This window comes from Amblyomma maculatum, chromosome 10, assembly GCF_055883805.1.
Source record: "Amblyomma maculatum isolate TAMU_Amacu chromosome 10, ASM5588380v1, whole genome shotgun sequence".
NCBI classification, from domain to species: Eukaryota; Metazoa; Arthropoda; class Arachnida; order Ixodida; family Ixodidae; genus Amblyomma; species Amblyomma maculatum.
In genome coordinates, this window is record NC_139353.1 from 31,979,083 (window position 1) to 32,051,171 (window position 72,089).

General features: G+C 44.9%; 3 protein-coding genes across 3 annotated transcripts; 1 reads left to right on the forward strand and 2 right to left on the reverse strand.

Moving 5' to 3' along the window:
* Nucleotides 1–7,119: 7,119 nt before the first annotated feature.
* Nucleotides 7,120–31,129, forward strand: LOC146176071 (uncharacterized). The gene is made up of 5 exons (XM_084582392.1): nt 7,120–7,358; nt 15,906–16,010; nt 22,140–22,177; nt 26,521–26,709; nt 27,800–31,129. Exons 2-5 carry the CDS (start codon nt 15,986–15,988, stop codon nt 28,046–28,048), a joined length of 501 nt encoding a protein of 166 aa, XP_084438518.1. The 5' UTR covers nt 7,120–7,358; nt 15,906–15,985; the 3' UTR covers nt 28,049–31,129.
* A 784-nt stretch (nt 31,130–31,913) lies between these two features.
* On the reverse strand, nt 31,914–41,176 carry LOC146176072 (protein-cysteine N-palmitoyltransferase HHAT-like). The gene is made up of 7 exons (XM_084580909.1): nt 40,776–41,176; nt 39,288–39,515; nt 37,710–38,035; nt 36,919–36,954; nt 35,650–35,851; nt 34,334–34,472; nt 31,914–32,155 (listed from the first exon to the last, which is right to left on the reverse strand). Exons 1-7 carry the CDS (start codon nt 41,085–41,087, stop codon nt 31,965–31,967), a joined length of 1,434 nt encoding a protein of 477 aa, XP_084437035.1. The 5' UTR covers nt 41,088–41,176; the 3' UTR covers nt 31,914–31,964.
* Nucleotides 41,177–51,200: 10,024 nt separating this feature from the next.
* On the reverse strand, nt 51,201–55,256 carry LOC146176073 (isocitrate dehydrogenase [NADP] cytoplasmic-like). The gene is made up of 4 exons (XM_084580910.1): nt 55,140–55,256; nt 54,075–54,379; nt 53,109–53,450; nt 51,201–51,687 (listed from the first exon to the last, which is right to left on the reverse strand). Exons 1-4 carry the CDS (start codon nt 55,254–55,256, stop codon nt 51,201–51,203), a joined length of 1,251 nt encoding a protein of 416 aa, XP_084437036.1.
* Between the last annotated feature and the right edge of the window lie 16,833 nt (nt 55,257–72,089).

Sequence of the window (72,089 nt, forward strand, 5' to 3'; positions counted from 1 at the left end):
ACAGATGGAGATGGACTGGTGGGACACATGGAGGTCCTATACAAGGACTTAGCGCTTAACTCGTCTCGTTCAATCTCGTTAGGTACCCAGATGCTCCAGTTTCGGTGCCCCGAAGACGTCGTTCGTCTTTGGGTCGATGTCCTCTCAAGGTCGCCAACAACGGGAGCTGAAATCAATTTATGCTTAAAACAAGGAGGACGCTTAACTACTTCCTTCCTTCCCTTACTAAGTGGTTCAGGTGTCCACAGATGTCCTTTTTTATAAACCAATTTATTTCATTATTATTAAGCTGGCCCTGAAAATAAGAAGCGAAAGCTCCTTTGACACCGCCTTTTTATTCCATGCATTCTCGGTTGAGATACTGGTGTACAGAGTCTGGCAAAGTGTTAAACGCTTTTAGTGAGTGTGGGTTGGTTTATTGCCAAGGAAAGGCGCAATATCAGTTACACTTCTATGTGGACGCCTGAACAGCGCTAGAAGCGAAAACAGGACGGTGGGTGGTGTAATTTCGTTTACGCAAAACTGCAGCAACCAAGATAGATGCTAACATTAAAAGATTGCTTCAAATTTAACTTCAGGTATTTTATACTTATGATTAACCAAACCAAACCAAAAGAATATAGTAATTGTAACAATGACATAACGCTTAAGACAACATAAACATTATTTGTTAATTTATAAGATTAGAATAATATTTACGTCGACTGTAATACTAATATTTGACCTAGTGTCTCATTGTCATGCTCACAACACAAATACGTGTACAACCAAAGAGGGCGGTACATGTTCACCGTATATAAAGTGCATTTTGTGATGTCTGTACGGAAACACTCCCAATGTTTCGCGTCTTTCTTTTGTAGAAACCTTTTAACACTGCCGACCGATGATTCCAATCCACTGAAAGAACACATTGAGGGGTTTTTCGGCATTTGGAAACGCAGCTAGGCACTGTACGCTGGGAAGACAAATAAATTTGTTTCTTTATTGTCCGCTGTAGCTGATCCGAAATATTATTGCATCTTTAAAATTACCGAGAAAAAAAAAACTACGTCTTTACAGACAAGCTCTTAGTGCGCACTTTAATTGCAAAAAAGTATTTATGCAGTGTCAAAATGGCATTTGATGAACCTGTATATCTACACTATGTTCGCGCAATCCAGAATAGATAGGACGGGAAATTTATGTACGCGAAAGAATTGATACTAAATATTTGTGCTAATTTATTCACGACACTTAAAATATTATTTTGGCGAAAAGCAGACTCCTAGACAGCATATCCCCAAATAAATGCTGGAATAAATATGCACAAATAAAGACAGTAAAAAAAAAAAAAAAAAAAAAAAAACGTCAGAAGAAACAATCAGAGTAAGCAAGAATGAACGAATTTTTTTTTTTTGCGATGTTTATTGCATCAGGGCATAAAAATGCTATGAAGAATGAAGGCTGTGGTCAAATTAAAATTCATCCGCGAAAGCGCACCAACTACCGGACATGAAGTTCCATGGAAAAGCATAAACTGCAAAATAATATGGCGTACATAACGATATAAATATGAACTGAACCGAGCCAACTAGCGACGCCAGGTTGGAAACGAAAAACATTGGTTTGGTTTGGTTTGGTTCGGTTTGGTTTGGTTTGGTTTGTGTGGTTTAACGTCCCAAAGCGACTTAGGCTATGAGAGACGCCGTAGTGGAGGACTCCGGAAATTTCGACCACCTGGGGTTTTTTAATGTGCACTGGCATCGCACAGCACAAGGGCGCATTGCTTTTCGCCTCTATCGAAAAGCGGCCGCCGAGGCCGGGATTCGATCCCGCGTCCTTGGGAACAGTAGTCGAGCGCCGTAACCACTGCGCACCCCGGCGGGGCATAAACAACATTGAACATAGAGCCTAGCGCAATGATTTAGTTGCTGATCATTATGGAGTTTTGCAGCCAGATACAAGTAGCAGGCGGCAGCCTTGCCAATATACAAGACCACTGAGCTTTGAAGGCTAACGCCTGTTCTCCAGAAACTGAACTAAACTGATCATTCCTGTGAAGAACCTTGTCCACACTGCCTTTGTCCAGTCAGAATATCGCTAGGTCATCTGCCTATGCCAAAGTGATGAACGTGCTCATTTATACTCGGTTGCCAGCTGCTTCTGGTGATAGTGACGGCTAACAACACAACTTAGACAACCGCGCGATACCGAAAACCGTCATCCTTCGAATCTCAAGTCTCCTGTGCTTCATAACCCCCGCGACTAAAAGCGAATAAGAATGTTCAGCGAAGAATTCTAGTCCTAACAAAGATTAGGTCTGCTCATAAATGACTTCACTATTATATCTTTCACAGTACTAATTTCAGCAAATATTGTTGACTACGACCTCCATCCAGGACGAGAACAGTACTTAATTTCGTATTTTGTTTGATTTAAATGGTGAGTTGCACTGGACTGGATATTTATTCTGCTGCTTTCGAAGTATATAAAATACTAGCGTAAAGAATACAGCTTCTAAATTTTCAGAGTTTTAGAGAAACAAATGTGTCCGTTATGAGAGTAAGAATGGTAGTGTTTTACAAATGAGATAACATGGGGGTCAATAACTTCCACAGGAGTCCGCTAGAAGGTGAATGTTACATTATATAATCAAACAAACAGGCATCATCCACCTTAGGAACTATTTTTAGGGTCGTACCGAAGCAAACTAGTGTAAAGATGCTATCGACGCAATGAGAGGAATGTTATTGGCCGCTTAAATCGAGTTCATTGAAACAAATCTTTGGTTCAGATGGCACACCAGTCCCTTTTGGCTATATTTCATTTCATTTAATTTTATTAACTTAAAAACCCCTCGCGGGGGTGGGATGAGCAGAAAAGGTACAAGACAATGCAATATATGTGATCATATACAAAAAATGTTGTTTAGATTGCTAGCAAACGATAAAGGGCAGGTGATGTCGATGTGTATTGAAACGTATACACTCTAATCAGACAATACCTGAACCCATTGCCACCCTGTACGGTCCTTTCAAGTTTTTAATGCCTGCTTCTTTCTGATTCGCGCGCTTTCTCAATGAAATCGAACCACTTCCTAAATTATCCCTGACATTTCAAAGGAATTATATGGTCGGGTTAAAGGGGCGCTGATGACAAATAGAAGTTGGTCCGTGTCTATATCGTGCCAAGTAGCAATAACAAAGACACTGTTCTCACTGAAAGCGGGCCTTTTTTAGGCAGTAAAACAAACAAACAATACAGATGTATCCTCCACACCTAGACTTTACGACTAACATACGCGTCTGTCCGTCAATTTTTGGCCCACATCCCGAAGGCTATGCGACATCGCCATTCACTTTGAAACAAGAACCAGTCTCCCATTTCCGTGACGTAGCGATACTGAATCGACTGGAGGAAATATAATTAAATTCAATTTACTAGTCGAGAAACGCATGTTTAATTGTCATACGAATTGCCATACGTTTTTAATTGCCATACGAGAGGCGCTTTGTATAACAAAAAGGCGTGAGAGGCTAAAGAGGCGGATTGTAACAAAATCAGATTTCAAGTTTTTAGAGGATACTCTATCTATATCCGGCGTTCACTTTGCATAATTCTGCTTTTTCCTCAATTAACGCAAGTGGAGTGATTCTCAGACAAATTATCTTGAGATAGTCTTCCCTGCACAAAGATGGATAGAGTAGCTCCTAAAAAACTTGAAATGTGGCTTTGTTGCAACGCGCCTCTCAAGCCACGCCATCGAAAGTCAACTCCCATCTCCTCAAAGCGCGCTCCAACAGTCCACGCTGTTCTCAAGAATACGAATGTACAAGGAAAAATGCAGCTGATCCCTACAAGGCTACTTATTATCCAAGCAAGCTAAATAAGGATGTGTAAAAATTATTGCAAAGGCTTGATAACAATGAAATTGTAAAATGCGAGGCTTAAGGGGCAGCTGAAATGGTTTTGATTCAACTAAAAAAAGAGAGTCGAATTTGTGAATGCTGATGGTATATCATGTCAAGTCGTTTTGCGCTAGAATTTCAATTGACGCCGTAATCGTTGAATAAAACTGTATCGGCGTTCAGACTCCTCCGCAGCACCTACAAAGAAGTAGGCACATCGATGATGACGTGATCTGCGGATGCGATGCATTTTCAATGCATAAACATTTACACTGAGAAAGAAAGCCATAGGTAACGAAGCTAAAGGCTGCGAGGTGTTGTTCGGTGGCATCGATCGAGTGACTCACAAGAGAAATTCGGAGAAAGCAGTTGTAATTTCAAGCTTTACCAATAATGACGTCATCGCCAAATAGTTCTGCATTGCTTCGCTGCTGTGAGGAGAAGCCTGATGGTCGTCGCGAATTTAATATTTGAATACATAATATCTTTAAATAGCAGTGCAAAACCACTTCGTGGGCTTAATCTACAAGTTTCATGTATTCTAATGAGTTGTTAAAAGTGCACAGACATCGCGCAGTACTCGAGATTTTCGCATATAATCTCAATCGAAATATAGCAGCCCAGGGCCCGGCGGGGATCGCACCCTCAACCTTGGGATCAGCAGCTAAGCGACAAAGCCACCAGCCACCGCGGTTGCAATCATAAAGGGGCATATATGAGTAACGCGAAGCTCAAAGTGTCAAAGTGATACAGTCTTGTAAGTTAGAGAAAATGCTCCAACGCGTTGAAGTGAGCCACCTCCGACGGCAGACGCCCGGGTCTTCGAATCAGAGACATTGGGAGTGCCGGTATGGTCAGCCTGTAGCAAGGTTGTCGACTCCCAGGCAGAACTGCCAGCAGACGGCGCAGCCGTACGTGGCGTGTGGGAAGGCTTATTCAAAACGCACGCGCACATACCAGCTACGCACTGGCTGAGGCAGGTCGCGACGGCGTCCCTCGCGCCAACTCAGGAATCACTGGCAAGGCTCGCGACAGCCAAACAATCAGCGTAGCAAGAGTCCAGGAATGGAAAGGCATAGAAAACGCCGGCCACAACAGCAAGGAGTGCCCGGTTCGGGCGCTGTCAACCCGAACAGAGGGACGGAACGTCAGCGTTCGTGACACGCTGTCGGGACGTGACGTGGCGCTGGTCGCGCCCGCACTGGGCGTGTAGCAGGGAGCATCGCTCTGCCTCCATCGTGCGACGATCGAAACACTGCGCGGATCAGACTGGAAGCAGAAAATAAACCCTCCACACCGCACGCAACAGTGTCCGACAGCCTCCTCAAGTGCAAGGCTACGCACCCCGAACACGACAGTCACACACAAACGTGGAGGATCACGCACGCAAGCGAAAGTGAGAGCGCTTTGCACCGACGGTCGGAACTTCATGCAAAACTACCTAGTAGCCTGCGTTGAGAACTGGGATTCGAGTCATGTCTCGTGTCAGAACCGTATAGACGACGACTTTGTTGAATCGAAATGAATGAACAAAAAACATGTCAGGATCTGATGCAGTAAATTTTGTTTGCATTCGAGGGAAGGCTTTAGGAACGAGCATAACCCGTTTCCGCTTGGAGAATATACCACCGTCACGCGTTTCCAGTCAAGTGGGGTGGTCGTGGGCACGAGACAGTCACTCTTCGCAGCCTTAGTGTTCGTTTCTGACATGGCGCTACAGCATCAAAGAGTCACGGTCCATTTCCATGACACGGATGAAACCAGCTCCCTAGCGAAAAGGCCCTATGAGTGACAATAACATACTCATACTAAACTCATACTAAACTCTTACAAATCTTATATAATCTCATACTAATCTCATTCTACGTATGAGGAATATATGAGATTGTATGACATTTATATGAGTTTAGTAGGAGAAATCTGTGTGAGGTTATTGTAACTCATAGGGTTTTTTTTCCCTTACTATATTTACATCTTACTGGGTGGAATAGGGTGAAGATGTACAAAATTTGAGGTGTCTGTAATATATTCATGAAATTTTAGAAATGTGTATGGACATTTAGAGTGGCTCTCAATGAGCGCTCTTCAGCACGCTAGTTCACTTGACGGTGGCTTTAGTTTCCTATAATTGCGGCTTTACTTGTATAATTGTGCGTTTATTATTGCTAATTTATTTTCTTTCTGTTTTTTTACGAAGCAAGTGGCCATCCAGTAGATAACTCAAAAACTGGAGACTCTTCTCAGAAAGAATGGTTTAAATGTTCCGGAGCCATTTTAGAAAGCTAATCTGACAATCCGTGAGAAAAACAGAAGCTTACTTAACATAGGTTTCACAGTTTTTAATTTAAATAATGAATTTGTACAACTAATATATCAAAATAGCAATTATTCCCAAACTTACAGTGCATGCAAAACTTCATTTCTTCTGTCCATTTAGTTAGAGTAACTTTCTCACCTTATTATTTATATTTAATTGGTGGTCGTCTTCTAAGCGACTGTCAATCCGTCGCTCTCAGCAGTCACTTAAGCAGCAGAAGGCAGCAAGCTTACTGCGATGAGAAACTGTGCGGCAGAGTTCTACCCACATCGACATACACCCATAAACACGCGCACGCCTACATTTGTGAGGGAAATATACATCCAATGGACTCATGTGCATCACGCGTCATGTAAACGAGACCCGAATATGCATTCCAGACACAACAAAACTAGGCGCGACGGAAACACTGCCAGGAAATCAAATTGCGCAGAATAAATGCAGGTCGACAGACTTATACCAGTCCGAAGTAGACTATATTGCGTGCAGTGCAGTTAAGAGCGGCGTAAAGCTACACAGCCGACGCTGTCGAACCAGAGAGCGCGCGTCCGATGCGAGGAAGAAGATGCCTCGGAAAAGAGGGAAGCGAGGTGAGGGTTTGCAAGAACGGATCGGCAAGAAGAACAGAAAGAGCCTCGACCTCTGAAGGTGAAAGTCGGAAGGAAGGAGAACAGTGTGACGGCGGTCTAGAGAGAGAGAGTGAGCGCTCTTACGGAGTGGGCGAAAGTGAACGAGTGAGTGAAACATGCAAGAGTCGCCAAGACAGGTGGAGGAGGCAGCAGCGCGAAGACCACAAAGGGAGGAAGAAGATCCACGAGGTGCGCGAATCCTCCTTCCCCCTTCAGCGTTTGAAGCGCCCATCTCTTAACCTCCTCTCCCGACGAGAGAAGCGCGCGACGCAGTCATGATGGCGCGTCCGTATAAAAAGCGGCCGGTGCTGTCCTAGAGGCCGAATAGTGTCCAGTGAAAGTCTCGTCCTTACCATCTCCTGTCTCGAAGCAGACGTCTTCCGTCCGTCCATCGGCAGTAACCAATCATCCCTATCCCGGGACTCTGTGCGTCGAGAGGACATTACTGCTACGAGTCCGAAACGTCCACGTCTTAGCCGGACGGTGTGCTTCTTCGAGCAAGGACATCGGTGAAAGAAGAAAAAGGTGCGGCTCCGCGATTGTCCTGTGCCTGGTACCTACTGTTGTTTCGCGCCTTCGTCGCAACTACCATCGGCACCAGGGTTATGATCCAAGCGTGAGGACATTGTAGTCAGTTCGGCACTGCCCGACTTCCATTTTGCCAAGTGGCCGTGAGTAGACGCCGACGCCACTGAGGGATGCTACGGATAGGTTGAAATAAGTAACTCGCCAGATCGAATGCCATTTGATTATTGTTCACTGAGACCATAGATCGAAGGGAAAAAGAGCTTTGAATCAGGCTCCATGGGAACTGCAAAAATGAAAAGCGTTGTTTCCAAGATATGCTGAACAGAGAACTTTACATGCCTTTAGTTTAGTAAGTGATCTAATTCATTGTGTCGTTGAATATATATACGCCTAAAACCATTGTACAAATCAAGTAGTGAAAAAAATTGTTTTTTGGTGAAGTACTTCATCAGGGGCTTAAGATATTGTTCAAAAAGGATGGCCATGTTTATTAATTATGTGACTAGGTGTGAGATTAATCGAAAAAGGATACTGTGAATTGGAGAATGGGGCGATGAAATGGAGTGTAATTAGATCCGAGAATCTCTGTATGATCTCGTCAGCTGAGCGGTGTCCGTACCCGCTTCTTGGTTTCGTTACACAATTTTGCTCATAAAAACTGCGGAATGTCATATATACAGAGTAAATGTTTAGTAAGTTAATTGTAAACGAAGCCATTGTTTACTGAGAGTAGTAGTCCATAGCTTTCTTCTGCTCGTAAGAAATGGTATACAAAGAAACACTAATATCAGTGTTCCAGGAGATTTTCTCAATAAAGCAGCGATCGAAGCTTTAGTACCTTTCCGCCTAACCTTCATCAAAACGTTGAGCTGATTCGCTCGTCACCTTATGAGTCTAACCAGTTCTTTACTGACAATAGCCTTTTTCTAGCTGCAAAGAAATAAAAAATAGCAAAGCGAACTGGCTTTACCTGGCAGAATGTATATAAATTCATGGATGCAAAATGAATGGGAAAATGTATTTCGTTACGTTTTTGCTTGGTCACACGTTGCCAACTGCTCAAGAAGCAGGCAGCATCTGCAGGCGTTAAATGTGCATAATTACTTTTTATAATCTCTATAACTGACCTATTGATGAGAGAAGTGATCTCTTTGATATCATGTCTTCGAAAGACGCTAGCTCAATATTGTACGCGCATTAATTGTGATTAGCGTTGCTTGAGAACTGCTTAAGAAATTTATTTGCATATTTAGTTGGAATTCTCTTTGTCATATTTTCAGTCCTGGCATGAGGCTTTCTTGCCGAAATGAAGACTTAATGATAAAGTCATCTCACTGTCTTTTTTTTATTTCCTTTTTTTTTTGCGTTAACGACAGTCTACGGTAAAACTGCACCCAGAAACGTTTCTTGCGAAAGAGTTAGATAAGAGTTAGACTGCACTAAATGCATACATCGCATTTAGATGCATTGGGTGCATGCCATATATCATATACCTTCATTAAGAATTTGAGCGTATTACGTCACTTTGGGCAAACTTGCATAATTGGCTTCTATTATCATATTATCATTCGAATTTATCTCAGTCTTGATATTTTTCGATTGGTTCGAAAACAGTGGCACGATGCACACGATGCGCTTAACTCAATAATAATGGAAGCTTTTCGCTCACACCGATTTATCTACTTGCTTCCTTCAATTTTTTCGCTTCAAAACAGCGTAAACCTGCTCGGCCTCCCTTCAGGTTTTTTACCCTGGCCCATGCATGCAATATTTCCTGCTTTTTCTCGGGACGACACTTGAGTTATCCAAAGTTATCTCTAAATAGTAATCTTGGTTTACAGCACCCACGCCTAGTCAGCACTGAGCGCCCAAAAATCGCGAAACATTCGGTGCGTTTTTCCGAGTTCAAGTTGATTCCTATTTTCGTACAAAGGGCTGTGTGCCTAAAATTGTCCGCCACGTCGAACGCTATGCCGATGCAATGGCCCGAACACTTTTCGGCACTCCTTATTATTTTCCCCCTCGCCCTCTCAGCCGTTCGCTCCATTGTTTTTATGTCAGCGCACGCATGCAAATTTCTGGGACCAATATAGCACCCGCTTTCACAGGCCTTATAGCAACCGCCCGCCGGATACGACCTTCCTGACACCGGAAAGGCATTACATGATCCGCAGCTTCGGTTTAAAAAGCGAACTAGGTACCGCACATAGTAATGAAAACATCTTACTGCACTCCCCCTTACAACCAATCCTCGCTCTTTTTTACAAAGTTACAATATGGCTTCCGACAATGATTCACGGTGGCTAGGGCAGCATCGTCACCCTAATACAGCTATCAGAATTGAAATATGTATCAAACTCTATGCAGGGCACCATAGAGAGGCGCGTGTTTAGTATTCACGGCACAACCACTAAAAGAAAGAACAGACGTCCATTATCGGAAGAACAGTGACCAACCTCCTCTCTCCCTCTCCTCCCCCAACCTCCCATTTTGCTGACCGAGCAGCGGCTTCCACGCAGCCTCTGACATGATACATAAGCTCCACCGCATGACTCCGTGCAACAACGAGGAAGTAGTGGTGGCGGGCACTGTACCTCCGGCGACCTCTTGTGCCCGGCGTATAAGGATTCCACGGAGCCAGCGTATATGAGGTCATTCGTTCACTCTGCGCAACGTCCGGCGCAGTTGCGGTCGGCTCCGCCCAATTCCTGTGGCGATACGGATGGGTTTCAGATTCGCTATTGTGACCGCGCATAAAACAAACCGTCGAGTCGAATCCGGCTGGCGAATAGAGCTACTTGAATCGGGTGCAAAGGAACCGTTCTTGGTGGCAGCCAGGAAAGGAAACCCGTTGAATACAAAGATTTGTATGAAGGGCTTGGACATGCGTTGTGAAGCATTTCTTGCGCGTGGTAGGGGTGGCCGACATAAGGCACCTTGCTTCTGGAAACTAGGTCGCAGGTTCGATTCCCAGGCCCGTTTATCAAGGAGTGCATTAAGAATGTAGCGATAAACAAACGCCACCAAGGCACGCCTATAGCCGCACAAACCTTTTCGGAAATAATGCATGTTATTTCTTGCTGGAAAGGAACGAAGAAAACGGAGCTTTTAGACGGGACTGCATGAGACGGACCATTAACATGCGCTTTTCTGCTGTCCCAGCTCTAAGCGCTGTTTTTATCATTCCTTCCAACAAGAACCAATAAGCCCGACTGTATGCTCTCTTCTTAGATTGTTTTTTGTACTCATGGTAACAATCAGTTATCATCGGTTTCTTTTATTATAACTATCGATTTTAAACTGAAACCATTTCGATGCCATGCACATCTCTAAACAATATACACATTCCTTCGCTGCCAATACAGTGTGACAATACAGCGTACAATACAATATATTACAACTAGCTTTCCTCAGCATTCATTGTTTTTTCTTCTCTCGGTAAAGTTTAGCGGTGCAGTCGGCCTTCTTCATTACATTATTGTTTTTATTACTTGTAATTTGTGCCATTTAAACAAGTCAAAGTAACCTGCCCTCCCATGCAAGGTGGAATGCAATAATATGGCTTTGTAGATGCCACAGCCGTCTTATTAGGCGGCCATGTTAGACCCGGTTAGAACTTGGCATGCGGGCCCAATCGAATCCATTTTTTTTTTTTAGATAGCCGGAATAAGCATACCGCCGATATGTCTGGCGTGCAGCGAACAGCTTGCATTGATAATATTAGTAACCAGACCACTTTACCCGCACCTGGAATGCTTCACAATAGGCAATACTGTCTATATCGAAAGCAGGGGCCGTGTTTCAAACAGACATGCGGTATTTACAGCTTCACATTTTTAACAAAAAGGTACGTTTTTTTTACTTCTACGGACTTGCCGTCTGGCCCTAACGGAAACGGTAGATCGAAACGAAAGCTGCTGATTGAGAAAACAATTTTCGATCATGGACAGCAGAAGTCGTTACTTGCAAACTGGTTAAACAGAAGCGGTCGAGACTTGGGCATAACCAGCTGCAATTTTTCTGACCTAAAGGAATCCTTTTGCTGTTATTGCTAAGTTGGGTGAAAGCGTCGAAATTTGGGACGCGCTCAGCGCTGTGTGCCGCGGTCAAGCCTACTGATGCTAAAATTACACTAATATGCTGCGTATTAAACATTACAAATATTGCCTTTAATTTTGAGGGGGCAATAAATCCATAGTTACCGAAAGAAATACCACACTGAGAAGGCACCCTATCATTAACGACAAAAGTTTACTTGATCTGTCTTCATGGAAAAATACTTATTGAGTATGTATACTTATCGACCTATAGTCACGTGATAGTTTTACCAATGGATAGAGCAAGCAGTCCTTATCATAACCAGTGACATATGAATTACGCAACTATGCTGATTAATATTTTTTTTTTTAAACTCGACAGCGTTATATACCCCGTCCCCCTGAAAATCTGCGTCGGCGTTGTTGGTGTTGGGAGCGAAAAATCACAGGCATTGGCAGGTGCTAGCTGGCAGGTGAAATGGCCGGGTATTGATTATATTGATTGGTCGTTGTCAGGTTGCGTGACATAGCGAGGCTACATCACATGGCCGAGTTGGCAGATGTACGTATCTGGCAGGTGTAGTTGGCATATGTAACATGACCGCACACTGACATGACGTGGTCGAGTTGGCAGGTGCTGACAATTGGGGCTTTACCTCTGAGATGAGAGGGTGAGATAGGAATGTAGCAACTCGAGGACCCTTGGATGCCCAGCTATATACGCGGTCACGTTCTTACGTATTAGGCAAAGCGGTATTTTATATCTATATCGTGTGGTCTTTAATGCATGGTAGCTTACTACGAGTGTATGCTAATTAGTATGTGTGGCATATTAGAGGCACGAAATAAGGGATAAATTATTAAGCCGATAGCAAAGTACATTTACACAAATGAGAATCCCAAAGCAGAGTCGGTAACAGGTAGCCGTTAACGCTGCCATGTCACATCCTTAAAGGCGCAGTTTAGGTGTCCCCCTAATTTCCCGCGTCACCCGCAGTTCCCACGCTTCATAAAATTTTGCTGCCGATATCGCATTTCATATCAGTTTCGGCGCAATATTAACAGTCATCGTGAAAAACTCTAAGTTGTTTAACCTCGAGCTATATTTTGTTACATGCACTTTAAGGGTTCCGCTGATTTGTAGTTTTTTTGCCGCGAACCAATATAATGGTTAGATGCGTTTTTATGTTCGATAACCGGCGATAAGAACCTTTATTTACGAAACGAAGTCGAAAAAAAAAATCTGAACAATCTTCAACACGCTTGGCACATAACAGGAAAGTGAAATCCACGCACTTGTCCGAGCTTTGGCGATTAGCTGTGTCTCTGTAATCGGACATCAGATTGTTTCATACTGTACCACATATCGACGGCATGAACAGATATAGACGGAGTCTAGGCAGCCAAAGCAACGGGGCTAGACGGAAGACAAGCGTTGAGCCGCCGCTTCTGTGTTTGGGGGAGCGTATATATATTTAAACACGCGTGAACGGCCACTTCGCACCGAGTGATTGAAGACTCAGCTCGCTGGCGCCCTGGCTCTCAAAGACGTACTCTTTTGTTTCCCGCCGTGTTTTACGCGCTGTCAAAGATCTCCGAGTTCCTATGCATGCTCGCCGCACCCTATTGTATTTACCGGCGAGTTTTCTATCTTTAGGCGTCCTCTTCCGGAACGAAGAAAGACAGCGCGGCAGTGGGGAAAGGTGCGGCAGGAGGTTTGTTTGCGTGCATGTTCAGCGGAACGTGATGCCAATTAGTTATGCAATCATTTTGTATATACATACCTTTGCCGTTTGTACGTCACTCAGATTCCTGTTCGTAGCTATGGAATTAGTTGCGCGAAGCAATCAGCGCAAGGAAATTAACCAAGCTCGGCAAACAAGCCTTGACGCAGAGGGTAGTACGCGGTTCTAATTGCAAAATTGCTCACCACAAAATAGTCGGCTCTGAACTCCCTTCCTTCGCGCATGCCTTTAGCTGTATAGATATATATTTATCATTTTACAGGCTTGCGAGAGGAGAAAATGGCAGGGAAAATTACATTTTCACTGCGCTGGGTTGATTTTTTTACTTCTGGGGCCTTTCACGCACGTGGAATGAACGTGAACACAAGTGCATCACTTCTTACCTTAAACTGATTAAACTTCTTTCATTTAAATAAATGACTCAAAATAATAATTTCTATGCGAAATTTATTAGAAAATTCCGCTTAAAATTCTCGTGTGCGGCAAGTAAATAGTATGGACGTGTTTCAGATGACATAGATTCGCAATCATAGTAGTTCGTGTTTCGTGTCTAAGTTTATTTAGCGTTGTGCCCTCAGTATTACTTTTCATCAAATAATCGAAACGTCATTAACTCCTGTTGGTGTTGCATCTTGAGCCACTTAAACAACCAACTTAGTCTTAAGTATATTCTGAATTTCCTGACTACCCCAGCTTGCAAGCGAAACAAGAGGGTGCCTATTTACTGAGATATTAGTGGAGGCGTGAGATGTCGTGCTCACAACATTAATATCGCTCGTACAATTCTCCATCAGTTTACGAATTACAAGACATTGAAGGTCACTTTTAATATTCAAATTTGCTTAACATGAACGTAGTATATCAGGCCGCGTGTCTCTTTACGATGAACATTATAGGTGTCTTCAAGTCAGTTCGAACAATTTTGACTTCTGATGGACTAGAGTGCGCTAGTAGACAGTTTGCTGTTCAGGGAAAAGATTCAGCCCCATTTACTCGATCTGATCTTGCCGATTTCACTTTCCTTCTCACCTGCGCTATGCCCATCCACACCGGTAACCGAGAACACACACCCGACCAAGTGGTAGGAGCACCGCGGTTTTACTTCAGCCCAGCGTACGTGAAGACGCCGCTAAGAGGCAAGCAGCTTAGCCTGAAAGAGGACCCGGCGAGTCTGGAGATGGCGAAACGAACCGCTCTGTGCTTGAGAATGATTGAAGACCCACAGCTTTTAAAGATGAGAAAAAGGGCCGAGGAAGAATGAGGAAAGGAAAACAGTCTTCCTCAAATAGCGTTTCGAAACCCATTATATCCGTGGCTCCGCACGCCCCGTACACGACGAGAGTAAAGCACCAGCCAAAGAGATTGAGCCTACGCTGCGCGCGTTCGCCGTGTCTACTACGGCATTGTCCGGATCCTCAGCAGTGTGCCTGCCTTGGCGTTCTAAGGACGCAATAGTCTACGACGCGCTGGGCGCCGACTGGCGCGGAAGCCAGTAGCGATCAGTCTTGGCTGAGCCATTACCGAGTAGCCTTTGCTTGCTCTTTTGAAGTCTATCTCTGCGCTACGCTGTGCGCGTGGTCATTTCGCTCTGAGCGTTAGAGCCTTCTGGAGTGAACGCAGCGGCAGATTTCTTGTACGCTGCCGGCTGCGCTTGCACTGGAAAGCTGCGGAGTAGATGTGCATGCTTGCTGAGATGCCGGCTGTCCGGGGAGCCAGTAAACGAAAACAACGTTCTCGGCAAACACCGGCCCGTGATTGGCTGGCGACCGTCCATCTGCAAAATACAATGATCACACCGCTGGCCAACCACTGGACGAACTTACGAGGGACGGCTTAGTGTTCGGTTTATTCTGAGCGAATTAGGTGACTTCTGGTGCTGCATTGTTCATCACATACACAACAGAGACACAACAAGACGTCCACACCGGTGATGCGCACTCTCTTGTGCATTCTATGCACAATGCAGCGCTAGAAGTCATTAGGTTCGTGTAACCAACTAGGTTTTACTAGGAAATGGACATTTTATCCCACGTTCTGCTAGAAGGATATTTGGTCTTGTGTTATGACACTTCGGCCGAAGCTGCCCTTGCGCCATAATAATTTGTCATCATCTTCATCTTTTCCATCTGATTCTCTGCTCGACCTGGCAAACCACTGCCGAACCTTTGACGTCCCACGCTCCAAAGTGGCGTAGGTCTGTCTATTCTTGCAATTATTGACAACTGGCCATCGATCAGGAACTTCGATAAAACAGGAAAGTGGTCATTTGAAAAGATTATATTAATGTTCTGCTTCAAAGTCCAGAGAGCATACTTATCGTCATATAAAAGGTACAAGAAATCGAAAGCAATATCAATGTTTATATGAACAAAACTAGCTCTGCCTCAGCCGGAGGATAATGGGGAGATGTGTTTCTGCTAGATTATCTTAACCAGGATTAAATGACAATATTTTCTTTTGCAGATTAACCTTCTTTTAATGCCTTCAGGTTAAATTGGTAAATTGGTTAGGCAAAGTGGCCTGCTTTTGGTTCTCTCAAGAATTATTTTCACTCGATGCCCTCTTGAAGAGACGTACAATATTCGAAATTCCATATTGTTTTCGCCTTCAGGTGAGGCCCTTATGTGGGCACCGAAACTTCTCGTAGCTAAGAAAAAGGTCCACGTTTAATTGTTTAATTTCTTCGATGCCTGCCTTTATGCGTCAGACCTGGCCTTGCATTCGTCAAAAAAAGAAAGCGCAACGTATTCTGTCTTTTACAGACCAAGACTCCGGTCGGTTCCACTGAGAGGAACTACGCCAAGGGAAATCTGCCTTAGTCAAAATCCTCCAAACCACAAATATGAAGACCATCCTGATCGCCTTCGGTAAGTCATCGTGAGCCTCGACGGAGGTGCGTCGTCAAACACGAAAGGACCTTTGTTCCAATCGCTCTAATTTCTTTGCCCGGTTAGAATGACCTTGTGCAACCAGTGTCATTTTCTCAGATCCATGTAACCGAACATTGCCTGAACCCTCTCTGAGTATTATCACATTCACGGTAGCCATTCCTTTTCATTTGCCGCTTAAGTACGTATGAAAAAAACAAAACAACAACGTTGCAATTCGAATGGTCCTCCAAATGTCGAGCTTAGTTTCATATAGTAGCAAAATATATTTCGAGAAATCAAGCCTTGGGGTAAAAAGTCAAGTTTGAATACTGCACATATATTGCCTAATTTAAGAAGGGTTACAAATGAAATACAATCAATCAGGATCGCGCATAACTCGTGAGCCACTGTGTTTTGACTCCTGGAAGTAAGAAAGCTGGAGAAAAATTCGTTTATAACAAGAAGCCGTTCACAATGTTCACGCCCACAACTCGTTTCGCCAAAGCGGATCTTTCATAATCACAGTTGAAAGGCACCCTAAGTGTTGCCTTCTGAGAGTAACGTCATTAGCTGTTCGAACGATGTATTTATGCCGTAAGAGCGCTGCCAGGACAGCGTGTCTCCTTTCAACTTCCGTAAAATTATGCACCATATGTAAACTACAAACAAGAGAAGCCAGTTGGCAATTACATTACCTACTCATATCTGCCGTCTCCATGTGAGCGCAGGTTCGTGATATAACGCTGAGATAAAAAATAACTTGCCAAACGTTACAGCTGCGTGCCTAATTTTGTTTCTACTTTGGCAATAAGAATTCCGAGATAACTCGTTGCTGCAGAATTCTGGCCATCACGGTGAAAAGCGGCAAACTTGGCCTTCTCCATAACTCGTCACGTCTGCATTGACGATGGGAGTTGCACAATGTAACATATATTTTTAGCACTGTTGGTGCTCACCATACATCCTGGTATTTACCAGGCGTTTGTCTAGGAAGTTCAAAAATGCTATACTCTATCTCCCGCAAACAACAAAATGTCACTCTTTTGTTGTTGTTGTAACAATATTGCTCAATTACAAAGCAACTTGTCATCGTCAAACGTAACTGTCACCAAAACAAATCGTGACCTATTTACTACATTGACCCGATTTCGTTGCATCAGTTTCACGTAATACCCATGAGGCATCATATGTGCGTCCCAGTCCCCGATGACCGCTGTATAGCGTCCTGCAATTTGTTTCTGGATTGGAGATAACTTTGCTTTGCTTCGGTTCCGTTCGCTTCCTTCGTCCTCTTTCGTTTTTGAATCCAAGCGACGCTCGATAAACACCGAAGGAAGCAACGGGTGGATCCAAGCCCCCGATGATAGCCGCTTCTCAACAGCTCCGCTGAAACCAAGCACGTGACGCTAAAGTGGAAGGTAATGATACACCGGAATCTCAATAGGTGCGTGGATTGCGGTAGCGGACAATGCCCGAGCTCCTGAGAAAGATACACCACTCGCGCAACAGGCTAGACGCACGAGACCATTCTTCTTTCGATACGGCCGTCGGCCACGGATCTCCAGACGCCGCACATGCGCCTGACCTGCTCACAACCGACCAACGTGCCACGCTTCTAGAAGAATTCGCCACTGGAGGTCTCTGGCGACGGGAGGGGACACATCAGGAAATACCGAGAACAAAAGACACGTCCACAACGGCTGACAGTGGCGAGAAGCGTCTCGAAAACCGACGGTGGCGGCCGTACCTACTACGAGTCTTCAAAAAATTACCGGCCTCACCCGCACGCACGCACACACCATTCAAAAGCGCGGAGCTACTCTACTACGGCACGGTCTCACGTATCCTGGAGTGCGGGCAATTCTCTTTCTCTAATAACCGCAACTGGCGTGCACTCTCTCGCTGCTCTCTCACGCGGAAGATAGTGTTTGGAGGAAGGATACCAAGGGGAAGAAGGAGCAAATGACTGGCAGCAGTATGAGAACCGTGGACAGCGAGGGTGGTCGCTCTAATTAAACCAACTATGTGAAGGAAAACAAAAAGAAAATATAATGCAATAGTAATGATAAGAAAAGTAGTGCAGGTGCAGGGGGCACATGCATAGCTCGGCGTGGCGAGGAGGTAGCGGAGGGTAGGTAAACAATTAAATTTGCGAAGCACTGCTCCACCAAAGGCTGATGCTCCAACGCGGCGCAATTAGTTGCAGACCTGCGTGGCGACCTTTCTACTGTCGCAAGCGACGTGCGTGTGTGGTTTGCCTGAAGCGGCAGGAATGTCGTCACCCTACAGAGACAGTCGACACCGCCATGTCGACGCGGCGACAGACGTTGATGGATGCGAATAGGCTTAGAGTCACGCGATAGGCAATGACTACGAGCATTGAGGTGCCGGCCTTTAGGGAAAACGAAGGCCATTAGAAATGCATCGAAGGCTTCAAACGGTGCGGCGCCAGCTCATTTTTTGTGCCGCTGTCGGAACTCTTTTCTCTGGCAGAAATCCGCAAGCGAGTATAGTTGTTTTCCTCAATCAAACCTGCCCTTTAATGGAGCCTTTCAATGCAAGCAAAAATTGAAGGTGAAAATAGCAGCGATTATGAGGCAATATTTTGAGTCCCAAATAAGTTCGAATAGCAGACAACTAGTTGCAACGTAAAAACCCTCTATTACACCATTGTATAGAAAGTCTGACGAGAAAATGATGCTTCACTTGAAGGATTCATATGAGAGCCGCGAAGCGTATCATTGAAACCTGATGCGGGAGCAGTTTCAGGAACTTCTAAATAAAAAATAACAAAAACACGAATTTCGCACACGCTTGAAGCAAGATTAGCTCATATGGCGTTTCCTTACTCAAGATGAATATTTCGAGCCTCAGATCATAGATTTGCGGTGACTTGGGTTGAAGTTGGACTCTAAGTGCAAAGAACAAATTTATCTGGGCTGTCCGCGCTTCGCTCCTGTTCCCATGTTACCATGATGAACAGGTATACATGGCAAGGACAGCGGCCTGCTTAGCCGACATAAAACAAAACAAGGAAAGTACTCCTGTCGAGTGTTCAGCCACAACGACCACGTAGTGATGAAAGTAGGGCTTTCAGATATCACATTGGTCCCATCACTTTAAAACGTTAGGCATAAGCGGACAAAGAAAGGCCCATTCTTTTGCGGTGTAGTCTCAAACATGAAATATGTCTCACGTAATGTCCTTCCGGCCTTAGCCGTACCACAGGACATCAAGGATTTACTACAACAGTCTGTCTATTCCCCACATTCAGTGAGCGGACGAGCTCACTGAATGTGGGGACGACAATATATAACGCGTCTATTCCCCACATTCGGTGAGCGGGCGAGCTGGTAGGCCTAGCCTTTGTCCCATCACGACCATTTATAACGCTCGCACTCAGCACGCCACGAGGTCATCTCGTCGTCAAAGCAAGGCGAATGCGTCCGACAAACCCCCAGATTGGACCATTAAGAAATGCGACAGGTGGCATCCAGGCGTCGCATGATAATTGCGACAAATTACTTTACAGCCCGTTGGCGCTTATTTTGCGAACGGCGATAATGAAATAGCTCGCGGGCAAGCCGTCTTCGTTTACCAGGAAAGGAAACATCACGACCTCTGTGTGCGGTCGATCGGTCAGGACGCAATCTCCGCCGCGACGAGTGAACACGAATGCAATTGCGTCCTTTTTTCCCATTGCGCGAACGGACATCCACACACGAATGCTTACAGATAGAAGAATACTAACTTCCTTGAGAGGACGCAGAAACGAGTTTCTCGTAATGACTTCGAACCGTTATTTGGCGACTGAAAATGCAGCAAGCACTCAATATTCGTCGCTGCTCCTATCTATGTGAAGAATAATTTGGAAAGGTGTGCCTTCCACCAATTTCCGCTGCATTTGGAGGTGATGATGCCACCACATGAGTGCCTTCGCAGGTCGTTACTTCAAGTTTTCATAGTTATTTGAGGGGTTTATCGTGCGAAGGGCATAACTTAATTTTCAATGAGAAGTTTCTATAAAGACAGCGTGAAAAAGTTTATTCTTGTGATCATAGAATCTACTTATATATTAGATCGTTAGGCTTTTTACCGCTACATTGATTTCTTAGCTTGCTAACTTTTTTATATTACAGGAATGTTTGCCAGGGCCGCTTCGAATGATCCCGCTTTTTTTTTTTTATCTCCCTTTTCAGTTCTCAATGACCCCATCATTCTCCGTTTTTATTGTTACGTACCCCCCACCCTCCCTTGTTCCCCGCCTTCTTCCCTTTATTCTTTTTATCCTCCATGAAACAAAAATAGCCACCTGCAAGGCCGAGCTTCCCAACATTCCTTAAAAACTTATTTATCGTTGTCCTCGCATTAATAGCATAATTTTCTCGCTTCAAATAAGTGCCTCTATAGCAGAGAAGTCCTCAAGGCTAACAAAGCCGCGTGAATTCTCTAAAAAATGTCAGTGTCACAGCTAGGTTATCATCTGAAATGTAAAACAAGCTGTAAGAGAGTCGATACTGGATTTCTGCCGTTATGATGCAAAGCTTAAGTTTTTCTCGGTTGTTAGCGTGTTGAAACCTGCTGCAAATGAGTTCGCATAATTTGTACCTCAAAGACCGCACTTTATTAAGTGTGGACCGGGTGTTCCGAGCAGCCAATTTTATCACCTATGTTTTCTTATCATAGACAGCCGAACGTAGCGATGCCAAAGCTCTATAATGACGTGCGCATTTGTCGTCACTACATTTTTCCTTCTTGCAAGAACGTCGTACCTAATAAAAACAGTTCGCTCAGGTAAGCAAAGAATTACATCGGTGGGCAATCATTCCGCTTGCTTCGGGATATCTCTTGAAGTGCGCGCTCCCCTGCGCACTTACAAATTGGTCTCTTCTAAAAGGAAACAAAACCAGGCTAAGAGAATCGCCGATGGCTTTTTCTATACTTGGTCAGCGATCTTACAATTTCTTGTCACGTATCGCGCTGCGAGAGACTGAACGTAGGCGACAACAACTTCAATCACGTGACTAAATGCTTTCGCACATATATACACAATAAATAGCGAGAAAAAAAAAGAAAGAAGTTGTCTTCTTTTAAAACGTCCTTGACGAACGCGAAGCTTCATGACTCATGCTTCCTCTCTAAGGGCTTCAGAATGGTGGTCAAACCATGATCGCCGACGAAAATACGAAGCTTTTCTCCCAGCATAAAATTGTTGAGTAGAAATAGGCGGCGATATAGCATGTCGCAGCTTGATAGGAAATTTATTTTTTTGCCTGAGACTTAAGTGCCCGCTAAGCAAGTTGCTACATGGCTTCAAATTTCGGAAGTGTTAGTAAAGGTTGGTTGGTTGGTTTGTGGGGTTTAAAGTCCCAAAGCGGCTCGGGCTATGAGAGACGCCGTAGTAGAGGACTCCGAAAATTTCGAACACCTGGAGTTCTTTAACGTGCGCTGACATCGCATAGCACACGGGCGCCTTGCTTTTCGCTAATAAAGCTAATAAAGCTAGTAAAGATAATTTCCTTTGCCGTCATTAAATATCAAGCCGTCCCTTTTCAATAAGTTCATGTCTTTCTCTCTTACCTCTATCGTTCATAGTTCGCAGTCCTTCGTCTGGAATGCTTTATAGTCAGCATAATATAATTGTATCTGTCTGGCTTGGACAGAATATCATATCCGTTAGGCAGACAGCAGGGGTACTGACAGCCTGGTTGTCTTCATAAGAAAAATAGAGGAAAAGGATACAATTGTGAGGAAGAGAGTTTAATAAACTGCTTAGTGATCACGCCCTTGGAGACCTTGGAGGATGCAGTGAGTCTTCCATCTTTGTTCAGCTTACAATTTTGATGACTTCTAGTGCTCATGAGACAGGGAACACTTCTTGCATTTTAATGAGGCCAATTCCGGTCAAAAGCAGGTGCACCGGGACCTGGATTCACTGCCGTACGCATATTAAGGTCCTAAGTGAAAAAAAGAAACAAAACATTTCAACCCTGCCATGCTAAGCTTTACACACCCAAGGGGCCACGAAAAAGCAAGAAATACGATTGAACATTTGACACTTGAAACCAATACTGACTGTGTCACTCTTACCCAGTACTTCACCATGTTTCCATTTTTTTATTGCAGGTGCCCTTTGCCTAGCTGTCGCGATAGCTATTCCCAAGGTAAGTACATATTTGTCTCACATTTATCATAACATTGATCTTAACACTTTAATATATGACCGAGGCCACCTTTCTGAATATTTCCGTGTTGAACGTACAGGGAACTGCCAAGCTTCGTGCCTAAGTCCTGGACGCTTGCTATTTTTAACTTCAAAAACAATACAGCTAATATGAACAGCTACTTTTTAAAAGCTTTTTTTAAAAAAAAAACATATTAGGCTTCATGAACAGCGGTTCTCCTGTATGGCCACCCACTAAGATAGCGAATGAATTACTAGCGCAATTCACGCTAAGGGCGGCTAACGCGATTACTAAATAAGACACAGGAGTGTTATTAATCACCGAACAAGAGGTTAATTAAGAACGATGAAGAAGCTAGCAGCGGATCACAAACACGCCTTCGAGCATTAGCCATCATTAATCAGCCAATCAGCCACGACGGTATTTAATAAGGTATGTTTTCGCAATACGTTCTGTATGGATGAAAAATGTTTCAGATAGAATGCTACGTAGTATTTAACACCACATGTGCCCGTGAAATGGACACTGCCAAAGGTGGCGCCGTCCAGTACCGCACATGACATCATCGTCGAAAGTGGATACCGTTAGCACATTTAACGGGTGGATGCATCAAGGCTGCCACTTCCAGCGTCGCCCGTTTCTCTTTCTGAAAGGTTTCTTCAGAGAGGGCAATCATCTTCGCCGAGATATTTATCCGCTAATACCCGAAGCGTCATCGCATTGGTTCCGTGTTAGAGGCACGTTACAACATTGATCTCACGAGACTAGCAGCAGAAAAAGAAAATACGCAAAAGTGGCAAGACTACACACAAAATGGTGGGTGGGCCGCTCGAATGATGAAAGCGCACAATGCGCAAACATCGACAGCGAAATCAAGAAGCTGCTTTTGGCAGTGGTGCAAGCGGTGCGGAGGGAGGAAGGAAAACACGACAGCGACAGCCTTGAAGAGACGACGAACGCAGACCGCGTTATTTCTTGGTTCCACGTCGTTTGCTTGCCGTCTATTGGAAGCGAGCCAGTCGACCGGGACGCGAGAAAATGGTCGAGACGGCGCGTGTGTCACTCACTCACTCACTCACTCACTCACTCACTCACTCACTCACTCACTCACTCACTCACTCACTCACTCACTCACTCACTCACTCACTCACTCACTCACTCACTCACTCACTCACTCACTCACTCACTCACTCACTCACTCACTCACTCACTCACTCACTCACATGCAAGAAAAAAAATATTGGCGGTCTTGTAGCAATGACACTCTTCCCGAGAACCTCTGAACCGTTTGCGTTTTGACATTGAACATTAAATGCGATGACACCTGATGTGGTTTGCTGGAGCGCAGTACTCCAAACACAGGTCAAACTAATTCAGCAGAGGCCATTTAAGGATAACATATCTACTCACGTTCAATAAAACGTGTTATCACAATCACGATAATGCAGAGCGTAGAAGAAGAAATAACACAAATTACTCTCACTCGGTCGAAAGAAGCGATACCTCGAGAGTACAGATGTTTCCAGCTCTACTTATTCGTATGAACCGATTATTCGTGTCAAGCGAGAAAGCTCATTCGAGCGCCAGCGTCTTCGGGGAAATAATCAAAAGCAAACAGAGCAGCCTACTAACAACTTCTTAGCTTTGGGGGCCCAGTATCTGTGTTTCGGTCTGCTGCAATTTCTTTATCTCTACTTCATACAACACCTCTTCAGCGTGTGAAACGTTTCACTGACGCAATCATTTAAAGACAAAAACAACAACAACATATGGCGCAGGCTACCACCCGACATATGGAGTCCGGCTATAAACAAGCCTATGAAATTGCCTGCGTGGCCTAGGAGTACGGTGTCTGACTTAAAATGCAACCTTCCTGACAGGTCGATTCGGTTATTACCCTCCAATATGAAAGGAGAGGCCTGAGTTGGCAGCTCTTGCCAGCCATGGCATCAGGCAACCCTACGTTCATTCAGTGTGCGGCCATGTTAACTTCCAGCTGCCAGCTACCCCCTGCCAGCGCCATGCTCGCGGTTTTTCGCTCACAACGACAACGCCGACAACGTCGACGTCAAATTCTGTGGTAAATGAACCTTTAACACTCTTACGTTGAAAACACACCTAATTCTAGTTGAGATAATCTTTACGAACCTTTTTTAACCACAAATAAGTGATCTGTCAGCTCGTACTCAGCCAGTCCCTAGCGAAAAACGCGTATGAGTACAATAACCTCATACAGGTTTCTCATACGAAACTCATACTAAACTCATACAACTCTCATATAATCTCATATACTTCTCAAAAGGTAATGATGTTTGTATGAGATAATATGAGATTTGTACGAGCTTTGTATGAGTTTAGTATGTGAAATCTGTATGAGGTTTTTGTGACTCATAGTTTTTTTTTTTACTAGGGGTGCGACGTATGAAGAGGGCTAATTACTTTTAGGGACGTGGTTACTGAACACTGGAAACTGTGTCATTTCAGGAAATATATGGCACATGTAGGGCACGGTATGTCTACGACCGTAGTCACGGAAAAGCCACTAAGCTCCATCTCAAGAACGACCGCCGCTCGGACGGCATAGGAAGCCTTTACGCCCTGTCAAGAGAGCTCACGGGATTGTACATCTCTCTTCCCATTGTGCACTACGATGCGTGCACGGCTCTGTACACAATAAGCGCGCGGCACTACGTGTACGCTACCACTTTTTCGCGGCAGCAATCTGGCGTTCAGTTGACGGGGAGCCGCTATAGCTCACGCTGGCCAGCTTTCACCTTCGCGTCGACACGCGGCGAGTTCCTCGAAAGAAGGATAAACAAAAACAAAACGGCGCGCTTCCGTAATGCCAGACTCACGTAATTGGACAATTATCTGAGAGATGCCGCGTCGTCGCGTCCGTAGACGCTATTGTGAAGAATGAGCGCTTTCACATCATTCCGCCGCAGTTCCGTGCAGTGCAGTTCTTCTCCTTGCAGTCTGGATCACTGAGGTGTCCGTACATTGTCCCACTCTAGCATCCTACGCTCTTTCCTTCATTGGTTCGCGTGTGCTGTGCATTGAAGCAGCTGAATAAGTACAGCTTTAACTGGTCATTTGTTTCTGCTGGCGTACATTGAGGAAGGCCATTAGTACTGGGGTATGTAGGTATATACACGCGGAAGAGAGGACCTCGTACAAATTGAGTTCCCGTTCTGTTGCATCGAACTACTGCGTGCTACAGACTAAGCTACGGCTTTCTCAACGGCTTCCTCTAGCGTCGGGTCGAGGTCGCGGAAGAAGAATAGCCTCGGCGACCTCCGGTGTCGAGAGGTCACCGCCAGCGCTCGCTCCTTTTCCCATGCATGATCGACCTCGAAGAGCAGGCACGACGATCGGCCGGTAATTAATTAGAAAACAATGCACTCCGCTTCCGGAGGCTTCTCGCATTACTCGACTCGAAGCGCTCACGCAGTGTTACCCTGCATGTCCACCACCGTGGGACATTCTTCGAGACCCTCTTGTGTCCACCTGTCTAGAAGGTCGCGGCTGCCGTCTTTACGAGACCCATTTACTCGGTGGAACGGTGGTCGTTCTTTCAGGTCACTTTGCATAACCAGAAACAAAGGAAACGTAATTGGTCTAAAAGACAGAGGCTACATACACCATCTCCATTAACATAGCTTCAGGCACTCTGCCTGGTTATTGTTTGCATTCCTTGACGCTCTTTAGCACTCTGAGAGCTATAGGCTGAAGTGACTGCGTTCCAGCTAATACTCGACTCCTTGCCCTTGTTTGCGGCAGAAGTTACAAGGTGATCACGCCCATTTATTACGCCTGAAATTCTCATCCTATACAAAATGCAAAGCGTTGCTGAAATAACTTTTCGAACAGATAGACGGGTGCTTCGATTGATGAATAACTATGTAGCTCTTTAAGAAACGGTTATTAAGAGGAAGAAGAGAGAAGACTATGCGTTTCAAAATTTCAAGAGATGTTTCTTTAAGTTTAAACGATGAAGGAGAGTCTTAAAGCAGTGTATTTGTGCAGACATACTTAAGCGACTCAGTGAAGGGACTTGAAATATCAGGCTTGAATCTTAAACGAAGACTTTAAATCCAGATTTTTGCATTAGTTCAAAGTAAGCGATATCCTGAGTTCACTTGGGTCATGAGTGATCGAAGGGAAGTGAAATACGACTATTAATCAGAATGATTAATTAGGGTACGGTAGCCGCTTTTGGTGTGGCCCGTAGTACTGTTTTTGCTATACCTATTATTTCTTGTTCAGCGAGCTGGATGCCTTGGGTGCTAAGCGATGTTCGTTTCTTTTTTTCCCCTGCGCAGAAAGAGGCGTCCAGGCGCTCGAAACGGGCCGCGTACGAGTTGCCGGCTGATGCGGAGCTGATCGTCGGAAGCTACCAGACGACATTCAGCTGCGCGGGACTGCGGTACGGCTACTACGCCGACACGGACAACGATTGCAAGATCTTCCACGTCTGCCACGAGGTGGAGCTTGCCGACGGCAGCAAGCAGGTACGGGCCTCGTGCCTATGAGCAGGCATCTCCTATGAAAGAAGCAGTATAGAGGAGGGGGAGGGGGGTTGGCATCTCGGCCAAGGGGAAAGACATGGCAAAGTCAAATGGCACTCAAGGTGGCTATCTTGTCCTCACGTTTTCAGCAATTAACAAAACTATGTTAGAATTGAGCCTCTCCCTGCGGTAGTTTAGGAAAGAAGTAAGCCGGAAAGGGTATGAAAAATGAGGATAAGACTTGGCCATAGGAGCTGCAGCGAAATTTTTGCAATTATGCTGCTCTCACCAGCAACTAAAATATGCACTGTAGCTGCTATGGCCTGGTGGTGACTTCATAGAGAGTAAAGCAACTGCACTTTAAAGAAAAATGAAGTCACGGCCTCTTCTTTAGCTTTATTTTTTTTTTTTCAGGGTTCTTACTCCCGATATGTCACGGGTACTCTTTACTATGCAATAACATGTGGCGGTCAGTTTTCGATGGAGGCGAAAAGCAGGGCGCCTGTGTACTGTGCAATGTCAGTGCGAAATTTCCGCAGCCCACCACCATGACGTGCTTCATAGCCTGAGTGACTTTCGAATGATAGACCCTATAAACCAAACCTAAAATGAGGTGACAGAATTGCTCTATCAACTTTTTTTTGTGACTGAGCAATCGAACGGAGTATAGCTATGCCGCGTTGCAGTGGAAACGTTCGATGCAATGAAAACCATTGCTCGGAAAGAAAATAAATAAATAACAAAAAAAGCTGCTAAAATCAAGCTTTTACTAATTGTAAACTTTCTCCGATGTTAAGCAAAATAGAAAATGAAGGGCAGCTGATAATGCCTATGCAACTAAGCCCAAAGTTAGTCACGACTCTATTGACTAAGCGGCGTACCTCAAGATGGCTCTATCTTCGAGCAGGATTCCACAGCAGTAAACATGGTGTTTGTAACAGAGTCGTATAGGCAGTTTAGTGTGCATAGATGTGCTAAAATTATTCACTTGGCCCCGTTTTTAACATTACTTGCCTTGGTCCCTTTTCTAACTTTGAGATTATATTAAACGTTCGGTCTGTCTCCGTTATTAACTTGTGAACTTTTCCCACAGCTTAATCACTGGAGCTTCTTCTGCGGAAATCAGACCATCTTCAATCAACTTACACTCACTTGCGCCTTCCCGGAGGAGTCGGTGCCCTGTCAGAACGCGAGGGACTTCTACTACGTCAACGACAACATCGGAGTCGAGGACGCGCCTTTCCTCACCGACGATGACGTGTCCCGCGGACAGGCTCTCTACGAGGGATTCGGCGCCAGGCTGAGCGGTCGCGCCGCAGCAGCTGCCGCTAGCAAGAAATAGTGTGGATGCCCCGAATCCAACGATACAAATGCCAACACGTCGTACTCATTGCCATTTATCGCAAGGAGACACTGAAACGAAGGCGCGAAGTCGAAAATTAACGGCAACCAGAATAGCGACTTCGGGGACGGGAATTCTTGAGTTTTGATGGTAATAACATTTTGTAAACCACGAACTATCAAAAAAGCTGGTTTTGCGGTATCTTAGATTGTATTATGCCCGACCTGTAAGGAGTCGCATAGTTCGCTCGGTCACTGCCTATGCCAATAGTCTTCCGACTTCGCTATACTTTTCGAAGTGTCTCCCACAGCTGCAAAAGAATTGCGTACCTCCAAAAACCCGTGCCACTGCCGTGAGTCAGAGTGCTACCATATCACTGCTCGCTACCAGCGCCGTGCCGACTCGTGATTAACATGTTTCACGTGTTCTAGACAAGATTTCATACTAGCGGAAGCTAGCACCCATGACGTCACGACTCGGCAACATGTAGAGCTCAGTGTACACAATGGCTATCCTGCAAACAAGGCGAGTCAGTTCTGTTCTTGACCTGCGATTTGCGCTTTATGTGTTGCCGAATGTGAAAAACTAGCTCGGTTAATTGCTCTGCGATTCGGAGCAGGCATTAGGCCTTACGTCATCCACGAGGCGTTTTCTCCTTTGTGTGTGAGCCTTGTTGCCAGCGCTGTGGCGTCACCTCTTCGCTTCGAGTGTAGCAAGCGACGCTGTAGTAGTTTTGCTGCTTATGCCTTCGTTTCGCCCACTCTTTGTCCATCGCGATGGCAGGATTCTTACTAATTGTTTACGTAGGATTGCTTCAAATCTTTCATTAACATTCAACTAATTATGGTGCCAAGAACCGATGCTTTTTTTTTACATTGTGAATTAAACCACTTCGACTCTCCTGCTCTCTTCAAAAATAAATTCAGGTCAAATGATTTATACCAGGTAGTTTGCATTATCCTAAAGATGCTAATAGGACCGTGCCTCAGCGTAAATTGTGCGTGCAGCAAGCGTGTAAGCGAGGCTCTGAACAGACCACATCATATTCAACAAGTTGGCATGATGTCACAGTACGCGTCTGAAATGTTCGTGTGGCTCATGAACCAAGCTAAGCGACCACGGCACATTGTGCTAACTTGTTGGCTCGAGCATTCTCGGTTGTAGTGTAGTTGAGAGGCAGATGCAGTCCTTAGAATAGTATGTGTTTATTTAAGCATTTTATTCTTCAATCACTCTGAATTCTTTTTCTCTTTTTATCACAAACACATTACTAAAAAACTGAAGTGAGAAAGAGCCACACTACATCGATGTGCTTACTCTTTACATACAAAGTTAGAAAGTTTAAGATATGATGATGTCCCTTTGATTAGCATTTATTTCAAATTCTGCGACACTTGAGAAGCTTTCCATGTATTTGTTAACACTGTGTGTTTAACACTTGGCAGCATCTGGTTCTTCTTAAATATTTCTGCGGGCGAAATATTCGATGCGTGCTTCCTTGACCAGCATTCTTGAATAACGCATTTGTGTTGTCAACAGCAAGCTGCTTCTAAAGCGGTTGGTTTTGTTTTGTGTTGTTTCTAGTATAGGAGGCATTCAAGTGACGTCACGGGCGTCATTTTGTTGTGCAGAGCACTGCTTCAGCAGTGCAAGCCGGATCAGTCAATGATAAGGCGATTAGATATGCTTGCAGCCATTCGCTGAGCTACATGCATCACAAAATGGCTGCCACTGTGACGTCGCTGCATACTTCCTATAGGTTATGTCCTCGTGACGTCACCGGATGACGTCTGTGCTGCATTCATTAAACACGCTGCGCTTGTCTGCGGCAGTTCAATATTATGTGCCAGTTCTGTTTTGATAACACAGAGCTTAACACACTTAGCGTCACGTCAGCGCGCGCGGAGTTTTTTCTTTTTTTTTATGTTGATGCGATTGAGCAGTTGCGAGTATTGTGTTTATTGCAACAAGTCTGCATGCACTGTTTCGTGTGTCGTGATGTCATGGCTTTATGGCGTGTCTGGTTCTGTATTACTTGCTAGCCTTACTCAGTGTCACGTTTTGTCAAGTTTTGTCAGCTCAGTAAACCATTAGAAGAACTGTGCACGCTTCACCGCAAACGCTCCAATTCTTTCTAATTTGTGTAGTTAATTTTGTTTTTACACCATTTGACTCGAGAATTAAAACAGAAACAGGAAAGAAATTCGAGTACTTGAAATTTTTTTATGAGATCACGTCCAGGGCACAAAACGTCGTATATCGAACATTTAATTTTACAGGAATATGTAACAAAACTCGTGAATATGGGATTTAACTATTCGTAACAGAAATCGGTGTCATTTAGAGAGCGCTAGCGTTTTCTGCCCAAAATATTTCATTTGTTTCAAATTAAAGACATGGTTTTTGTGGTCATGCTACCGTTGACTGCGGCAAGAGGAACTTAAAGATATTCGGCTGCCATTCTCTATTGCATAAGTATAGTTGCGCGTTCGATTAGCAGAGAATGGAAGCGTCTCGCTGGTTGATAATGTTTGTGTGTGTCGTCACGTACTTTGTCAAATGTGTTCGTTGTCGTACTAGAATTCTTCCATCAGTGTTGTTTCGTTGTGTGCTGAACTAACCCTAAACAAGCTCGGTTCGTTGTCTTTCGTCGCCGCTTCCGATGCCTGAAACTATCTGCGAGTCCGTTCTAAGTCGTCTTGTCATATAAATGTTCTAACAGTTACGAAAAAAAACAAACAAGAACAGTTGCACTGCCGAGTTGTTCTATGTCTGTGGCGTACTTTCTAGTGTGCTTCATTTAGTGTTTGATGTCAAGTTATTATTGTCCCATTTATTGAACCACCTGCTTCCAGTTCCCTCTTTTCCCCACCCCTCTCCGTAAAAATAAAAGCAATCCAACTTTCTTCATGTGTAGCACCCCGTTAGAGGCTCGATTTGTTTGGCCCAATTATTGTTTCTTTTATTTTTTTCGTATCCTGTTATACTGCCAAGCTGTTACGTTTCTTGTTTTGAGCTGCTTGAACTGTTTTTGCAAGTGTGTACAGAGCGCGCGAACAAAAAAACAACGCAATAAAGAACACAAGCACAGTTCGGTGTTTTCCTGCTTCATTAAAGAGATGCTGCCGACGTGCAGCATCGACACTTATAGTCTGCTTTTAAGAGCGGACATCTAATATTTTTCGGTATGCATAATGTTTAGGAATGCTAGTAGGGAGCCTATAGTACCATACCATAAGCAAGGCAGTTGTGCTTGCGCAAGCCGGGCGTAACCTGGGAGCACGCATGCCATCCAGTGTGGAAACACTGCCACATTGAAAGTCTGCTAGCCCTAACACCAGTCATGCACCTGTCTTCGGCCTCATATCTCAATCAGGCTGCCTAATTGGGCCAAAACATGGATGGCCCAGTGAACTACCAGAGATAAAACCAACGCTCAAAGTTCCGTTCATAGGTGGCGCAACCATCTCTTAACCTCCAATTGATGATAGGCCAAGGGCATTAGTAAGGCTTCATTGGAGACTTTTGTAGATTGCATTATTTCTGAGATCTATTTATAACCAGTGCACAAAGCATCCTTGGTTGCTAAGCTGAAGAAAGAAAGACGGTGGTATTAGAATACACAGTTCGCTTTTTAAAACCTTACCAGGCCGAGGTATTTTGTGTTAAAATCGGCTGGTGAATTGTTTTCGTCATACAATAAAAAAAGGACAAGAAAAGAAAAAGAAACTGTCTGCAGTAGGTATTCGCAATCAGTGCACTATTTGTGCCTTTAAAGAGTTAAATCGTACGCAAAGAATTCACCTCCGCAAAAACGTAGACTGTGCGAAAACTCCAAACCAGCTTGGGAAAGACGAACGCGTTTATTAACATTAAAACCGTTCCTTGCCCTCACCACTAGGCATTGCGGCCCTTGTTATTCCTCAGAGGAGGTTGACTTTTTCTGAACATCGTCAGGTGCACTGGAGGAACAGGTTGTTGATATTGCCTTCTTGCCGCTGTCACTCTCTCGTGACCGGCGTTCGTTTTCCCAGTGGAATATGTCCATGGCCACCTGAGCTTTGCAGTACAATCCAAAAAGCACTGGCAGCAGAGGCACCGGAAATACTGCCAACAAGAAAAAAAGAAAAGAGAAGAGAAGAAGAATAAGTTTAAGACGCGACAGGGCTCTCATTATATGTGTCCTAGTTCTTGTACACGCAGCTTGACAATCGCTTAATCTTTATTACTTAATTTGTGCCTCTGTTACTTAACATACTTTTTAGCATAAGTCGTAACCTACCATTATATGTGACGGACTACTCGACATAGATTAAGCGGGGTTAAGCAGGGTCGTGTCTTCGAGGCCTAACCTGGAAGGTTAGATCGTCCTCACCGCCCATGTGAGTTGAGAAGCCGAAGTTTGGAGCCTCTTCCAAAGCGGCTGTCACGTGGTTGTGTGACGCCACACAAACCATTGTCGGCGGCACATTTTCTGGAGAACGGGGCCTTTAACGGTATCATGTTAAAAGATTACCTCGTTTGCATAGAGTTAGCTCTCTTAGCAAAAAAAAAAAACATTTTTTTTTTCAACATTACATCTCGCACGAAGGTAGCGATAAGGATATTGTCTGTTTCTGGAAAAGCATTGTATACTTGAAATACCTTTGCACAATGCCAACCTAACACCAGTCCATAACTGCAACGGGATTACCCAACTTACGTAGTACTCCTTTTTGTACAGGAGTGGATTTACCAACACTTATACCTGCAAGACCACTCTGCCTTTTCTCTCATCCATTAATATTTTTTCTGTATTAGAAATTGCGTTTTCTTTATGGGGATTTGATAGCGTCCGTGCAGACACGGACAGTTGTAGGCGAATAAATAATCACCCACATGGACTAGGAAGGGGATAGTTTAGCAAGAGCAAGAAAAAATAGAAGCAGTAGGACAAGGACGCGTCACCCAATAATCGGCTGGCTTTCCCCTTTTGTTATGTACCGTTTATTGTTAGGAGCCTTGTTCAAATACACATTTAATTGAGGCTTTATAAATAGCGTACCGCTTGTTTTTACGTGGAAATACAAAACAGTACAACGCACGCGAATTGTGCGTGCGTTCAAGCGTGTTCAAGCTCAAAAATATTGGCTGTGGTAACCTCTCTTAAACCGATTATAGTGCGAAAGAACGGGGAGCTGTAATTTCAGCTGCACATGTGGAACCGTGTGGGAGCAGCCGCATTAAATGACGGAGGTTTAACTCTGGCCTCCACGATCACCTGCAGCGCAACGAGGCGCTTGACCCAGAATTCTGAGTTTAACCCCCCTTGTTGCGCTGTCTGGGAGTCGTCCCACCAAATGATGGATATTTAAACTTGGAGTGAAACCACATGCAGCGATGGCTCTGTGCTCAAGTCACTGCTGAACCCAAGTACCCTGGTTCGAACCCGATCGGTTGAGATCCGTTCCAGTGGTTATTTGTTTGTTTTTTAGCGTACATGCACTGCAAGAGGTCACGGTCAGCCATAGGCTCCATCACTGTCTTGTTGGCTGGTAAACTTGAAATAAACGTCGGGTACCCTCGCGCGTTTGAGCCGCTATACCGGTCATGAGTTTGAATTTCCCGCTCGAGACTCAGTGGTTGTGACCTCACAAAACTGCTTAGCCAATGAGAGGGATGTCACAAGCAAGATCGGACTAAGTTCTTGGTAGGTTAGTGGCAAGCGTATGAGCTCCTTCGCTCTAATAAGCCTGTAAATTTTTAAGCCGCCTTTAGCGGCTCATACTGTCAGCCACGATTCTGTCGCACACTTTCGTCACCCTATAGCGTATGTGACGTCACGTCCGGTTAGGCGGTAATTTGAAAATTTAGTCGGCAGAAGCCTGGTCAATCAAACTGATGACGTCATCGCCATAGCTGTGTAATTTAGTGGTGATAATATTGTAACATTAATTCTTCAGTAATTAGTAATTAATGAGTAAATAATTAAAACAAATCCTATCTGCGCCCTGAATCGAACCTTCATCCCTCGGATCCCCGACCGAACGCTTTGACCAACTGCGCCACGTCCGGAATTATCAAAACGTATGTACATCATAATTCTCCTTGTCTACCGTGAGGATGATAGCAGCGATGAAAATGACGCCGCAGTGATTAATAATGACAATGATGACATTAGCGATGATGATAATGGTGAATTTAATTGATAATTGTTGCAATTTGTATTTACACGCTCTTTTTTGTAGCTACCGTACGAAGCCCAGTTACGAAAATGATTAAGATGGGGTAGTGTTTCACACTCACCAAGCAACTTTCCAAGGGTGCCACTTGCGATTTCATAGTCAGTCAAGAAGAAGAAACAGCTCCCAAACGTTGCAATCGAGCTGAGCGCGCAGAGGAGTCCCTTGAGGACCCCCTCTGCAAATGATGAGCTGAGCTTTGCCTGTGGGTTGAGGGGAGAAAATAAATGTTTTATTATAATCTGTATTAACCCCAAGGAATCGGTCTTCCCTCTCGGGAAGCTAACCTGTTCCCTCGGCGTTTCTTTGTTGTCTTGAGAAAACGCCAGCCAAGATGAAGCTACCTTTGGCAAAAACATACTAAAAATAAAGGCGCCAGAACTACACCTAAACATATCCACAAGAGAAGAAAAACGGGACAGAGCGCCACTCACAACTGATTTATTGTGGAGAAAACAGGTACATATATATCGCTGCCGGCGCACGTGCAAGGTACATATTCAGCATCATGTTGTATAAGATAAGCAATGCTCAAAGAACGTTTTATCCGCCTTATAGAAATTAATCGACGTTTCGCTGACGCACAAAATGCCTTTTTTTTTTTCGATGTAGAACGCTTCGATCAGTTCTCTGGATTTCATATTACCGCTTATTGCAAGAATCCTTACATCTGAAAAACACGGTTCACAAGTGCGTGAAGTGCGTGATGCTTCGGTAAATGGGGCCCAAAGAATGGGCGCGGACAAGGCGCTACTGCAACTGAAATTTATTTCGCGAACGCGCCTCTTATAGCAAGGCGAAAGCATCGGAGCTGAGAAGAGCACAAAAAAAAGCAGAAAAAAAACAATTGGCATACTTCTATAACGACAACCCTGTGTGACCAATGAGCACGCTCGATCAAGAATACAAGTTATTTTTCAGTCAGGAAAACGGAAGAAGCGCTGACACAACCTTCACCTGGTTTTTGATTCGAGGTGTTTTTAATGACCTCTCTCGTATCTTTACCTTTGTGTTTAATAATAACACTTGCATATGAAAACATGGGAGCATAATCTTTGCACCCTCTACAAGGCGCAGGAAGAGGCCATTTTATGGCAACCTTCTCCACATCGTTATGATTCTCAAGCACCTTGTCTGTATCCATTCTTTGTTCGGTTTGTTCATTTTGCACCGTGTATGTAGTAGGTGGAATATAACGACTGCAGCTAACAGACAAGCAGGATTGTCGACCATTCTTATAGCAGGAACTTCTGGGCAGGTAACCCGATGGTTCCTAGATGAAGATTTCTATTAGGAACAGGGAGACTTAACCAGGCGGCACATCTATAGTATGCATATAATGCGCACTCGGACTGTTGATTAGTGATAGAAGGCACATACCCTCCAGGACCGAACTGGTTCTGCGTCCATCATCATCGTGCAAGCCATTTCCAACATCACGAGCAGGTAGTTGGTGATAGCCCACACTACCATGTGAGGCTGCAGTGTGTGCCAGAGCAGCACGAACGAGAAAGTTGCACTGGTGCCTAAGAATCGTCGCGAAAGTGTCCACTTGCCACCGATCACCGGTTTGTATAAGTACCTGCGCAGGCCAGTGTGAAGGTAAAGAAGAATCAGCTCTGCAAAGGAGGTCAACATTTATGTTCATCGAGTGCCTCACATTCTACCAAATTAGAGATAGTCGAACCTTAACCATGAAAGTAATGAATTTTCTCCAACAGATAACACTGATTCTAATGCTATCTAACAACACTACTTTCTTCAAATAAAATGGGATGTGTGAAAATAGCCGCTTGCAAATTTCTACAGAAATTTCTACAGAGTATCTACCTATACCTTGCCAGGATAGGCACATACTCTGAGTAATGGTCGAACTATTATGTCCGGGCGGGGACCAGTCATTAGTATACAGTGATAATACGAGTGATTCTAAATGCGTCTATTTATCACTTGGCTTTCTATGTTTAGCACAAATTTATAAATCAAAAGAACGCATCGAGAAAACATCGACTTCGTGTTATATGATTGAAGACTGCGATAAAACTGAGTAGAGCAATGGAGGAAGGTTTCGTTTGGTCTGGTTTGTGGGGTTTAACATCCCAAAGCAACTTCAGGCTATGAGAAGACGCCGTAGTGGAGGACTCCGGAAATTTTGACCACCTGGGGTTCTTTAACGTGCACTGCCATCACACAGCACACAGGCGCCTTGCTTTTCGCCTCCATGGAAAAGCGGCCGCCGAGGCCGGGATTCGATCTCGCATCCTTGGAAACAGTAGTCGAGCGCCGTAACCACTGCGCCACCCCGGCGGGGTGGAGGAAGGTTAGCTGTTTTAATTTCAGTTCCATTTGATTTTCGCAGATATTTAAGAAAATGATTAAGTGGGGCGCGTGGAGAGCATGCGCTAAATTAAACAGGTTAATATACAATATACATATTTGATGGATAATTTTTGCACTTTACTTTATGTTGAACTGACGACTGAAGTTCACGGACGGAAACGTGAGCTTGCACTCATTCAGACATTTAATCATTGTTTAAAGGAAGCAAATATTTTGTCAAGTCGAGAACTGATGTGATTGAACCTGGAATATTTCTGACATGTTATATTCAGTGTGAACATCCTTGTCGTGAACAAAAATACTACTTACTTAACTATCCACTTGTAGAGACCTATGTCAAAATACCTGCGAGAATGAAAAAAAAAAACGTCACAATTACAAAAAGTCACTGACGGCATCGTTTTTATTTTGTCACGGCTACGCTGGAGATAAATCTGAAGATTTCTATTTGGTCCCGAAGGACAAAGTCTCAGGGGAGTTTGATAACTGGTAAGTAGAGAAAGTTATAGTATTGCTTACCTTACAGAATCGCGGACCCTCGTCGCAGGAGGGTAAAATTTAGGTGGATGTTGTCGCTTTTAACGAACAGCAATCGCAAGTAATGTTCCATTAATTCTTCGGTTCCTCAGAATCGGACATTGCCAACATAGTACCAATATTTGGCCAGTCATTTGTGCTCCCGGGGACAGTGTGCGCCTGGTGGTACATAAATCTTTAAAAGGGGACTACGTCATGGCATAATGAGTATTCCTCTACTTTCACTGGCAGTTTAGCTACAGAACTGACTCATTAAAGAAGCGTGGTAAACGACAGCTCCACAGGATTGGTGTATGGCGTCTGACAAACATGCATATATTCGGTAAAGTGTGCTACATATATTTTTGCAATTCAACGTGGAATCAGACCTGGTCGTAGTGTGGCAATAATAAGACCGCGGTTGATACATTCGTGACCAAGTGGCCCTTGCCAGTGAGGCCCTAATGGGTAGTATCATTCTTGGTCAGGTGACGGATACCAAATATTTCATAAATACCCCGCAGTGATAATAACGAAGACCTCGGTTGCATCAAAGAAATTCTCAATAAACAGAATCAACCAACCTCCACGTGTTGCTGGCTGTGTGGATGCGCACTGTGCAGCGTGGTCTTAGGTCGTGCCTCTCGTAGACGCCATCCATCCAGAAGAACAGAGATGGCAGGCCATAAGTAAAGTTGTACTTGAGGTAGAACTGCAGTGCACTCATACAAACGAGGCCTGCCAGAGTCCAGCCGGACTGCTTCAGGTACCAGCGCGGCACCAGGACGGCGCTGCGAACGTACGCCCACCGCAAGAATACCTCCATAGCCAGGTATCCAGCGAACAAGCGGCAACACCTCAGTAGCAACTCCAGGAGACGCTTGCGGTTCCAAGCGGGACGACGATGAGGCTGCATTTTGGGCCATTGGTAAAATGAAGAAGGTGAAGGCACTTCGTGGGAACTATATGGAGGGTGGCTCTTCTACGCACGGAGTACACCCCCGGATGCATTTCTCACCTGGAGCAGCCTTACTGTGCCTCGACCATATCACAATGTGTTGGTCCATTTCCTACGTGAGGCGCACTTCGACATTAAACCTATATGTGCTGCATCATGTAATATTTATACGTTTTTAAGGAAAGAACGATAGGTTTAGGATCGTTTGTGTTTTGAGTTTTACCATCACCTTGAATTACAGCAACGGCTGTATGAAGGATTTTCTCCCGCATCACAGTATTTTGGAAGAGAAAACCCCGTTTTCCTGACTTTCTCATGAGCACAGATACCCAGATGGGACGGAATCATGGCGGGGAATCGGACGGAGAATGGGCGACATCTGGAATTTGTTCCTTGGGGCCCTAGATCGCTGGCAGGCCTGTGAACTAGAGCTCTTTAAAGGGAGAAAGGGTGATCACTCCTTCATCGCGGATGAACGCTGTAATACGGAGAGTTTCTACGATCTTCTTCGTGGAACAAGAATGGCAGGTGCTGTGCCATTTGTGTACAGTTTGCGAAGGAGTGGGACAAGTGTAGGAGCAATCGGAAGTATAGGACGAAAGAACCACGGTAACAAGACAGCAGCTCTAAAAGATTCAATTCTGAGTATAGAACTTTAAAAAAGATGTAAATGACATTCTGAGTCTACATAGGGGTGCACGAACGGTTATGCACTACATGCTGCACACCCTGCGGGGTGGTTTAGGAACGATAGCAGCTTCAGTTATCCGAATTGTCCAATGACTAAATACGTTGTGGGTGTTGCATGGAACAATAACAAGGAAAGCGCCGAAAAGAAAGAAATACTCAAAGGAAAAATACACCTCTTCATGCGGAGCGGGGAGAACACTAAGAAAAGCAAGAAGGCATAAAATAGCCACCAAAAAAATTGTCGGTAATAAATGTATTATTCTTTGTTATATTAGTAGAGTATTGCAAGTAACTGGTACAGTATTAGCTGTAGTAGCAGCAAAACAATAGCGAATAGAATGATAGCACATAGTAAGAGCTACTAGTAACAACCATAGTTGTAGAGGTGGTAGTAATAAAAGTAATAGTAGTAGTAATAAAAGTTGTTGCGGCTGCAATGGTGCTGGCCGGGTGCAGCAGCACTAGAGGTAACAGCAGTAGTACTATTGGAAGCGTTATATGTTAGCAGTGGTACCTCTTTCATGAAGTCATCGTAGTTAGTCACCGGGCCTATTATCAGGCCTGGAAAATAGAGGAGATAGGCGAGGGCGCGCAGGCACGACAAAAAGAGACCTCGTGGCAGGACTTCAGGCTGACTGTCCAGGATGTCCACTGTCACGCTCACACAGCGGAGGACGTGCCAGCCGATGAAGTAGACGGACGCCTCGTGAGACCAAGTGCGGCCAACCAAGGTCGGAGAAAGCTGTGAACAATCAAATTTTATGCACAGGGACATCCCGTGTAGTTAGAACAGGTCATCATCGCTAACTCGGCCAGGTGCTCTGCAGGTAGCGTCTCCTCCCTTTCATCTTCAACCCATCAGTTGCCAGTTATCTTAACATGGTAAATTTTCTAAAAGGGTCAATAAGGCTGGACGGAAGTATGCTTGCATCACTGGATTATTGCACTATAATTGAACATAAGCCACTTCCAATGACACTAAAACTCTCATTAGTTACAAAACGTTAAGAGAAACAGGCACAGGTGTCCCCACCATCGGCTGTTCTCACACACATTTAATTAATCTAATAATCATTGCGTCGCGTATCTCAGAGTACATGGACACCATACCGCCAATCGCCTGTGATCACAGGGGAATGGCTGCCATTCCCATCATACCGGCATCATACCGCCATTCCGCTGTGAACGGTGATCACAAGGCGCTTGCTATTTTTGACGTTGTGAGCTTAAAAAAGACACTGATGATGATGAGACGTTTCTTTGTATCGATATGGCACTATGTTCTAGCATAAAACACCAATTTAATTGAAAACAATAGTTAAATCTAGAAGGTAGAAGAAAACGAAATAGAGATTTCGCAACCACAGACTCATCTCGCAAGTAAAATGCGCGCGCCGGCGGACTTAATGAAGCGCAGCTCAGAGCCAGCGCTATACACTGCCATTTATTTCGAACGGTTTGCAACGCGTCCTTTTCAGTAGGAACGTCACTAGTTTGAATCATTTGTCTCGAAGACATTCTTTTTTAAGCATTTAGGATTTACGCAGTTGTATTTACTAACCGTGACAGCTGCTTATCTCTAGCCCAGTGCACATTTAAAGCCCAGTCGAAGACATGGCTCCAGAGAATTCTGGATTTAATACTGAGGCTCCTCTCAGCAGGCTCAAAAAGCATAGATGTCGCGTGAATGTTTCTTTTGGCAGCCTGGCGCAGACATTTCAACAACCTGTGTTGCAAGATTATCTGCAGCTTGTGGACGTGACAATACAGTATTGAAACCAATAATTAAAAACTTAGCTTATCTTTTTTTTTTTTCGAATATCTAATGCAATCTGGGGAATGAAAAGAAATGCAGCTGAAGTCGGAAATGAGAAAATGTCTCCTTTTCAAACTTAGCTCAGTTGGGATTCGTGGTATAAGCACAACATAAGGAAATATAAGATTTATACACATAAATACATCGCAACCATAAACAGGCTGAAAACGATCGCTACTCACTCACCGGAATGTGAGGCAAGAACGGCATGTACAGTGTCGAGTTGGCCACCAGCGCGAACCCGACAGCGTAGGCCACTGCCCTTCGTCGTAGGAACACGGCGAGGCACGACGCTGCTAGCATGACGCTTCCCAGGACCCACACATCCATTGAAAAGCACATCGTTGCGAAGACAAGCGAGTATACAACGTAGAACGGCTGCAGTAACTGCGTAGGTGCACCAGCGAACATAGCGTACCCAAGAACAGGCTGGAAGAAGTGCGCGTACTGCTTTTCTCTCATGTCATCGAGAGCCCAATCACCATGACATGATGACATTTAGCCCAACTGCAGTACAGCAGCTCTCTTCATCTGGTCTGCAACTATCGCAGTCCTATGACAGCTATGCTCATCATACACGGCATAAACTCCGGAAACCGATATTCTCATTTCCTTCCGCCGGTGGCATGTATTTTCTTTCGTTCCTTATGAACACACTGATTTAGCTTATATATATTGCCGCGAAACCTTCTAAACTTTATTTGTTGTTTTGTAACAGCCGCCGGCATACGGTCTTATCACTCTGATTCTGGATCGCGTATCAGTTCTGTATTCTTTGTTTGTTAATGCTAGATGTCGCGAGTCGCACCTTTATCGGTTCCGTTGTAGCGCAAGACGCACCGAGATCTGTCTCGAAGATTCCGGCCACTCATGTGTCTTTCTACTATGTTCCAGCTTGTGCTGGTAGCAGTTTGCGACGTTATCTAGATTGTTCTGAGCAGCCTTTAAATTGAGCGTTGACGAGTGTGACGAGCATTCTTTGTTCGACGATCGACAAGCACGTTTGTTGCTATCGCCGCCACCGAGTTGCTTAGTTCTTTTGCGGGCGCAAGTCAGCCCAATAAAGAGTTTCTTCAGTGCAATCATCGACTCTTCATTTGTGTCATCGACCTTGTCACCCCCACGTGACAATATATACTGTAGTATACTATACTATACTATACTATACTATACTATACTATACTATACTATACTATACTATACTATACTATACTATACTATACTATACTATACTATACTATACTAGTGAAAAAAACTTATGAGCTACAATAACCTCATTAGATTTCTTACACTAAACTCATACAAATCTCATTAATTCTCCTATACTTCTCATATGATGAATGAATGAGTTTAGTATGAGATTGTATGAGATTTGTATGAGTTTAGTACGAGTTTAGTATGAGAATTTGTATGAGGTTATTGTGACTCGTAGGGTTTTTTCACTAGGGTATATACATCATACAAATCCAGTCTCCCTCTTGCCTTCAGCTAAGTTATCAATACCTGGAGTTCCTCCTTTTATCTGTCACATCGTACCTGCTATATAAAACTCCACCGGAAGCTACAAAGTTTTATGCTCGGGCCGAGTCACAGGCGCATGGAAAGAAAGCATAACAAGCCTCTAATGAGTGCTTCTCCTATAGAACTCAAAATTATACTAAGGTAGTCAGTTATTAGGGCGGTTGGTGCCGATACCCCAACTGCCACCTACATTATCACAGAATATACACATTAGCAAAGCTTGGGCGCGTCGTAGCTTATCATAATCCATTTCCGCCCTCATTCAAGCACTCTTCGAGAAACATTGCAGAAGTGGGGACTCGGAAAGCTGTGAACGATACTACGAATGTGTCTGGGAGTGGTTAGCGTAACTTGTAAAAGCCGTTTGCGCGGATTGTAGGTTACCTTTCCGGCACCCAGCCTCGAAACAACACATAAACGGTCACATAGTGCATGCCGCGACGCAAGTAAATGCTTCCCATATATTGCACGAAGCGACGACCGTCACAGGCATCGCCATGTTGCCGAGAAGGATAGCGGTGAACATCTATGTGTCTACTTGGTCCGCTCATAGCCGCCAGTTCATACCTGCGCCATTGGAGCTCTTCATGGCGCCACTCCAACGCTCCCATAATAAATATGTGTGGCACTTTGGACGACTAAAGTGCGATAAGTCGAAAGCCTTTGTTTGAAACTTCGCTGATTCCTGGTTTTACTGCATCTGCTTCTATAGGCTGTGTGGTGCGGCTTTCGAGGAATCGCCAAATGAAAGGCGCCACACGGACACCTGAATCGGTAAGACTAGATAGCGTAAGTTGCCAGCCAGCATGTAAAGCCCCGCTTTAACCAAGCCGTATGAGCGTGTCTGCGTGACTTAGGGTAACGCGAATGCAAGGGTCTCGCAGGCTGATTCTGATATCATCCTCCCATGTGAAAGGAGAGGATCGAGTTGGCAGCGCCTGGCAAACGATAGTGCCCTGTGATTGGTCTATACCTCTATGACGTCATCCCCACCTCAGCCAATCAGAACGCCTCAAAAGAGTGACACTTTTGTTGACGACAACGATGAGCCATTAAAGGCTTTCGCCTTAACATGATGTGGTCATGTCGAAGCCATTTACACTTAGCGTCAACGTTCGCTGTAGAGCTTAATGCACGGGTATCCCGCATAGCCAACATATCTACTAGGTGATACGATGTGTTCCTTACCCGTGGAGCATACGCTGCTATCAGCTGCCCGAAGGCGGCGTGAGCGAGCAGCCAGAACCTCATAGCCCAGATGAGGCTCACGATTCCTTCCCATTCGAAGTCAGCATGGTCCTAGAAGTTGTCAGTTTCTTTCATTAGATGTCGCACATATCGCACAACAAGGCTGCATCACAGGTTCATAGACGGCTTGGGGTACTGAGGATATGCTGTATAAAGCATTCTAAGCCACTAGTTGAAGAGTAACAAGCGTTAATTCCAAAACATGGTTACAGGTCTCGTTTCCCATGCTTTAGATGGCTTACAACAATACTACCGTTCTTCTACAGGGTGTGCATCATCAGAGTGTGCATCATCAGGATCAGTAATAGTAGGTAATTCCGTAACAGTAAAAGATACAGATTTGGGACGCACTGCAATGACACTCTCATGGAACCCGTGTCATTTGGCGTGCAATATCGTTAAAGTTTTCAAAGACATTATGCGCGGTTTGAAAAATATTGTCTGTCGTGCCCCAAGTTTTTTTTTTCGAATTCCTTATTAGTCGTTCATAGATGCATGAAGGGTATAACAGTAACGCGTGCTTGAGAACAGATCTTTACATAAAAGATGTCGTTACACGATGGCAATGAGTAAGCCGGCCTCATCGAATCCTTCATTAACTAACCTGGAGCTACTGTCAATAGGGCTCATTCTGGCTATAAATTTCGTCCGCTCATTTTTTTGTCGCAATTATTAGGGCATCAAGGAATTTTCGAAGTACGATCGATAGAGGCCGGCAAGCATTGCACAGTCGTCAAGCCACGTACGATATATAACTTGTTTATTTTCCAACTTTAATGCTTCTGCAAATGTGTGACCTCACTCAAAACCTCACTGAAATAATCTGACTGCGGTCAGCTTACCAGCTGGCTGTGTTGTAATTCAAAACTTGCCTATAAAGGTGCCTATTGTATACCTCAATAACGTTTTCTATGTCAGTGTTACTATTTTCGTGTCGTTACATAAAATAGTGCATTTTATGCAATGTGCTTACTCAATGTTATAGTTTTTCTGCGAGTTAACTGGTGACGTCAGCCTTCTGTCAAAAATTTTCTTGATGAATAATAACTGCGCATTCGTGTGTTAGTAGACAATGAAAAAAAAAAGAAACCGTAATGATCGCGCAACAATAATTAGGTATAGATCTCTTTATTAGTGTTCTTCGTCCGCCAGCTTAGATAGTTGCCAGCATCTGTGTAGGTTTTGTCCTGGACCTCACCTAACACCCATACTAAAAATTGAGATTTAAATATATGGTTTTCTTTCGAGGATTTTTATTCCGGGGTGCAGCCTAGTCACATGCATTACTCCCGCACTGATCAAACTAAGGGAATGATATACGATATACAAGACTTCAAGGACGCCGACCACAAAGCTTAAAACTAGGTATTTCTGATGTAAAAAGATGGAGTTAGCTGTTTAGTAATACCACTGTCGGCGAATTTGAGGAAGCAACTTAAAAACTAATCGCTTGCCTTATCGCAAATATGTGCTTAATGGCAATTAGAGGTTTGTAGCTGGTCTTGAGTAATATCTATATCAGTGGCCACAATTTCGAAAGCGCTTACACCCTGTGCTGTGCATTAATTAATGTTCTCCCTTTCTGGCGGCATTGAGAAATTCTGCTCTTGCGGAGCGCTCACAGATGTCCATCTAGCAGAAGGCTTTGATATTACCAGTTGCAAAGCTTCCCGCAGGACTCATGCATTAAAAAATTACGAGGGACTTTAGCGACTAAAGTAGTGAAAGGCGAAAGCCTGAGTTCCGCATCTTGCTACGCAACTGTCACTAAATAGTAATTAATAAATAAATAATTAGTCATTATTTAGGTAATGACTTATTGACTGCGTCATAATTTAAGTAATTACTTAAATAGTAGTTGACCGTTTATTGCCATATGGCCAGATAAGGCACGCATTCGTGCATACTGGGGCGGTGCACAGTGTTTGGTCGAGGCCTCTATGACGTCATCCCGCCTAGGCCAATCAGAGCCGCCGCAAAAGCGGGACACATTTTGTCTATGGCAGTATTAGCCATTAAAGACTGGCGCCTTAAAAATCGCTGGTGGTTTAGCTACGGTTAAACCTAGTATGTACGCGAGCGATAGCTCCATTCGCGTCCCTCTCCTCGGGCTCCATGCCACAGCAATGGCCTGGCGCGCTACGCGCTCCTCTTTATATACTCAGTCACAATGTGAGGTCGATTATCACGTGACACTAAACCATATGCCCACATCATAGATCCTCGCTCTCAGTTTTGACCTGTTACTATGGGGTGAGACACCATCGCGACACAACAAGTGCCTCGTGTTTTGACCTCTGGCTCACATGAAGGTCATATGCCTATGCACGGATCCCTTAGCTTTAAATAGTGCAGTGAAACTATAGCTTCAAAAATGGTGACTCTTATTGGTCAAATTTAGGTGTTTACGGATAGTGGCGGCGTCCGAGACCGTTAACGAAAACTGTGTTTATGTTGCAAACTTTAAGATTGTTGATAAATGCAACACCACCTGGGGATTAAAATCGGTTGCAGAGCTGCACATCAGCAAAATTCTTAGACGTTATATCTGTAGAGGTAATTAAGAGATAGAAAAAAAAAAGATATTTAGAAGCTAATGGCAGAAGAAGCAGATGGCTTTTACTGAGCGCCTCTAGACGGCGTCCGAACCGTTAAGCACTCGAAAAGTGCATACTAAAACTAGCCTCTTTTCCAAGTGGAGTTTCCCCACTGTTATGATCAAAAAGCTCTGCATCAAAGCATTTTCCTCCGTGGCCATCTGCCACGTGACCTGCTCCGTCCCATCTGCTCCCCGCAGCGATCAGCTCCTGCCGAGGCTCGACACGGAAGGCGCTTAGCACCTAAAGGAAAGTGCGATTCATTTAGATGGAAAATCGCTAAGAGCGCTTCGCTGTCGAGAAATTTCTGTATTCCTCCAAAAATGGCGGACATTGATTGACGTACTGCATGAACGGTTTATGTGCTTTCGAAATTCTAAACATTCAAAAAATCAATACTTAAGACTAGCTGCAAATCTTCGATTGCAATTAACTGTGCATTAGCAATATTTAGGGAGTCAACTATTGCAATTTAGTTAACTAGCTGCGTGGTTAACGAGGTTAATCTGATTTCTGATCTTCGTCAACACTGATACTGCAATACCGCAAATTCACAACTGCACCTCAAAAATATTTAAAACATTACTGTAGGGCTTTTCTGGCATGCCCGGTGGAATTTAATCCCAAACTTCAATACCAGCGAAGCCATAATTCAATAACATTATCCACCAGTACCAGACATTGTCTACTTGTATCTTCACATGGTGCCATTCGCAGAGAAAGTAATATGCTCATCGTGAATGGCGATGTTGAAAGGGTGTGATAGTATAGGACTTCAAGCGTATACCTACCTTTTGCCTGCAGTTATACACTCGACAGTGTACCCTGGCTTCCCTGAAGAGCGCAGAGATAATTTCGGCTGGAGCGGGAACGAAAGGTATGGTCAGTTTTCTGAGCCACTAAAAACACTCGACACATTCTAGTGCTGGTATCATGCGCCTAGTAGATTTACACGGGGTTATAAAACTGACGAAAGCCAAAATTGCGTCCATTAAATTTAAAAATTTTCTTGACCACCTCACAAAGTTAACCGAGTACTAATACATGGTGATATGTATATGATATATATAGTTGAAGAGCACCGGACCTTTGATAAAGGTCGGGCTGCGGCCAAAACGTCGACAACAAATAAATGTCTCTAAGAAGTGTCTACTCTCTTCAACTTTTAATTACGGAAGCCAACGAAAATTACTTCGTTATATATATATATATATATATATATATATATATATATATATATATATATATATATATATATATATATATATATATATATATATATATATATATTTAACGAAGTAATTTTCGTTGGCTTCCGTAATTAAACGTTGGAGAGTAGACACTTCTTAGAGACAATTCAGACAATAATAATGAGCCCCTCATTCCCCTTGAATTGTCTGCTGTAGGGGCTCATTATTATAGAATTCAAAAAAGCCAACAGTCTTCGATCGAATCCAAGGCAAACGTTGAGGATTTTTTTTTTTTTCATATTTTGTTGTTGGTATTGACAAGAACTAGTCTTATGGAGATTTTAGGGATAAAGAATATTAAATGCAAAGTGGAAGGAGAAACAATGCGCACACCATCTGCGCGTTGTTTTTTCTTCCGCTTTGCATTTAAATTCTTTGTCCCTAAAATCACCATAAGACTAATTCTTGTCAATAACAAAACAAAACATGAAAACAATATCCCCAACAGTCTTCGAGTCCTTTGGACTCGAAGACTGTTGGCTCCTTTAAATTCCATACATACATACATACATACATACATACATACATACATACATACATACATACATACATACATACATACATACATACATACATACATACATACATACATACATACATACATACATACATACATACATACATACATACATACATACATACATACATACATACATACATACATACATACATACATACATACATACATACATACATACATACATACATACATACATACATACATACATAGTTTCTTATTGTGATCGACTGCTGAATTTACCACACACAAAAGAAAGTTAGCAATTTCTTATTTCACAACAACGTATCAATCTCAGGAACTTCATCACTTTCTGAAATGCGCTTTTTGGCATTGGTGCTCCTCTCACTGCATGCCATCTTAAAAGAATTGGTATCGTTCATACCTCAATAATACTTCAGAGTCTTTACAAGGGGTCATCAGACTACTGGCGGATTTCTAAGGAAAGTCTCATACATGAACGCATAGAGTCTGTCAAAAAGTTCTCCGAAGCGATGCGGCGTAGATGAAATCAACCGCACTGCGCATTGTTTCGCTACAGAGCAGAAAAACCAGCAAGACACTGGCTTCCGTTAATAATATTACGTGGTAAGAATATCTCAGTTATCATCAGCCAGACTATGCCTACTACAGGGAGTAGGCGTCTAGCATATTCTTTAAATTAACTAATTCTTAAACTAACTTAACCCAGTCCTGTGCTATCTGCGCCCGCGTGACCCCTGCAGACTTCTTAACCTCAATATTTTGATGTGCTCTGCTACGCTTTCTTTCCCTTGGAATCCAATTTGTTACCCTAAGCGACCATCGGTTGTCCTCTCTGCATTACATGCCCTACCCATGTCCATTTATTCTTGATTTCCACAGGAATGTCATCAACTCGAGTCATTTCTCTGACCCACTCGGCATGCTTCCCATTGTGTTGAATAAGAACTTAGAATACTTCGGGGAGCAAAGAAACGAAAAATTAGAGCTACTTTTAAACCAGCGCTGTTTAAAAAAAGCACTGAGAAAACTTACCTCTCTTCTCAATAACCCTGTAGAGAGCATAGGAGAACATTGCGATCCATGCGGTCCAATGAAACACACGTATATATCTGCAGCAGTTCCTTTTGTACATTGTGTCACAGGCTAGCATAACTTCAGAAAACGCTTTGTCACTGCAGAGTGAGAACACATGTACGAAAAAACAATGGCCCCTTCGCCACTTTCGCGAGTAATAAACTACAGGAGAGAATAACGTTCCGGCTACATTCCGCGCTACCCGCCTATGGTTACTCTGAAGAAAACGGTTACTTCTTTCCGGGGGTTCGACCATTCGCTACGCTCCATTTCTGGACGTCTAAACGCCGCAGCTGTTACGAGGAACAGGATAAAATAGAAACAATGGAGTCCGCATTATTCTAAAAGCGCACAGGCACTCCCGGCGCACAGTATAAAAGCCCAGCTGTGGCGGGGTTAGACTAAACGATGCCTTTGAGCCAAAAGCTTTCCAGCTGTCCAGACTGAGAAATTTAGTTTGTCTTGTATCAAAGTAACAGACGCTTAGTGTAAAATATAGGTGCAGCTAAACTGGCCGCTAAGCACACTTATATGCCAGTGTAAAGCTTTGTTAACACCGTTTCTTGGGCTAGTTGATTCATACTTGAACTGGTGAAAAACTGTGCCGAGTGAAACACGTACGTCACAAGAAAGAAGACGAGACGAGACGAGACGAGACGAGGCCTGTGTCTTGTCTTCTTTCTTGTGGTGTGTTTCGTTCGGCGCAGTTTTTCACCAGTTCAAGTATTATGAACCAACTAGCCATAGAAACGGTGTTAATTCAGTATCTTTCTTTTACAGTGGGCCCTTTCTTTTGTGTTCTGCCTTCTTCTCGAGCGCCTGTCTCGTCTGCTTTCTTGTGGTACATTGTTTCGTTCTTAGGCGCAGTTTTTCACCAGTTCAAGTAAAGCTATGTCTATTTCAAAGTTTATTCTGATAATTTTCTTACAGAAGCAGGCCCCTCTGTGCAATCATATGAAATTATCAATAATCTTTGGCCCTCTCCAAATTGTCTTACTGTACCACTGTGGCAATACTGGTTTTCTTTTACAGGGCTGCAGGCAAGAATTATGTTTCCAGTTTAGTATTTCAACCCTTACCAGCCAGTAGAAGCAAATTCAGTCAGAGTTGTTCTGAAGACCGTCGACGAAAGTTTATCCAGAGGTGGTCGTCTTCCCATCTACCTTTCCACCTTCGGCGTAAATACTTGCGTTTCCAACGTTATCTCGTCAGAGACCTCGACGCAAGCTAAATAGGCATATATATCGTTGCAAATGAGTGGGGAACACACACATGTCCCATTCAAGCGAGATCCCTATAAGTGACTCGTTTTACCCATTTAATGCCCAGACACTGCTGCGGTCATCGCTGCATTATGGTGTATGAGACAAATGATACACTAGTTAAGTTATATTACATTTCCGACTAACAACACGATTTTAAAGAAAATTATTGAATACTTGGTGGCCGCTTACCGCACTGTCAGCATAAAGTAGGCGACCATGTGCAGGTTTTTCTTCAGCTGGCCTCTGTGCTGGGAATAGAATACACCTGTTCTCTAGCTGGTTTACATTGGTCTTTTCTTTTTTCTACCATCGAACTTTAATTTTGTTTAATCTCCTGTCATGTTTTCTGATGCTCGATCGTGGGGCATTCCCAATAAAGGTGCCGGCGCACTTTGTAGTTTAAGTGCGAGGTAATTGACTGTTCCTCCACGTCCTAATAAAGCGCCCCTCAGAGCCGGTGCAGCTTTGCCACCTTAGTAATCATATACCAAACATGTTTAAACTTGGGCTCGCGACTGTCTGGCATCCGCAGCCACCCCCGCCCCCTTCTTTCCTCCTTAAATCGCAGCAGCTGCGGACAGTGAACACGCCAAAGCAAGCTTCAAGGTGCTTCAAGAATGGGGCAGTATCACGCAGAAGGGCAATGAACAAGCGCGGCATTAGTGACATGCACCGTTACTACCTGTTTTGTTGAAAGAAAAATAGAACTTGCTACACACCCGTTAATACGGCTCTAGACTAAGATAAGGTTTCGTGGTTCTTTTCACACTACTCCGCCATGCCATATATCGAAGGAAAGTGTTTAGTGCACAGCGTCCCTTTTGTATACACTTTATCTTCGGCTCGTCTGACATTAATAGCACGACAAATACACAAGTGAACCAACACTTCATAAGCACCACGAAAAAGCTTCAGAGCCATCCAATGCTCGCGGAAACGAAACTGCACTGAATTTGCCTACACTGAACCAATAAAGTTTTCCCGCAATCAAGCAGTGTGCGTCATATGACTTTTATTTACGACTATGAAACCTGTGAAATGAGCATGGCGAAAATAATAAAAAAAACGATGATAACGTTCAAAGTCCAAAGAACTAGGACCTGGAAAATTACAATCAAGAACAACAAGAAAACGCAAAATAAGGAAGGATGCGGTCAGGCATAATCTTCCATAAAGATCTGCTTGTACTTCTGAGTTAAATGCTCAGCCACCTTTTCGATGAATTCGAACGTGTTCAGGTAGTCCTGCCTCTGGACGTTGCCGAATCCCTTGACGCACATAGCCAGGTCCTTGGTCATGTAGCCTGACTCGACCAAGTCTAGGGCCGTCTTTTCGAGCGCCATAGCGAACGTGACCAGCTTGGGATTCTCATCCAGCTTGCCCCGGTGATGTACTCCTTTGGCCCATGTGTAGATGGTGGCCATAGAGTTGGTGGACGTCTCGAAGCCGGCCTTGTAACGCCGGAAATGCTTCGTCACGGTACCGTGTGCCACGTCCGCAATGAGGGTCTTGCCGTCAGGACAGATCAACATGCTCGTCATGAGACCGAGCGAGCCGAATCCTTGGGCAACGAAGTCGGACTGGATGTCGCCGTCGTAGTTTTTGCACGCCCACACGAATCCTCCTTCCATGCGCAGTGATCTAGACGGGAAGTAATCGCGCAGGATATTCAACAACTGGACATATAAAGGATACCATAAAATCTGGAGATAGTAATCGCGTTCGATATAAAAACTAACATGCTGAAAGGTCGTAATCGCCAAACAGTCGTCGGAAAACAAAACTCTCGAGGCTGTTTAAGGCCGACAACTTTGCCACCCAGCTGCTCTAGATGCTCCTACATTCGTCCTTTCGTTGGGTACACTTCGTAATGAATGGCACTGCATTTTCATGATTTCTTGTTCTTCCAGGCGACTCATTATTTTTTTTTTTCATATTAGTATGAAAGGATTACCAGATAAATGATGTCTGGCGTATTGTGCGTACTTATGCATGTAGATTAAGTGTATTCTGCAGTCAAGTGATTTTCGCAATCCTAAAACCTGTGACGTGAAAGCGACAACGTTTGCAGACTTGTGTGGAACAGATCCGTGCTTGGGCAAGAAGTTTGGAACGGCGGCTATTTTAATGTTCTCGCTTCACCTGAACACAAGATGGTCTGAAGACTCCCTTGAGTTTTGCGAAAAGCACGTCATTTTGTATGATCCAACATTAGCTGAAAAACAGTAGAATATTTTTGCGGGCGAGTTAGTTCATTGCAGATAGCCCGTTTTTTCGCGCAGTTTACATTTTTATCTGAAAACCAGGTTTTCAAAGCGGTGAAAATATAAATGTATATTAAATACCAATGTTTATTAGTCCAAATCAAACCTTCAAACATCACCGGCCTCCGATAATTTAGGTTAATACGATTGTAGAACCTAGGTTCTACACATTTATTAGTCGTCAAGAATCCATTAAGTGCGTTTATGCCCTAGAGGACAGATGTCAAGCTGTGCCGAGCTCCTGAGTGAAAATGCGGTACCTGTCGTAGGGATACTAACAGCAAAAATTCCGGCAGATGTCCTAATATTGCTAACGTCGCGTATATGAATGCAAAAACATATTCCGGCGAATGAATTATTTCTTTAAGATGTTTTTCGCTCGAAGATGGCAAAACGTGGAGAGGGATTTTATGCCGCGATGCCGACCACAAATATAGGTTTTGTATTAATAGAATAGCATTAATATATAAATGAATTTAACGAGAAAAAAAAGATATTGCCAATTTGGGCCAGTGAGTGCTGTCAAAAAGAGGTATATTGAAACGCTTTCGCCCCTATGTTATTTTTTCTTCTCCTAATTCTTAATGGGTGCGTCCTGTGCCGAAGAGTGTGCTGCCCAGAAAGATATGCGTGACGCTGGCTGAAGTACGGCTAACAAATCGGAAGCAAACAAAAACGTTAATCTAAAGAGCCAAGTTTGCGAAGCGTACCCAGAGCTTCGCTTTATGCAAAAGAGTGCTGCGGAGCGCTCTCAATTAAATTTGATTTTGAATTAGCACTATACATTTATATTATTACCTGGCTACCATGTCGTCCATGAGACGATGCTGAAAGAAGATGCCCGCGTCCTTGAACCTCGGCTTGTATTTCTTCTCGTAGAGGCGCTCGAAGATGTCCTTGAAGCGGCCATCGTACTTCTTGAGGATAGTCTCCTTGGTGCTCAAATAGAGCGGCAGGTTGCGGCGAAGCGCGAATTGGAAGCAGCTGTACGCGAATTCCGTGATGGATTTGTCCGTATTGCACATCGCCGCGGCAATGCCTTGCGTGTCTTCAAAATCGTACACGCGCAAGTTGTAAGGCGAGCCAATCTTGGGGGTGAAGCTCACTTCTAGCGAGCCCGGGCCCGGAACCACGAAGTCCCTGGAGTGAAAATGAACGCCGTTATGCTTTCATGTGCATCAATTAGGCCTCCGGCTGTCCATATTCATTTCGCACACTGGCTACGTTAAAGAGGCATACGTAGAGCTTTAGATTTCGTAGAACACAATAATTATCACCGTTACTCTGAACAAGTGAGTGCCTTCTTCTGAACCTATCGTGATGCCGTGCCACAAGGATCACGGCACCTCAGCTGCAAAGCTTTATACTGGGGCTTAGTTCGTCTACAATCATCGTTACGTAAACGTGCGCTTGTGTCTTGTGCTGCCCTGCATTACATTAAATACGTTAGCTGTTATCAAGAAAACACTTTCAGCAGTTGGCATGTAGAAAATAAAGCTTCTCCGCGAGATGAAGCGCGTGAACAAATTGAGCAGATATGGTCACAGTAACGGTAAACCTTAAGATACGTTTCTTCCATCTGCTAAAAATAAGCGGAATGAAAGGGCTGTGCAAACATTTTGTTTTCGTTCACTTCTACACTTCCTCTGGAGCTTTGCCCAGATTAGTAACCATAATGAAATAGTTGCTCCTCCTCCTTCCTCCCAACCTCTTCCCATTACACACCCAACAAAAGGAGATAGAGATGGACGGATGTACACGTACTTGCCAATATGCTCGTCACCGAACGCGTGGCGGGCGATGATGATGGGCTTTCGCCATTGCTTCACGAGTGGCGGAACGTTGGCGCATATGATGGGCTCGCGGAACAGGGCGCCCCCGAGGGAGTTGCGGATGACCGAGTTTGGCGACTGCCACATGCGCTTCAGCTGGTACATCTCGAGGGCATCCCGCTCCGCCGTGACGGTGGCACACTTGACGCCGCAGTTGTAGCGCCGGACAGCGTCGCGCGCCTGCAGCGTGACAGCGTTCTCAGTCTCGTTCCGGTTCCCGATGGACAGGTCGAACACCTGCGCAGTAACAGCTTCTCTGAAACGCGCGCTGCGTACTGCTCCATAGATAGCCAGACACTCTAGTACCCTTATCTGCAAGCTGACTAATCGACAGATACGCGATTATAGCAACTCTACCCTAGCGAAAAAAAACGTATGAGTCACAAAAACCTCATATAGATTTCTCATACTAAACTCATACTAAGCTCATACAAATCTCATACAATCTCATATATTTCTCATAAGCTGAATGATACTTGTATGAGATTATATGAGATTTGGACGAGTTTAGTATGAGTTTATTATGAGAAATCTGTAGGAGGTTACTGTGACTCATAGGTTTTTTTCACTATAGGTAGTAGCACGGCCGCAAGAATGCACCCACCGCGGCGGCTAGGGTCCGCGCTAAAAAAGATGTGGGATAGAATTCAGGCTGTGGCGGTTGTCTTTCGACGTATTGGAAAACCTCGGGTTTAATTATGATGAAGAAATGAAATGTTTTGCGGCTAGATCACGTCCGGCTAATTAGATGAACTCGCGGTCTCAAGGAAATAACGAGGTGCTTCAAGAGAGAAAGGAGATTGAACAAGCTGTAGTAGTAGTTGGAAAGTTTTGACAATATGGACTTCACAAGACTCCTCATATTACTTCAATACAAAGGCTGCCTCTGTGGCCGAAACATGATCGCGCAGAGCTGCTCGTATAGGAATGTCATATCGATTGGGACACCCCGCGTTAACATCGATGGTAGTGGCTGTACTGTCGGACTCGCACGTACCTTCAGGTCGACGTCTACGAAGGGCAGAATCAGCTTGTCGCGCACCAAGTCCCAGATGACGCGAGCCATGTCGTCTCCCTGCATCTCGACGATGGGCCCGCACTTAATCCGCTCCATGCCGGCCGGTGGTCTTCGCCAGTACAGATGACCGTACAGATAAATCGCAGGTGTTGGCACAGCAAAGGCTTATCCTGCACTTTGCTGAACGCTTTGGAAGCGAAGAACGCGCTGCACGAGACACGCGTAGAGCGCTCGGCGATCGAACGTGAAATAACCTGCTTTCACTTCTTCAATCTGCGAAAACAAACCTAAGCGGAAAGCTACTTAACCTTTCTCGTTATGTAAATCAGGTCAGTACTTTGTTCGGGCCCGATCCGATTGACCAGAGTGCCATTGGACGCCATGACACTGCAATATAATTAGTTCCGTAATTAGATAGCCCCATTTTAGCTGCATCAACGAAAGAGAAATGAAGCATGCGACTTAAATTTGAGTGGTAGCAGTGTGTTATTCTGGTGCCGTCCGGACTGTTTAAGAAATAGAAATTGAGCGCGAAAGGCTAGGACACATACGGCACATCGCCTTTGGTATTTCCCTTGAAGGATTTTCTTCTACTCAATGACAAAAACCTTCTGATTTAAGTCGTCCTGCATCATACTATGCTGCATTATTTATTTGGCAGCGCATTATTAAAACAATGGAAAGGTACAGTCTTGGTCAAAAGTCCTGAAGCCAAATGATTTTTGTCTCAATAGCAAAATGAAGCTGTCACGGCGTCATTAAACACTAAAGGGCCATGAAATGCTGAGACAGATTCTTGCTGTACTACGAAATCATTTCATAGCATTTTAAATGCTCGTTGACCTTTAATCAAGGCGTGATAGCTTCATTTCGAGGCTTAGACGAAAATCATTTGGCCTAATAGGACTTTTTGGCCAAGGCTGTACCTTATGGATACAATGTTATTCAGGCAAATTCCAGTTTCTAGAGTGCGAAACGATTGCATTTTCTTGTCCTTGACACCCTATAGCTTTAACAACACTTCTACATTAAGGGCCACAGACCCTTTTTCTACCTTCCGTGCACACTCGGTCGCTGTTCATGAGGTGCCATGTTGTGGCCGGTTCCCTGCTTCTCAGAGTATACTAATACCCTCTGAAGGTCGACAATAAGAAAAAAAAAACTGTCTCCCCCTTTAATAGAGAGTGAATGTAAGTACAGAGTAGAGACAGGTCTGAGAGCTTAAACCGGCAGACTACTAAACGTCGTTTCAATGTACAAGGTCGTCCGGGTGAACACACGAGCACGTGGCCACTCTCTTCAAAGCGCCATTGCGCTAGGCCCGGGCATGTAAGGATGCCAAGTTGCAGAACATACGAAGCACTACTTCTAGGCCCCTCAATGACGGCTCGACTTTCTTCGATATTCTGCTGTAATAGACGCAGTGGCACACCAGCTACAGTGACCACCTCTTCTTGTATTCACCCTATGAGTGAAAGACCCTGTGCGTGCGCAACTAAAGCCTGTTCAGGGACGCACAACAAGAGATTTACTCTTCAAACTAGACGTTTGGCTGACACTGGCACTCGTTCTCTATCCTGACTTGATGCACAAGTAACACGCACCGAAGAATGGAATAAGAAATATTATTTTCAATAAATATTGCTTGACGGATCGCGCATGGATAGGTACTCCTTTCCACAGCATCATTTCACTTCTTCTAAATGTTTTTTCTTTGCTAACATTACTGCAGGAGTAAGCATAGATGCAAGGTAGGAGCGTCCCCTTTGAACATGGCGGCAGTGCAATCATGACACCACGAAAAGTTGCGCTGCAGCTCACTACGTCTCTGCACAGGCCCCGCCACCTGCCGGGTAGACAAATAACTGCGAAAGCCGTCTCGCAGCCACCTATCGCCGTGTCGACGCAGTTGTACACCCCTATCCAGCAACGTGCTCGGCTGCTCTATGCGGCGCTTGCTTCTCCATCGAACAGGTGACGCTGCCTACAAAAGGCGCTGTTCAGTTCTTTGTTCGCTGATGCTGATGCTGATGCGGCCATTCCCCTTTGTATCGGGGGAATGGCCGATACAAGAGTCAGTTGCTGTTGATGGCGATTTCTCGTTCATCCGGAATAATAAAATGAATTACCCGCACTTACTGCCAAACCTTGCGAGGCGATATTTCTGGCGCCACTAGGCCAGCAATTTTCACGAAGGAAATTGAACAAATCAGCCAATAAGAGGTCGGCTCTTGCATATGGACTTGAGTGAAAGGCTGGCCAGTATCCCCATCTGAATGGCCGTGGCAGAGGGCCTGTTTCTGACCATCAGCCCCGCTGTGCATGCTGGTCGGGTTACATCATTGAGGTTTTACCGATGCTTTACATCTCCAGCTCTTTTGTGACTGTCAACTTGAACGAAGTTTGCGAATGTGTTAGTGGGCTGTATGACGTCCTGGTTGTCTTCAATATTTAGGGAAACAAAATTACAATGGCACTTCGCATTCACCATTTCCTGCGTCTTTTACCAAGGTCTTCCGCAGTGAGTCACTCTTTAGTATCCAAGGTTGTCTTGACTGATAGTGTTCAATTCATGAGAAAGTGACTCCTTTCTCCCATCCCTTTTCCTACGCAAAGCAATGCTCTCAAAAGGAAAACAAGTAGTGATTCTGCTGAACAAGTTAACGAAAAGCAACAAGAACTAGAAAGGAGGTTAGAGAAAGCGTTGCTCGTCGTCATACGTGTATATTGCAGTGCAATAAGTGGCGGCGCGTTTGCGAAATTTCGTTTCAGGGATTCCATCTCTATGACCTTATTCCTAACCCCAAAGACGTGATGCGGTTTAACAGCTCACCTAGAGTGAGGCTGCTTGTACTGTTTACTGTTTGTATTGTAATGTGATAGTCAGCACTCAGCCATCGACATGCACCAGTGCGTTGTGCGACGAAGACAAAGAAGAAGTACGCTGGGCTCGCCGTTGCAAAGTCCTCTGCTCACAGCTCTCCATCTCAGCGTCAATAAACGCCCTATTACAATTGGCGGAGGTGCCGGAAACGATCCCATCCAAACTGGAATTGCGAAACCGTACACTGCCCTCTACGACCGCCATGCAAGACGAGTCCACTTCGACGCTGCCAGCCGTTCCACCCACGATCATGTGTTCTGGAGTCGTGCGCCAGCGTGACCCTTGCATCTTCAGTGGCACGGCCGATCAAGATGTCGACGACTGGCTGTCATCGTATGAAAGAGTAAGCAGCTACAACAAGTGGGATGACTCATACAAGCTTAGTAACGTCATATTCTATCTGACGGACGTGGCGAACCTCTGGTTTCGCAACCATGAGGCTGACCTGTCATCTTGGTCGACGTTTAAAAAGAATTTCGCGGAAGTGTTCGGCCGCCCGGCAGTGCGTAAGCTTCGTGCCGAACAACGTTTACACAATCGTGTTCAGCGCGCTGATGAGACCTTTACCAGCTACATAGAAGACATCGTTGATCTCTGCAAACGAGTCGACCCGGCCATGCCGGAAGCGAACAAAATCCGCTACATCCTCGAGGGCATTACTGAGGACGCCTTCCAGATGCTGGTAGCGAAAGATCCCACCAGCGTTAGTGAAATCGTCAAGCTTTGCCAGAGCTACGACGAGCTCCGCAAGCGGCGCGCTTCTAGGCGCCGCTCCAGTGTGTGCGACGAAGGCGTATCCGCATTAGCCCTGGGTGATTCGCCAACTTCTGAAGGGAGCCCGTTGAATCAACAGATCAAAGATTTTATTCGTGAAGAGGTCGCACGTCAACTCTCACTCCTTCCCCATTTTCAAGACTCGGGCCGCCTCGTTCCTGAACTGGCTCCATCTTTGGCCCCTACTATACGCCGTGCCGTGCAAGAACACGTCGCTGATGTCTTGCCGTCCAACCCCGTGCTGCCGCCTGTGACGGCACCTCTCACGTATGCCCAAGTAACGGCTAGGCCACCACCTTCGCCCACGTCTGGCTCCTACGTGCAGGTCCCTGCCTACCGTTCACCGCCGCATGCTGAGCCTTCGTTCCAAGCCCCGCCCTCAAGGTTCCGCCCACATCCTATGAAACCTTGGCGTACTACGGACAACCTTCCGATTTGCTATGCCTGCGGTCGGCCGGGCCACGTTGCACGCCTTTGTCGCCAGCGCCTCCAACATTCACAGCCTGACATTCGACTTTACCCGTACGATACCGACTCACGCTCGCAAATGATTCCGCCCGGTTCTCAATTTGTCTCACAAGATCGCCAAACCTATGCCACTCGTCGATCACATTCTCCTCGGCGCCGATCGCTTTCTCCAATGCTGCGACGTCCTACCAGCACAGTTGAGGGAAACTAACAGTCGCAGTTCCGGGGGCAAGAACTGCGCTTGTTTCGAATTCCTCAAGTCCTCCGCGTCGTCCCGCTAATGTTATCAAAGTTTCTGTAGAAGGCGCCACAGTTCTCGCTCTCGTCGATACCGGTGCAGCCGTCTCCGTCATCAGTGAAGCACTCTGCCGTCGAATTCGCAAAGTGACCACTCCGATTTCTGACTTTTCGCTCCGCACCGCCTCATCACAGCACATTCACCCCACCGCATCTTGCACAGCCCGTGTGCTCATTCAAGACGTCTTGTACCCCATCGAGTTTATTGTTCTGCCGAACTGCTCGCATGATATCATCCTCGGATACGATTTTCTATCGACTCATCAGGCCGTTATTGACTGTGCTCGTGCGCAAATTGCCTTCGCCCCACTCTGTGATGCCCCCTTCTGTGATACCCCTCCCCGCACTGCAAAACTTCTCGTCGCCCATGACACCGACATTCCTCCGTTTTCTGCTGCCCTCGTACCACTGTCTTGTGAGTGGGTAACTCCTTTGACTGCGATTTTTACACCTTCCGAAGCCGCCTCCCGTCATCCCTGCCTCCTTTTTCCGTTCGCAGTTCTCGAAATTCAAGACGGCAAGAGTGCACTTTACGCCTCGAACCCCTTTTCTTGCCCAGCAGTTCTGCTCCGTGGCGAATGCATTGGACGTCTTGAAGAGCTTGATCCCGGTCATATCACCACTCTTGCTGACTCAACCCCCTCCTTCGACGTTAGTCTGTGCTCTTACGATGTTGCGACCGCTTCGACGCCCTCCGACGTTTTCCAACATGCTATTGATGCTGATCTTCCACTTGCGCAACGTGATCAACTTGTCGCCTTCTTGCAGAACTTCGCTTCTTCATTCGACCTTCCTCAAACTCACTTGGGCCGCACGTCTGTCGTAGAGCACACCATCGACACCGGTAAAACCGCACCTTTGCGCCAGCGCCCCTATCGCGTGTCGGCTTCGGAGCGCCAAGTAATTGCTGATCATGTAGACGACATGCTCCGTCGTGGTGTCATTCGGCCATCCCACAGTCCCTGGGCGTCTCCAGTTGTGTTGGTACCTAAGAAAGATGGCTCCTTCCGGTTTTGTGTCGACTACCGCCGGCTCAACAAGGTCACGCGCAAGGACGTCTATCCTCTGCCACGCATCGATGACGCACTGGACTGCTTGCAGGGCGCCGAGTTTTTCTCCTCGTTGGATTTACGATCTGGCTACTGGCAGGTGCCAATGGATGACGCTGACCGCTCTAAAACTGCCTTCATCACACCAGATGGATTATATGAATTCAACGTCATGCCCTTTGGGCTTTGCAACGCCCCGGCCACATTTGAACGCCTCATGGACACTGTGCTTCGCGGATTCAAGTGGCGAACCTGTCTTTGCTATCTCGATGATATCGTAGTCTTTTCTACCGATTTTCAATCCCACCTGCTCCGACTGAAGGACGTTCTCACTTGTCTCGCTACCGCCGGCCTCCAACTGAATCTAAAGAAGTGCCGCTTTGCTGCTCGCCGACTAACTATTCTAGGTCATGTCGTTTCTAAGGATGGCATTCTTCCCGATCCCACCAAACTTCGTGCAGTTGCTGAATTCCCACGCCCAAAATCACTGAAGCAGCTACGAAGTTTCATCGGCCTGTGCTCCTACTTTCGCCGCTTCATCTTAAATTTCGCCTCTATTATTGCTCCTCTCATCCAGCTCCTCTCCGGTAGCTCCGACCTTTCCGCATGGACACCTGCTTGTGATGACGCCTTCAACACTTTACGCCGTCTTTTGGTTTCGCCTCCCATCCTCCGCCACTTCGACCCGAATGCGCCAACTGAGATTCACACTGACGCTAGCGGTATTGGGATAGGCGCCGTTCTCACCCAACGCAAACCTGGTATCCGAGACTATGTGGTGGCGTACGCAAGCCGCACCTTGACCAAGGCAGAGTCCAATTATTCTGTTACGGAAAGAGAATGCTTGGCCATTATTTGGGCCATCGGCAAATTCCGTCCGTATGTCTATGGCCGACCATTCTATGTGGTCACTGATCATCACGCTCTGTGCTGGCTGGCGTCCCTCAAGGACCCGTCCGGCCGCCTTGCTCGCTGGGCTCTTCGCCTCCAAGAGTATGACATTCGTGTCATATATCGCTCAGGCCTCAAGCATACTGACGCGGACGCTCTTTCGCGCTCACCGCTGCCTCCCTCTTCGTTGTCTGATGAGCTCTGCGCCTACGATTTGTCTTCGCTTGCCACTATCGACATGGCCGCGGAACAGCGGCGCGACCCATGGATATCTACACTTCTGGACTTTCTTTCAAGTCACTCTCCAGGTCGTTTGCCTAGGGCGCTTGCCCGCCAAGCTCACCATTTTTAAATTCGTGACGGGCTGCTCTATCGCCGCAATTATCTTCACGACGGAAGGAAATGGCTTTTAGTCATCCCTCGTCATCTCCGCGCCGAAATTTGTGCTGCTTTCCATACTGATCCGCAGTGCGCCCACGGCGGAGCGTTGAAAACCTCCACACGCTTGCGTCTACGCTTCTTCTGGCGTGGAATGTACCGCTTTGTCCGCCATTTTGTCCGCTCTTGCCAGCCTTGCCAACGCCGAAAAACTCCTCTCAAGTCTCCTGCTTCGTTGCAGCCGTTGCCCTGTCCTGCCCGTCCGTTTGATCGTGTCGGCATAGATCTATACGGTCCCCTTCCTACAACTTCAGCTGGCAACCGCTGGATTATCGTGGCAGTGGATCATCTGACCCGCTACACTGAGACATCATCATTGCCCTCTGCTTCCGCACGCGAAGTGGCTGCCTTTATTCTGAAAAACCTGGTCCTTCGCCATGGTGCCCCTCGCGAACTGCTCAGTGACCGCGGACGCGTTTTCTTATCAGACGCTCTTGAGGCTCTCCTGAAAGAATGCCGCATCATACACCGCACCGCTACCTCGTACCACCCTCAGACGAATGGACTGACAGAACGTTTCAACCGCACTCTCGGTGACATGCTGGCTATGTACGTGAACACCGACCATTCCAATTGGGACCAAGTTCTACCGTTTGTTACTTACGCATATAACACCGCGACACAGGCCACTACTGGATTCTCTCCATTCTTTCTCCTTTACGGGCGCGAGCCACCCTGTACTATGGACACACTTTTTCCCTACCGCCCTGACGTTTCCGAATCTTCCCCGCTATCCGATGCCGTCACGTACGCAGAAGAATGCCGTCAGCTCGCCCGCTCTCTCACAGCAGAAAATCAGTGGCAACAAAAATACCTCCGTGATACCGGCGAAGCTTCGTCATATCTCCCGAACTCTCTGGTGTGGCTCTGGGTGCCCTCCACAACCCCTGGCCTTTCAAAGAAGTTTGTTGCTCGCTACCACGGGCCATATAGGGTCCTCCAGCAAACATCTGCAGTCAACTACGTAGTTGAGCCCGTCACGCCCTCTGCGGACTTGCGTCGCTGTGGTCGTGAAACAGTTCACGTGAACCGATTGAAGCCATTCTATGACCCCGCTGTGCTTTCCGCGCCATGAGTCGCCAGGATGGCTCCTTTTTTTTACCCGGGGGGGAAATGTAATGTGATAGTCAGCACTCAGCCATCGACATGCACCAGTGCGTTGTGCGACGAAGACAAAGAAGTACGCTGGGCTCGCCGTTGCAAAGTCCTCTGCTCACAGCTCTCCATCTCAGCGTCAATAAACGCCCTATTACAGTATATATATATCCCCTCTCCAAAAAATGCGCCAATCACTTTTGTTGGTACCGTGCTAAGAGGGAACAAGGATGAATACTGTCAGCGCTCGCGATTTACAGCTTCGAGGCCAGAGACATAGCCGCATCATGCAATAATCTCTTGCTATCTACAGCAGAATACCAACATCTCATATACGGCAGTGTGAGGTAACGCTGACTCTCATGAGATGCAGGAGTCTCTGCCTAAATCTTTACTTATGTAGAATCCGGTTCAGCCCAACAAACCTTTGTGAGGCTTGCGGTGAGATTGATGATATTGAACATTTCCTTCTCGCTTGCCGAAGGTTTTCATATTAGAGGAGGGTACATTTAGAAATTCCAATAGCACAATTGGGATTTACGTTGTCTGTCCCGCTTCTACTCCCCTTCGGTGCGAGTGCGAAAGGATTTGCGCGTTTCCTCAAATTTGACAGTATTTACATAACTACATCACAGCTACGGACAGATTCACTTGCTTATCGTATTTGAAATTTACAAACTTCCAAGTTATTGCTCTGTATACTTTGTCTTTCATTCAATTCTGTGGTCTTATATCTTAGGTCTTTTGTTTAGTTGATGATTAATTTAATACACTACTTCAGTACCTGCAGGACATTTCGCAGTCCCCATTGAACCCTGGCCTATCCCCCTTCGTGGGTATGTGCCATTATCAAGGTAGAAGAAGAAGAAGAAGAAGATCGAACAGCACAGCTCACGCACGTCCGTCGTTCTAACGCTTGGAGCTCGATTCTTCCCCTTGTCTCGCTGCGTCTTTTCCCTGGCATCGGAGCCGTCTTACCAGACACTTTGGACGGACCCTGCCAGCGCGAGAAGTTTTCGGCCCTAACCGCAAACCAGGAGCGTTTCCCGCCCTGTTCTCTCGTAGAGCCCTTCCGTAGGCCCGTTAGCTTGGCCTCCGCAGATCCCGCCGATGAGCGACAGAGAGACCAGGTGGGTTCTTTGATTCAATGGCTGCGTTTTGTCAACAATGCAAACACGGGGGCCAGTTGGTTGATCATACTGGGGAATACTGCGCTACTCTAATATGTTGTAGACTCAAAGGTTCGGATTAGCTTATCTGCACTGTTCACTAACTCACAAAGAAGGCACCGTTTTCAACGCCATCCAACATTTTTGAATTACGTTTGAGTTATGTGGATGGACCAGAATAACTAAGTGAAAAGGAGCAACCTGCCACTTTGCGCAGATGCAGTTTAAATAAACAAAGACATGCTCTAGTAACTTTAATATTGGTTAGAACGTGATGCGAAGAATACCACATAGCTATATATTAGTGCAGTTTGCACGAAGATGGAAGTATTCAACAATAAACCGGAATTTTCTGTTCGAACGTTCCTTATATATAGAGAAGCATTGCGTATTTACGGAAATTGGTTGGAGTGTACTGCTCCTTTATTTTCGAGCTTATGTAGTAACATTTTGTAGGTAGCGCGAAAAAAACGAGGACCAAGAGTAGAAGGACACAACACGAGTGCTTTTTCACCACATAAATAGCTATTAGGGTAGTCAGCTCTTAGGGTGGCCAGCGCAGCAGGACTGGAGAGTTGGGAGTTAAAACACGTAACAGAGCCCGTTGTAGAAGAAATGTATAGTAGTAAGGTTGAAAGCTGGGTGAGTTGAATCTGGTTCATTTTGTAGGTAGCGCGAAAAAACGCTATTTTAATAGCTATGAATAGCACCCTAATAGCTATTTATACGGTGAAAAAGCGCTCGTGTTGTGTCCTTCTAGTCTTGGTCCCAGTTTTTTCGCGCTACCTACAAAATGAACCAGATTCGACTCTCCCAACATTCAACCTTATCTAGTAACTTTTCGTTGCTAATCTTGATTGGTGAATGGACGCCACTCTTCTGTTTTAACACTTTCCCAGGTGAAGCGTAAAGAGGATCCTGTAGAGAACGCTTCAAAGGCGTCGACGACCGCTTTGTGGTGATCAACATCATTGCTCAGCTCTATTTCTGGAGTGGCAGGATAAACTAGACGTGCCAAAACATGGGTAAGCAGCACTCGAGTATACATTATTTACAACTTGTGTGTGTTTCCCATCCTAAACGGATATCCACAACGGAACGCCATTATTTCCTACTCTCCATCACTCTCATGGCCATAACTCCTTTTACAGAGGAGTCAACTATGGAATCAAGTAAGTTAGCCTTTCTTAATAAATCGGCACGGCGAAATTTATTAGCCGGAAAAATTGTAATTCTATTACCCATTTTCATGGCGAGGAGGAAAACAGCCTCGAACTGGAGAGCGCAGCGCCGCTCCTCCTCTCTGGTATGTAGGGACGCGGTGAAAGCAGCGAAGGCGCCAGGGCATCTTTACGGAGAAAGCGCACGCGTTGCGCAGTCTTTTGCACAGAAAGTGTCTTGAATAGCCGAAAAATAACTAAGCTGGTCAGCTCATGCGAGCGATGGCCTATGCTTACAGGCTTTTTTTATATTTTCTACGCTTTTTACATACCACATCTCTGTCCTTTCTTTTTTTCGCCCCTTTCTTTCCTTCCTTTCCCTGAGCGTTTCATTTCTGCCGGTTGCAGTTTATATTAATTATTTATTTCCACTGCTATCCCAGAAAGAGATTTTTTTCAGGGTGGGCCAGAATTCAGTACAAATATTCAGGAAAAAAGAACAATATGCACAGGCCAAAAATAAGTAAAAAAAAAACATTAAAACATTATAACAACCATATGCACTTTGCACCGCCTACCAGAGACTGGTAGGCGGTGTGGCACAAGACATTTTCTAAAATTTGCACAGGAGTCTCAGTCCATAAATATACACCATTTGGAGGTGTTTTCCCACATATGTAGCAAATAGGACTTTTTGACGGGTTAGTTGGTACATGATCTTGATTCTTATAGCGCTGACGAAACACCACAGGAAGAACGACACAAAAGGACAGAAGCGCAACTTCCAACTTTAATGAGCAGAAAAGAAACCCAGGCACTCTTTTAAAATCTCTGGTCTGCATGAATGTGCGATAAACCCCACAGTAAATCAGAAAAAAAAACAGTAACACTAGGCAGGATTGAACCAGTTCCAGTGTTTTGTCATGATTGAACCGGTTCAATCCTGCCTAGTGTTACTGTTTTTTTTCTGATTTAGTGTGGGGGTTATCGCACATTCATGCAGACCAGAGATTTTAAAAGAGTGCCTGGGTTCCTTTTCTGCTCATTAAAGTTGGAAGTTGCGCTTCTGTCCTTTTGTGTCGTTCTTCCTGTGGTGTTTCGTCAGCGCTATAAGAATCAAGATGTAGCAAATACAGTCGCAGAAAATGAACATTTTGTAGGTATATTGCAAGAAAAGAGGCAGAACCAGCATTTATTTTGCTGAATTGGGATTACTTTCGGTGGTTTTGAGGATATGTTTCACACAGAAATAGTGTCGACGTTGTGAATGGTTGTGGTTACTTAAGGACGTACGCCTTCGTTATTAAAAGCGGCAACGATTGTACGGACAGGCTGTCAATACTGTGAGTTCGTGGTCGGTAGTTGGCAACATGAATGCCACCATTACGCGCGTGGTAAACGTCCGCTTGCACTATGGCGGCTGTTTTAGCTGGTTAAATGTCTTGTTTATTTGGTATTTACGACGTATTTACATCGGGCCCATAGCTGGTTGATAGCTCTAAGCAGTCCGAACGGAATCAGTAGCACTCAAGGCTTACGAAGCGTTTTCAAGCAAACTGCGCAGACTAGTTGAGGTACATTCTTATTCAGATGCGCCTGTATACTATTAGGTGTAACTATAATATGATTGTTAGGATTTGTGCAAATTAGCTATTGGTATATTTACCGCGTGTGCCTTTGTAAAATCGAATTTCGAATTACTCTTTTACACTATCGTTTTTTTTTTTCTCACAGCCATGTCGGGCATAGGTAAGTATGACACCCTATGCACCTTAGGCATAGAAATAGGCTCATTTTGCAGCCCGATATAAATCTGAGATAGTTAGTTCATATCTCAAGAAAAACAGCCAAACGAGAACCACCACAAACAGGGAGGTATACGCATAACTGACGGAAGAAAACTCTCCTCATCCTCTTCCTTTCAAATCTGTATTCTGTGCGTTCTTATAAAGATCAGCGGTTAGTCAGCCCTCGTGGCTTCTTCTCTTTTGTATGCGCGTGTCTCGTGTGGCTGTTTATATATTTGAACCTGCACACTCTCGCTTCTTCCCATTGAAGTAGCCGATGACTGGCGCCAAATCGGTCCATCAACTAAAAGGGAAAGCTCGGACAGAAAAAGCAGCGATGCCTTCTGGAATTTTTTACTGTAGAAATTTCATACTTTAACGCTATGCTGCATATAGAGCACAAGCCAAACGGAATACGCCTTTGTGCATTTCGGCAATGTTCAAAGCGCGCACTATTAATAATTTTGCAGGACATCATGTTCAGTTAGCACTGCCGGGAGCGCTGGTCCCTTGATGTCAAATATTTCGAAGCATCATGTGCTTAGCTGCCGACTGGTCGCGCCGGGCACTCTTCTGGTGGTCAGTTATCACTGTATCTCAAAGGACAGTTCCCCGCTAATATCAATGTTTTCACCAAAATTAATAGCGTTCTGAAATTTGCATCGTTGCTATGTAACTCGCTTTTGAAAAGAGTAACTGATTTCGAGTCAGCGGCTGCAGGAAATCTTAGCAGAAGTACTTTGAACGTTACTCTTTGGAAAAGGTAATCGTTTAAGCAGCTAGACCGCTGATGTGCCTCGGCGGCCGCTTATGGGTGTATGCGAAAAGCAAGGGACCTGCGATTGTTGCCTGATTCTCATTTAGTTGTGTGGATATGATCTGCAAAATGTAAGGTATAATTAGAAAGATGTGTATAAGGTAATCTATGGAAAGGGTAATATGTGCATAAAAATAAGGGCTGTGACTACGAGTTTAGACAAAAAGAAAACAGGAAGTTCTTCCACCCTTACGAAAAATTACGATAAGTGGTAGAGGGTGATCCTATGTAGTGGACCATCCGGTTTGCTGAGAAAACTATCTGAGCTGAAACTCTTTAAACAAGCTACTTGCGTAGTCCGCAAATCAAGAAAAAACAAGCCACATCGATGAAAAATTTAACCAGCAACTGTGGCAGTGTGGAAGCATGCACATAGTTCATTGACAGCTTCCTGAATTCCTTTCTTCGATGTTGTCTAAGAAATAATTGAAAAAAGGCACTCATATGGGCTACTGATGGCTCTATATTATTGCGAAAGGTTATTTTTGAAATTGGTTCCCCATTTTGTATTAAACACGCATATTATCACCGATACCATCCCACAGCGCAGCAATCAGGCCTTGAATATTTTGTATGGGAAGGAACTGTGCCCTAACATAGTGATAAACGTTAGTTTGCTCGTGTGTAAATACTGTGATGTTGTCTTCCCGAAAATCTCATTCGATATCTTTGTCTTTTAAATAATATTTGCGTTCACAATCTGATTTATGAAATCTCTTTGTTCACCAAAGGGATGTTTTGGGCCAGTTTGTCGGACATATTGTGGGGGATAGGAACCGTGACTTCAAATAGGACGGAGACAAGAAGTGAACAGGACGAGCATTAACCAGCAACTGACGTTTATTGGAAAAACAACCGTAGCAGAAAATGGAATCTGCACGTCACGAAGGGCAGAAAAAAGTTACAAGCCAAATTGACCTTTTGTCAAAGCTGGGCAAGGTAACCATTGAAAAAGCTCAGAAAATGGCGGCAATACACGAGTCACAGGTTGATCAAAAACCATGTCTCTCTATCCAAGAAACCACAGATGGACCATATATTTATTTTATTTTTATTTGAAATACTGCGGACGATGCATGGTCCTAGCAGGATGGGCACATTCAAACAATTTGCGATACAAGAAATGACAAGCATATGCATAGAGAAAAAAAAAAAAGCCCAAGAGGGATTTTGGAAGCTGCACCTATATGCGCAAACTTGGGCATGACACGTGCGCGAGCCATATATGTGACTCTTTTGGATAAAATGTCCCGATTGTTGAGTTGATGACGAACAAAGTCGTTGATTATTTGTGTAAGGACGAACTCACATTGCTCCTGTCTGACAAGCGAGGCGGGTTCGCCACCCTACCAAGCAGTGCATTTGGCGAGAAAGCCATGCGGGCTGTGAAGAAGAATTTCAAAAAGACAATATTAAACCATCTATGGTGAAGCAGGCTGCTTTCAACGTCCTTCAAAAGATGAACCTTCATGAACCAAGGGCAGGGTATTAAGGCAGGATACCCTTAGTGCGTTTTTCTCAGCAAAGGCGCATATGACCTGGTACCCTCTACGATGCATAGTCACAGAGATAGGCAGCTGGCAGGCCACCCTGAGCAAATACATCATGAAGCATCTAAACAGTCGCATTCCTGAAAATCCGTACAAAGCCTCTAGTTCGGCCAGCATACAGAAGCGCTGCAGGAAGACGTTACTGGGGCAAATACAGCACTTCGAGAGACATTGAAGAGCCCTCCGACACCGTCCCCCATGATGACCTTCTCTGCGGAGTCAGCGCGACCTTATTGATGTGTCAGATGTCGTTCAATTCTAAACCAAACGAAGTGTTACCAGAGACGGTTTATGTGTTGATGTGCGACCTCAATGAAATCCTTGTCAAGTTAGAAGACACAATGTATATGCAAAAAAAGGGGCATTCGCTCTGTTTCCTGTCGTGCCTGTCCCATGCGAAATTTTCTTGGCTAGCTTTGAGCCCCAACTCTAGCTAGACGCCAGTAATCTCGTTGTTAGTAAAGTGTCTAAATATGTGGATAATTCTCTACTCCTTCTTAATAATGACCGCCCAGCGTTCTGTGACTCCGTTGTACCGGATGCACTTGAATTTTGCAGGCAATATTCCCAATGCTTAAACTTAACAATTGAAAAGATAGCCTGCGCAGAGGGTTCAGTTTTTAGATTTACATTTTTTTACCGTAAACTACCGTATCTTCGGGGCGTAGATGCAACGTTCTTGAAGACTATTTTCCCATTTTCTTCTTGCCACTCGAAACTCATTAAGAGAGGCATAGCCATGACCTGCGCAAGGACAGCCCTTTCGAATCTTGTCGTCATTAAGCAGCTGATAGTTTTCAGCGCCAAGTGTATACAAATTGCAATGGTTCGGGTTCCGAATAGCCATGCTCCAGACAGACAAGGGCGGAATTGTTGATGTGGAGATTAAGCCAGGAGGTTCATGGGAGAGAGCCGGTAGTCACGCCGAACAGATCTCCGCTTGAAGGCGTGCCCTATGTGCACCAGATGGTCCATACCTTGAAGGGGGGGGGGGGGGGGGCAGGTAAGCAGCGCATTCGACTCGCCTTCTCAGCCCCCTTAAATCTATCCAACTATAAACGCATGGCAGATGGTCAGCGCAGGGTCACTTGCAAGACCAAGCACGAACATCAGTATGTACACTGTACTACAAATGTAGTGTACCAGTTCTCGCTGTGATGCGGCATAGTTTACATTGAGCAAATAGGCCAATCTATAAATGATAGGCTGCGACAACACTATCGATCTCAGGAACCTGACAAATGTGGAATTCTTCCAAAACACTTGCGATGATGCGATGGTTGCTACCGCTTACTAAATAAGGCCATCATAATCGGAAATGGGAGCACAAGACTCGAAAGGGAGATTTTGGAAGCGGCACATATGCGCAAACGTTTTTTAGCTTTATTCGGACTCATCTCACCCATCCTTGATTAGAGTTCATTTTGATTTGTTCCTTTGTTATTTTCTTTCGGGACGTGCGGATTCCCTTTTGGTGCGGCGGGCGTTTTTCTAATCACGCTCTGTTGCTAGTTACCGCTCGTCCTGTCCACTTCTCGCCTCCGTCCTAGCTGTTAACAATGGCGATTCATATCCCCTAAAGCGTTTTCTTCACTTCTCCTCGAAAGGCCGATCTCGAGACGGGAGCTCTGTGCGTCTTTTATGGAGATTTCCTTTTCATACAAACCTCGCTGTCCATTTTTTGTCCAATTTATAAACTTGCATTATTTATAAGGTTCTTGGAGATCCGCACAAACCTGACCGAGTACATAGGAGCAGTCAGAAATTGTAGTGGTTCCAGCTTGTGCACAAGGTCATCGATTCGAATCCCAAAGGTCATCGTTCGAATTGCGCCCTATGCGATGTCTGTGCTTGGCAAAAAAAAAGCCCAGATCACGAACATTGTTCGGAAGTCCTCCCCTCCGATGCAGTCGTCCTCTTTTTTTTTTTTTTTCACTCTCTTATTAAATACTAGCCATAGCAGCAGCGTATTGATGGAGGCTGTTCGTTTCGGACAAAGAAAGAACGGAATCAATGGGATTCATTTGTACGCCTCGTATAATGCGCATGCGTAGAAGGCCTATGCTGTATTATCTTTATTTAAAAGCCTCCACTTCATTTTTCAGAGAGCAGCGAGATGTCGGGTAAGTATTGTGTTCCACCTATATATCCCATCGTATCCGTAGCTGATACTGATAGGTTGCATGGACCAGGCAAAAAATCATGAAGTAGCCGCTCTTCTGTAGCCAAGCTGCTTTAAGAGTAGCCGGATGGAGTGACGCCGCGTATATAGCGCAAGCATTGTGTGTCAGCTTTTGATCTCGGGATACTTATGTTCAATGCGCCGATAAGGCAGGTAATATGGCATGCCGAACAAGGCTAATGCTAGTGTGATCTTTGCTTTGTGGCTAGTAAAAATAAATGGTTCAAGATAACTGGTGCTCTTTTTTTTTTAATTTTCGCCCTTTCTACTTCCTTGTTATGACATACGCAATCATTGTAAACATGAAGGCATGTTCAAAACGTTTGTTTTTCAAACTAGGTGCGATAGCTTTAGACAATGACTGGCAA

Coding starts and splice junctions, on each gene's coding strand:
- LOC146176071 (XM_084582392.1), top strand. CDS start 15,986: ATGAAGACCATCCTGATCGCCTTCG. Junction 16,011..22,139: donor GACCATCCTGATCGCCTTCG/GTAAGTCATCGT, acceptor TTTTTATTGCAG/GTGCCCTTTGCCTAGCTGTC. Junction 26,710..27,799: donor TTGCCGACGGCAGCAAGCAG/GTACGGGCCTCG, acceptor CTTTTCCCACAG/CTTAATCACTGGAGCTTCTT.
- LOC146176072 (XM_084580909.1), bottom strand. CDS start 41,087: ATGTCATCATGTCATGGTGATTGGGCTCTCGATGACATGAGAGAAAAG. Junction 38,036..39,287: donor ACGATGACTTCATGAAAGAG/GTACCACTGCTA, acceptor CCCAAAATGCAG/CCTCATCGTCGTCCCGCTTG. Junction 35,852..36,918: donor CTCTACAAGTGGATAGTTAA/GTAAGTAGTATT, acceptor TGGCCTGCGCAG/GTACTTATACAAACCGGTGA.
- LOC146176073 (XM_084580910.1), bottom strand. CDS start 55,256: ATGGAGCGGATTAAGTGCGGGCCCATCGTCGAGATGCAGGGAGACGAC. Junction 54,380..55,139: donor TCGTAGACGTCGACCTGAAG/GTACGTGCGAGT, acceptor GTTACTGCGCAG/GTGTTCGACCTGTCCATCGG. Junction 51,688..53,108: donor ATGGACGACATGGTAGCCAG/GTAATAATATAA, acceptor CTTCCCGTCTAG/ATCACTGCGCATGGAAGGAG.